We start from the raw sequence: 72089 nt of genomic DNA on the forward strand, positions 1-72089 counted from the left end.
CAATATTAACCTAATCAAATAAAAATATACTTAATACTTTACGTCAGTTATAGTACGAAAGTAAAATAAGAGATAATTTTAGGGTTTCTTAAACTAAGGGAATAAAATAACATAAAAAGAGTAAAATTGCAAGAGACAAAGAGAAATAAAGTAAATCAAATCTAAAGATGGGTGATTAGCTTGCTTTCGCAATCTCAATCAACTGTCATCTTGGGTTTTTCGTCAATCAATTAGTCTCTACCCTAGCAGGATCTTTTGACCTTCCACTAACATAATGAGTCAGCAAGATCTACTTATTTTTTGACCTCACAGTCTAGACAGGTTTGGAGTCAAGGTGTTCACGATGGGCAATACGAATTTTGGGTTAATTCCCACCTTGATGACTTTCTAGGGTTGTCAAGACTAAGGTTTGTTTCATGTTCTTCCTTTCCTAAACAATTGATCTATTGACTAACCCTACAAAACAATTAAGAGATCATGCTTCCACTCGCTAATCCCCCATAAAAGGATTATTTCTTCATGGCTTTCATATACAAAATGGAATAAATGGAAGAAAAGCCTAATTGATATTGATAATAAGCACGAATCCACAGAAGTTGATCTCCTTTACAATCAGATCTCTTGAAGAAAGAAAATAACTAAAACTAGGAAAACCCAAGAAGGAAAGAAAACAAGACTAAATTTAATGGAAGAAAACTGGGCTAAAACTAAGATTTCTTTTACATGTGCTAAAGGTGCCTATTTATAGCCTTCAAGTGGCCGTCGTTCTTAACCCTAGGTTAGCTGATGTTCTAGAGCTTAAAGTTTGATTGTGCAAACCAACATGCCTCTATTTCATGTTTGATTCCCATCACAGAGTCGATTTCACGACACACCAGGACCTGTGTTGTGACGTAGCAACCAACATCTTCTTCTATACCCATCTTCAAGGGTATGTCGCGACACCTTTGGCCTGTGTCGCGATATTGAAGGCAATTTGTCACTTTCTCTATTCTACTTTTTATGTTGCGACATTATATCCCCCATGTAGTGACAAAGCGTCAAGTATTAACCTGAAATGCCCTCTAATGGTCTCATGCACACTCACAAAGTACATTAGTTCTCCCGTAGGCCTTATTTGGCCCTTAAGGTTAGTAAAAGACTTGATGTGCATAGATTATTGAATGGAAAAAAAACTAAAGAAATTGAATTAAAAACATAAAGAAAATACTTTTATTCAAGCTTCTTTAATGTTAAAAGTAGTTTAATATGTTGCACCAAATTAAGATAGATCAGGTTTGTCAGTCAAAACAACACCTTACTTGTACTTATTACCGGTAATCTATCATCCAAACACAAAAATGACTTTTGAAAGTCCTAAAAGAACACAAGAAGACAATCAGATGGACAATTGCTGAAATAAAAGGAAATAACACTGTTCTTTGCCAACATAAAATATGATTGGAAGAAGGTAAGAAACCAATGGTATATGCACAACGGTGACTTAAACCAATAATAAAGAAAGTAGTGAAAAAAGAGTTGTGAAAGTGGTTGGATGCAGGAATTGTGTACGCAATATTCAACAGCGAATGGGTTAGTCCAACTTAGTGCGTTGCAAAGAAAGGTGGTCTAACGATTGGAACAACTGAAAAGAATGAACTTATTCCAATAAGAATTAAACAGAGGTTAGTTTAAGCTCTTATTATAGTTAGTTCAGATTGGTTAGAACATTTTGTTATCACGTCTGACACAAGTGATTACGCTGATGGAGCAGTACTAGGATAGAATAAAGAACAAATTGTCCATGCAATTCATTTTGCGTGTAAGACTTTGAATCCTACTCAATGCAATTACACGGCTATATAAAAGGAAATATTGGTTGTGGTGTTTGCTTGTGAAAAAAATTGTCCATATTTGATGGCAAATCGGGTGTATGTTTACACTAATCAATTCACTCTGAAGTATGTTATGAAGAAAAAATAGACTAAAGCGAGATTAATACGATGAGTGTTAATACTTAAAAAACTTGATATTTGGATCCTTGAAAGGAAAGGCACTGAGAATCAAGTGGCAGACCATCTCTTACAATTAGAGAGTGAGGTAAGCCAACAAGATGATAAAAAAATTAATGAAAGATTTATTGATGAATAGTTATTCCAAGTGGTCCACCATGAAGTAATGTAGCTGACCCATAAAACACTTTGGTATGAAGACATTGTGAGTTATCTAGATAGAGGAGTCTTTCTTGCAAATGTATCAGGACAGAAGAAGAAAAAAATAATGTATGATGCCTGTAAATATATATAGGAGGAACCCTATGTAGTTCAAAAATGTGCAAGCCAACTGATCAAACAATGAGTGAAAGAGGAAGAAATGGAAGACATCTTGTTAGGATGTCACACGTCACCATATGGGGACTATTTTGAAGAGAAAGATCAACAAAGAGAATACTTGAGTCAGGATTTTACTGGCCCACAATGATGCTACATATGTCAGCGACAAGGGAACATATCAAAAAGGGATGAAATACCACAAACTAGAATTTTGGAGGTAGATGTATTTGATGTGCAAGGAATTGATTTTATGGGTCCATATCCAAGCTTTTTCGGTAATCAGTACATTCTCTTAGCATTAGACTATGTATCCAAATGGGTAAAAATGGTGTCGTTATCTATCAACGACACTAACGATATAGTTTGATTCTTACGCAAGAGTATTTTCTCTTGATTTGAGACCCCTATAGCACTTGTTAGCGATGAAGGATGACATAGTTGCAGCAAGCAATTAGAGGCAGCTTTGGAAAAATATAGTGTCAAACATCGAATTAGTACGGCATACCACCCATAAGCTAATGTCAAGTAGAAGTATCAAATTGGGAAGTCAAATAAATATTGGAGAAGATAGTGAACCCAAGTAAAAAAGACTGGAATACACGATTGGATGATACATTATGGGCATATGAAACAGTGTACAAAAATCCATTGGGTATGTCTCATTAGTTTACGAAAAATTTGCCATTTGTTAATCGAATTAGAGAAAAACACTCTTATTGGGCCATTAAGGGATTGAATCTAGATCCTACTTATCCAATGAAGCATGCCTATTTCAGTTACATAAGGAGAGTTGTATAAGGAGAAAAGTAAGCTAAGACAATACGCCATGATAAAGAATCAGTCCTTCAAATCAGGACAACAAGTTTTATTATTCAACTCAAGACTGAAATTATTTTCGGGAAAACTGCGATCAAGATGGATAGAGCCATACATTGTTAAACATGCATCTCCCTACGGAGTAATGGAGCTAACAAATAAAGAGGGAGAAATATTCATTGTTAATGGGTAGAGACTGAAACACTATTTTGGGGGCAACATTGAGAAGGTCAGTGAAAAACAATTTTGAATGCCTAGTTGTGATGGATGTGTCAGATGAAACAAAAAATTGTAGTCAGAATTGAAGCTGGGATCCAGATGAATCAAGAAATCATACACAAGATAAGACTAAAACTTAATACATAACATATTGTATTGTGACGATATCTAACTTTGTATTTTATGTACAGTAACAAGCTAACAAAAGGGGATGGAATAAGGAGATGCATGCAATAAAAGGGTGATTTTAAGAGATCTAGGGCGGTGTCGCGACATAATTATTATGGTGTCCCAACATCAAAGTTAGAATACTTTAACATTGTTGAAAGTAGGGCAATGTCACAACACTAACCTGCAGTATTATGACTTGATACTTCGAAGCTTGAAAATCCAAACTGGAGAGTCCGTGTCGCGACACCCACAATCAATGTTACGAAACTGAACATCAAAATAAAATCTTGGAGTCCTCGAAGTGCAATTTCACGATACTAAATATTGGTGTCGCGACACCACATCGAATCTACATGATTTTCCATAGATTTTCACGTAATCGATTAATTTTCCTTTTATAAAACATGTCAGTTTAGCCCTAAAAACACTAATTAAGCCCTTTAAATACACTCCTAAGATACCCTTAAACACTTACCAACCCCAAATCCTATCACCATATCTTTGTCCAATGTTTTTCCCTCCTCTACATACAACTTTTACCCTTCCCAAGTGTTGTTTGCTCTTCATTGCTATGGCTTGCCAACTGATTGCATACATCAAAAGAACCTTTTGCCAACCCTACAAAGATGGTTCAAGAGGTTATCATTTCAAGACTTTAACATATTTAAATTTGTTTTATGAACTTTAGGTATACTTTTTTAGGTGTTTTGTAAAAAAAATAAACTTTTCTTGTTGTAATGGCTACCAAACACATTTAAGGAATGCCATGCGATGAACTGTCGATAGCTAATAACTTCTTAAACCTAAAAAATATGACCTCGATGAACATCTCAAATTTTTTAAAAGGAAACCCATTATTCAAGAATGGGGATTCATATCCCAATGGATAGTGGAGGCGAAGTTTGGGAAATAATGCATGCTCATAAGTGGGAAAATTTTGGGAAACACCCGTCTAAATCGGCGTGCATTCCAACAGTGCAAGAATTTTATGCATCACTCAAAGGGCACGAGACGAAAAGACCATTAGGCGAACCTTGGTCGTATGTTACTTTTAGAGGAAAAGATATTTTAATTTCAAGTCCTGAAATTTGTAGGGTTTATAAGGTCACAGTTTACATGTATGATTTTATCCAAAGAACCGACTTAATTTTTTTCCCGAACATTAGCTTAGAGGAAGTAATTGATTATTAACTAAGGGGAAGGGCAAATGGCGAATAGATTTAGCTACCAACTTGTTGATGTTCTTCCATTCATCAAGTATGATTCCTTTAGCTAAACTATGGGTATAATTCGTTTGTTCCCGTATATACCCTATTGCGAATAGTTCTAACATCACTAATTTTCTAGCTTCGATGTTAAATTCTATTTTCCAGAAAGAAAATATCTGTGTTGGAACATGGATGTACCAAAGCATGATCCACTACATCTGCGAAGAAAAAGTAGGTCTCCTCTTTCCACATCTTATAACCGCCTTGTGCAAAAATGCAAAGGTTTTTATGGGATGGTCTAAGTGGTGGTTGTGACCAACTATGAATTCAATTGGAAAGTCAATCTATAAGCAACACATCGCATCCCACCAAAAGCAATTTAATAAGGGAAATATGACACAAGTAATAAAAAAAAAAGAAGAATACCTCCTCTAAAGACACAAAAGACACCGAATCGTCAACAAAATAATGGCACCAACTCTAGTTTGGATGTTGAATGGATAAAGCAATAGATGCATGAGGCAGGTGATCTGCCAAAATTTAGTGTAGCGAGTTAAACTAGTTTTCACACTTAAGGATCCTGAATACAAGCATTTTCATTACATTTTATTTAAGTTTCTTTAGTTTTAGTTACATTTAATAAAATGTGCAAATTGAATCTTTTATTGACCCTAAGGGCTGAATGAGGCCTAAGGGAGAGCTAACATACTTCATAAGTGTGTAGGAGACCATCAGAAGGCATTTTAGGATGATACTTGATGTTATGTCGCAGCGCGAGTGGACTTATTTCGCAACATAGGGAACAGAATGAAGAAAACTCAAGTCTGTCTTCGATGTCAAGAGATAGACTGAGGGTGTCGCGACATACCCTTGAAGATGGCTACAGAGGAGCATACTGGTTGCTATGTTGTGACACAAGTCCTAGAGTGTTGCGACATCAACACTGGGATGGAAATTAGACATGAGTAGGGGCATTTTGGTCCTTACAATCAAACATAAAGCTGGGAATGTCAACTAACCTTGGGTTAAGGACGAAAATGACCTGAGGTTATAAATAAGCTCTTTTGGCTCATGTTAAAGACACCTTTTTGTTAACCTAGTTTATTCCTTTATATTTAGTTTCATTTTCTCAGGGTGCTAGAGTTTAGTTTTTTTTTTGTTTTCTTTCAAGAGATTTGGATTGTGGAATCATTCAACTCTGTGGATTTGCACTTAATACCAATACAATCAGACTCTTTCATTTACTCTATCTTTTCGATTTAATTAGCATGCTTTCTCTTTACATCAATTATATATTGTTTATGAATGTTATGAGGAAGTAATCCTTCTATGAGGAATTAGTGAGTGGAAGTATGATCTGTTAACTATTTTGTAGGGTTACTTAATGAATCAACTATTTCAGAAAGGGAGAACTAAAGCAAACCCTACGCTTGACAACCACGGGAAGTCATCAAGGTGGGAATTAACCCAAAAATGGTATTGCCCATCCACGAACACATTTACCCCAAGCCAGTCTGGACTGTGAGGTCGGAACATAAGTAGTTCTTACTAACTCGTTATGTTAGTGGAAGATAGGAAGATCCTATTAGGATAGCGACTAGTTGATAGACAAGGAACCTGAAGCGGCAATTGATAGAGATTACTGAAGAGAGCTAATTTCCCATAATCATATTTGATTTATTCTTCCTTTTTAATCTCTTGAATTTTATCTTTTTATGCAATTTTTTTCATTATTATAAAAAACCTAAAAATCCTTTATTTTATATTCTTCATACTATAACTAAATTTAAAAGTACTAATTAGATCTTTTAGTGTTTAGGTTAGAATTGATCTAGCGTTCACCTCCCTTGAGTACGATCATCGGAGTACTCACCCACTCCATTGAAAAACTATATTATAACTTGACCCGTATACTTGAGGATACCACCTCGTAATTCTATTTTTTATTGCAGTACTCACACTCTAGACATTAGTATGTCCAGAGGCGGTTAGCAGGATTGTTGTTCGAGGATTATACGAGATGACACAAGTTGAAGATGCCCAAATTTCCAACCCTTGAAGTTAACCAATTGCAAGATCCCAATAATAATAAGGAAAAGGACTCAAAAGTGGAAAACAAGGAGCAAAAAGATAATGAAGGGGACATGGAAGAGTTGGAACTCAAGTTCGACTAAGACAAGAATTAAGTTTTCATTCTTTCATTTTTTTCCTTATTTTCAACCATTTTATTTGAAGACTTTGATTTCTTTTTTTCCGAAAATTGGACATTTTTAATTTTTTTTGTAACAAAAAAATTATTTAATTAGTCTATTTTATTTTATGTTTTTGTAACTTGTATTTTTATTTTGAAAGATTTTATTTTTTCCCAGACTTTATTTATTTTTGGTACTAGTTTTTTATGTTAGCTAATTTTTGTGTAGGAACCCCTACAATATGGGGCACTACATTTCAGAGCTAAATCAGCACGAGGAGGACCACCCGACCACATCTAAGAAACTTCAATGCTAAAACTGGGTAGTCTCTTCTCTTATCTATGGGACACACATTAGGGACAATGTACCAAAAACAGTGTGGGGGTAACATAGAAAATTTTCAAATTTTTTTTACTAGTTGTTTTTTGTTATTTTTTGTGTGTGTTTGTTTGTGTGCGAGCTTGTAGCAATACAAGTGATTGGCTAGGAGCATGTAAATAGAATTATGTGTTTGAATTGTAAATTTAATTCGACAGTAATCGAATTTAGATTGTTTAAGGTTAAACTTATTAGTTCATTTTATTACACTGTAAATAGGTGATAGTGTAACACCCCTAACCCATCTCCAGCGTCGGATTAGAGTTACGAAATATTAGTGTATAAAACAAAAACTTTAAATTTAGAACAGAACAAATAATTCAACTTAATTATAAATTCCAATATTTCATTCCAATCATAGAAAACATACACATTTGGGCCTTAAGTCAAGCTATCGGGGCCTTAAAAATGATTTAAAAGCAATCAGGGATCAATTTGAATAAATCAGAAAGTTTTGAGAAAAATATGGAAATTTGTGAAAATTGGGTCACAAGGCCATGTGGCTAGGCCTTGTGACTCCAGACATGATCGTGTGACTACTCCACACACCCGTGTACGCAGACCGTGTTTCTCACTGTGCCTGTGTATTATAAGGTCACACGGTCGTGTAGCTCTCTGTGCCCATGTGAACCAACCTGCATATAATCTTTCCAAAGCATTATAAGTTCAAACAAACAAAATATATACACAAAAGGTAAATCCATACCAAGTTAATCATTAGCATAATAAAAAACTTCCATTATATAAAGTCCTATACATGTCATTTATAACCATAGCCAAAATAACCAAATACCAAAGTGCTTACTGGATAGTGTGATAAAACTCCGATAAGATTCCAACCGGTCAAGCTACCGATGATCTACAAAACAAAGGAAGAAAAACTACGTAAGCAACTAGTGCTTAGTAAGATCGTATAAACTTAAACAATAGCATACCTTTTCAAACTCGGATATACTATGCATAACATCATTACCATGCTCATAAGATTAATAAACTCTTATTTTCATCCCCAAACTCACAAGTTAGTAAGTTCATACATAATTCATTTACTTTCAACCTTATCATGGAACATATCATGAATGAATTCCCATATACATACCACTCATCACATACTTGCTTACTTCTCTTTTCATTCTAGTTGCATTCATCAAATTTACCTTTTCATAAGATTATGAATAATAATCAATTTGGATACATACCTTTCCATTAACCTTTACTTACTCGTTGAACAATTTAGAATTACATCAGATACTCGGGAATGCACACACATAGTGTGCCTTTTCATATAACCATAACTTTTCCTTTTCATTAATGCTCACGCGAGTTGTGGATCAGAATGTTAGCTACACGATGCTGCTCATATGAGCTGTGGAGAATCCGCAACAAATATAGGACCTCAACAACCGGTAGGACATTCAAGACCAGCACCCGAAACTGAAAAACCTTAATGACATGTCATTTGTATCCTAAAAATTCTTACGGTTCAAACGGGGTTATTTAATCGTCAATTATTCAAAACATCGATATATTTCTGAGTCAATTTATATTTAACATAATGTAACAGATAATCAAATCAAACTAATGTTCATAAGATTATATTTCATACAAACATACCTCGATACTACGATTGTTTTGACAGAGTCAAAAACCAATCCAACACCTTAGATTTGCCTCGGTTTAAGTCTGGTTGTTGTATATCTTGATCTAAATATTAAATTTACTCAATTAAGTATCCCAACTACACAAGAATCCTCAATTGTAATCCATCTCCATTTTAATGTAAAATTACAAATTTACCCCTAATATTTTAACTTTTAATCAATTTTTGTCCTCAAACCCTAAACTTGCAATTTAACCATGTTGATAGCAGTTAGGCATCAAACCTCTTGTACCACTGTCTTGATGACTGTTTCAAACCGTAAAGGGACTTTTCAGCAAGCAAACATAGTCCTCTTTTTTTGAGACTGTAAAACCCTCTAGTTGTTGCATGTAAATATCCTCCTCAAGTTCTCCATGCAAAAATACAGTTTTTACATCTAACTGCTTAAGCTCTAAATCAAGCATGGCCACAATACCAAGCAAAGCTCAAATCGAACTATGCTTCACAACTGGGGAGAACACATCTGTGAAGTCCACTCTTGGAATTTAACTGTAACCCTTTGTAACAAGCCTTGCTTTATATCTGGGTTCTTCAACTCTTGGAGTCTCCTCTTTCTTCTTAAACACTTATTTACAACGAACAACCTTTTTAACTTTAGGAAGTTTCACAAGATCTCATGTTTTATTTTTGTGTAGTGATTTCATCTCCTCTTGCATAGCAAACTCCACTTTTCTAGGTCTTCACAACTAACCACTTCAGAATAATTAGATGGCTTTTGGTTTGCATCTATATCTTCAACCACATTTAAAGCATAAGCAACTAGATCAGCCTCAGCATACTTCTTTGGAGGTTTAATTTCTCTTCTAGTTTTATTTTTGGCGATAGAGTATTGTGGTGAAGAAGCAACTCTATTTTAAATTTTTGTACTGGCTTCAGTAGTTGACTCTGTTGTAGATTCTGTATTAATCTGATGCTCCACCTACTTTTGATTTTCTTTATTGGAAGAGTCTTTAAGAGATAAGTTAGGTTACATAACAGTTTCATCAAAAACAACATCTCTGCTAATCATAAATTTTCTATTTTCAGGACACCATAACTTATATCCATTTATACTAGCTTTACAACCAAGAAAAACACATTTAATGGATCTCGGTTCCAATATTCGATTATCAACATGAGCAAACGCAGTACAACCAAAGATCTTTAAATAAGAATAGTCAGCAGGATTACCAGACCATACCTCTTGTGGAGTCTTTTTCTCAATGGCAACGGATAGAGATCGGTTGATCAAAAAACATGTAGTAGAGGCTACTTCGGCCCAAAATGACTTTGGTAAGTTGGCATTTGACAACATACATCGAACCTTTTCATGATTGTTCTGTTCATTTGTTCTACAATGCCATTTTTGCTATGGAGTATGACGAACTGTCAAGTGTCTCACGACCCCTTCTGACTTGCACAGTTTATTAAACTCAGCAGAAGAGAACTCTAAGCCATTGTCTGTGCGGAGATATTTTATTTTCTTTCCCATCTATTTTTCAATCATGGTTTTCCAAGACTTAAATGTGGAAAACACATCGTTTTTCTGCTTTAAGAAGAACGCCCACACTTTTCTGGAAAAATCATCAATAAAAGTTAGCATATAATTAGCTCCACCTCTCGAAGGCACTCTGGATGGCCCCCACAGATCAAAATGAATATACTCCAACGTTCCTTTCGTGTTATGGATTTCTCTAGTGAATCAAACTCTCTTTTGCTTCCCAAAAATGCAGTGCTCAGAAAACTTCAGTTTGTAAATTCCTTGCCAATCAAAAAGTCCTCTTTTGCTCAATTCTGCCATGTCATTCTCACTCATATGCCCTAGGCACATATGTCAAAGTTTAGTAATATAATCATCTGACAAGGAAGAGGATGCGACAACTACATCGCCAGTAACAGTAGAACCCTGCAAAACATATAACTTAGTAGTCTTTCTCTGCCCTTTCATCACAACGAGGGAACCTTTGGAAATCTTCAAAACCCCAGTTTCAGTTGTTTATTTGTACCCTTTTGAATCAAAAGTACTCAATGAAATTAAATTTCTCTTCAATTCTGGAACATGTCGTTTGTCACTAAGTGTTCTGACAACTCTACCAAACATCTTAACTTTAATTGTTCCAACACCTGCAATTCTACATGAAGCATTATTTCCCATCAAAACAATACCTTCAGACATTATTTCGTAAGTTGTAAACCAATCCCGATTGGGACTCATGTGGAAGGTGTAGCCCGAATCAAGGATCCACTCCTCGCTCACTTTAAAATTGTTGACAGAAGTGACTAAAAGTTCACTATCGCTATAGTCTTCTACAACATCAGCCTTACCAGAATTTTCTAGTTGTTTTTCATTTTGATTCACAACCTCCCTTTTGATATTGTTCTGTAGCTTATAACACTCAGATTTAATGTCCCCTTTCTTCTTGTAGAAGTTACAAGTTTTATCTCTGTTTGAAGACTTCAATCTACCCTTAGATTTACCGGGAGGATTCTGTTCCTGTGTCCTTCCACGATCATCATCAGCATTCTGATCTTGTCTCCCACGAACAATAAGACCCTCTCCTTGAGAGTCGATTTTAACCACATGATGCTTCATTTTATCATACAAGGTGAAAGAATCATAAATCTCATCAACTGTGAGAGACTCACTACTATATAAAATTGCATCTCTAAAGTTGAATAAGACGGGGGCAACGAACAAAGTAGAATCAACCCTAGATTTTCCTTATCATACTAAACCTCCATGGTCTCCAAATTTGAAAGAATTTCTTTAAACACTGCCAAGTGTTCGTGCACAGACGTACCTTCCTCCAAACGATGAGCATAAAGACACTGCTTCATATGCAGCTTACTAGTTAGAGTTTTCGACATACATATTTGTTCCAACCTCTTTCATAATCCAGCGGCAGTCTTCTCCTTCATCACATCCTGTAAAATTTCGTTAGACAAATACAGATGTAACTGTGTTAACGTCTTTCGATCCTTGCGCTTTTACTCTTCCTCTGTCAATGTTAAAGGCATCTTATCTACTCCTAGTAGGGCTTCCTCTAAGTTCATCTGTGCAAGAACTGTTTGTATCTTTATCTGCCACAACGCGAATCTGGTGTTGCAATCCAACAGCGGAATTTCATACTTCAAAGACGACATTATCATGATTGAGATGAACAGCCCAGAAGATCTGATACCAATTTGTGAAAATAAATGTCGTTAATGACAATATATCACAAAAAAATAAAGAACACACATATTTTACATGGAAACCCTTTCGGGAAAAAAAACCACAAGCAGAGGAGAAGAAAATTCACTATGTCGAATTCGAATAATTACAAGAGGAGTAGACTATGTCTATTTATAGGCTTGTAAAACCATATTCTAATAGGAGTGTAGTAAGATGAAACACCTTATTCTAATTAATATTAAATAGATGGAGTTAAATAAGGTTTAAAAAACCTTATTCTAAAAATAAAATAAAAGAAGTATAATTCTATAGGGATTTTACTTTTATTTTATTTTACCAGTGTATTTGATTTAAATAAAGACTCGGGTCACTTAATTCTAACATTATTTCTACACACATACATCTATGATAAAATTTCTAGTATATATTAAGAGTTACATTGAATTGGTGTCACTCATGAACTGAGTCTCAATATAATTGTAAAATTATAAAAAAAATATTATTCTTTTTAAAAAACAATAAATAGTTATTGTGAGGATATTTTTATATTTTAATAAATTTAGAAAAAATACAATCATAGTATGAATGTTATAATATTTAAATCCAAAATATTAAAATATTTACCATTTCAACTAAAATCACATTTAATTTTCAAACCACTTTTAACAAATTGGACACAATTTTTTTCGTGAGTGTACATAAATAGCACATACAAAGTGCTCCTAATCATTTATCTCACATTTGAATTGTGTTATAATAAACAAATTATAGGGTTAAAAATAAAATTTATGCAAAAATTTATCCACTTCCCCCAAATTGATATTTAAAATTTTTTTTATCCTTATCTGAACTTTTTTCCATCAATTAATTTAGTACTTTTTTAACAACATTAAGTCTGAGATATATGACAAAATAGGATTGAGACACATGAAATAATGACATCATGATGATGTCATAGTCCATTTTCGATTTTTCCCATTTTTTCCCATTTCCCTTCTCTTTTATTCTTTCCCATTTCCATTTATTTTTTCTTTTCTTTTTATTCTCCTTTTCTCTTTCCCAATCCTAGCCGCAGCCAACATGCACCACAGCCGCACGACGACATTGTCACCGACATTTGTTCTTCGGTCCAAATAATGACTCTAGTCAACTTTTGAATCATCATGGAACTTGACTGTTAAGTTGAGGATTCTTAATCTGAATAGCAGCGCCATATAAATGAGAAACAGGAACAGGCACCATCTTGGGTTTTTTCCACCATCGAAACAACAAAAAGACTGTTTTTTCACCTTGGGTTTTTGGTTTGCCGATGAATTAAGAGGGTCATTGAACTGGAATGGAAATGTAGCTGGAAAATCAAATAAATGAGGGGACCAATTATTCAAAATCAAAAGAGATGAAAGCTTGCAACGAGAAGATGAAGCCCAAAAAATATCGGCAATAAGAGCAGTCAATAAAAGACCGATAACAATGCATATCAATAGAAATCTTGTTGTTCCTGGTGTATGTTGTTGCTTCCTTGTTAGTCTCGCTATTGCATCTTTTGTTTTTGCTACTTTGGCTAGATAAAGTCATTGCAAATTGCGGAATCCAATCCCTTTATTACATCGAAGTTAAGTTAGGATTGACAAAAATATATATGAGTTCAATTTTTCTTGAATTCAATTTGATGTTTTAGGATTCATATGTTTTGTTTGTTATGTTAATTTTTTATGGGTTTTGTTTGTGATGTTAAATTTTTTAAAGAATTGTGGGTTTGTGAAATTAATGTTCTGGGTTTTGTCGAAGAAGACATTTTCGATTGTTTTCTTCCTTTAATATATGTGTTATGAACATATAACCCAGAGAGATAGAAAATGAAACAACCAATGAAAGGGAAAAAAAGAAAAAGAAAAAATGAAACATATAGAAGAGAGGTAGAAGACGAAGCTGTCAGGTAGAGATGGTGAAAGGAAAAAATGAAAAAAAAGAAAGAAAAGAAAATTGCAGTAGTCAAAGAGGTAGAAGAAAGACGATGGGGCCGGGAAAGGAAATTTCGAAGGAAAAAAATAAGTGAAAGGGTTTTTAAAAATATAAAATGAAATGGAAAATAATTAAAAGGAAATAATTTTTCAAGCCAAATAAAGTGACAAATCACAATGCGTGAGTGGTCAGCGTTGCCACATTAATAAAAATTTAACGACATTAAGTTTAAGTTTAGACAAAAAAAAAAGTTTGGACACCAATCTAACATAAAAAAAGTTATAAATACTAATCTAAAAAGAAGTACAAATTCGAGTATAAATTTATATTTAATCCAAACATATACCAAATTTTATCAATTTTTGACGTTTATGGCCTCTATAAATTGGCATGCAAATACTAACACAATCTTCGAAAAATGAAAGGCACAACAACCGCTTCACTTTTCCTTCTTTTCATCTTCTCAATCACACCACCGTCCTTTTTGTTCGAGGTGGCCAACGCTACAAAATATCCTGTGCTCGACATCGATGGTGACTGGCTCCGCACAGGCGTTGAATACTACGTTGTGTCAGCGATATTTGGTGCTGGCGGTGGGGGGCTTGCCCTAGGCAGGTCTACCAAACAACCATGCCCGGAAATCGTCGTTCAAAGACGATCCGATTTCGACAAAGGTACACCGGTGATATTTTCTAATGCAGACACCAACGATACTGTAGTCCGCCTATCCACCGATGTAAACATAGAGTTCACTCCCATCAGGACCAAACTCTGCCGAACAACAACGGTGTGGAAGATTGACAATTATGATGATTCAGCCGGGAAATGGTGGGTGACAACCGATGGGGTTAGAGGGAACCCTGGTCCCAACACTTTGACCAGTTGGTTTAAAATAGAGAATGTTGGCATTTTGGGTTATAAGTTTAAGTATTGTCCTTCAGTATGTGAATCATGCACAACATTATGCAGCGAAATCGAGAGAGATGTAGATAGCGATGGACAAATCCGTTTGGCTCTCTCCGATGGCAGTGGATGGCCATTTATTTTTATGAAAGTAAACTCAGCTAGAGCTGGGGGCATTCAACAAGTTGTTAATACTTGATTGAAAGCAATTATCATGCATGATCTAATTACTATAATGTTAGTTTTAAGCAAATAAAAGTTAATCCCCTGGTGCTTAATTCTGGGACAGGCATATGCATACAGGGTTTGCCTCTCAGAGCCTTGCCTTGTACTCTTTTCAACTTAATGAATTAACCATTTGGTTATTTACTCTTCTTTTTCTTCTGTTTTTTTTTTGGCTGCCGAATGAACGGATGCTTTCCATGTTGATTTGTTTATTTTTAATATTTGTTTGTGTTGGTTTATTTAGAATTATATGTGTTTATACTCATAAATATTTTCATGAATTTATAATTGAATATGTTTACAAATAATGTTCATGAACGACAGGCAATAAATAAACATATATATTATTTTTTAGATATAAAATACTCAAATATAACTATTAATAATTATATTATAATAAAAAATAAGTACACAAATCATAATAATTTTATTAATATATACTAATGAGACAATAAACAAGCTTTAAATGATTTATTAAAGGAGCTTTAAACAAACCTAAATGAATTTATTTATAAATATAAATGAACTAAATAAACTTTGTTTATGTTCGATTTATTCAATAAATGAGTCTCAAAATATTATTCTTATTTAATTATTTAACTTAATAAATTAACCTAAACAAAGAAAAATCCAACTACTCATCAAATGTTGTATTCTCTTACAGCGGTACAATAATGCGACACTCACTAACTTGATACGTTGCATTGTAATAAGAACTACATATAAAGTAAATAGACTATGGAATGAAAATTGCTAACCGCTAAGTATATAACTTTGTTGGTGCAAATGTTTAGTTTCTTTAAAAAAACATACTAGAAATAAAAAGAAAACAAAAACCAAGCATAAATGGGTGGAAATAAGAATACTAAATTTTTCACATTAAGTCCTTGAAATTAATTACTAATAGAAACATTTTACTAGGATGTATAATATTTTAGCATGAGCTCAGTTGACTATTAATTACAATTAATTTTTTTAATAATTATAATTAAATTTTATTATTAACACGTATAAATGTGAAATATGTCCATACTTTATATTGGAATAAATCTAAACAAGATTTAGATATTATAAAATTTAAAAGAATAAAAAATTAAATTGAAAAGTCACAGATGATATTTCATCATGATGGAACTTGAACTAAAATCTCATTAGCTAATCAAATTTTTATACTCAAAATTTGAAATTTATTTGAATTTAATTTGATTATTTACCTAGAAAGTAATGTTCATTGATTATTGAAATTTTCTTATTATTATAATTTTTTAAATATAATTAAATTTAGATATTCATGCATTTAATTAAAGAGAATTTCTATAATATTAGAACATCCAATTACATATGAAATCATAAGTGATTCAAAATTTAAATGAGTGATAAAATTTGTGCAAGCACATGCTTCTACTACTGATAATAATAATAATAATAATAATAATAATAATAATAGAAAAACAATATCCTGCCATTAATTCGTATAGTTGATTGAGTAGGTGAGAGTCAGAAGACAGACAATAATTGCATGGATAATGTGAAACTAGTCGGCAAAAAAAAGTTATGATGAACTTATAAATGAAAATTAATAATAATTATTAGTTTTCGTCATATCCTTTATTATACCGGCAAGAAGATAGAAAGCCTGAAGGTTTACTAAGATCTAAAAAAGAATTATACGGCAACTCTTTGAGAGGTATGATTTTGCTCATAAAATTGAATTTATTTTTGTAAGGCTATGTGATTAAACAAAATGAAATACCCAAACCCAAACAAACAAAAGTTCAACCTTTTGAAATGAAAACAAAATCTTACATTTCAGTGCAAAAATATGCACATGAAAATGAGAGGAAATTTAGACTAAAAAAAATGCTCTGTACATGTAACCAAAACTATTAAAAATGATAAAAAAAATAATTAAGATCAAATCATCATGTGTATTATGTTATAGTTTAAACAAGTAATTGATAGTACAATTACTAATAAAAATGATAAGTTATTCTCTCTTTAATATTTAACATAAGCTCCTTATTATCATTTATTGGTCTTTGACCGAATTCATCACCATCTGTATTTAAATATGCATCACTACAATTATTAAGATCTCATTTTTCCATCTACTCTTCGAAGTATGGATTATCTTAATTCCACTTATAATTGAGAGTTATGAAATATGGAACATGCTAGTACAATTCAACCTTATTTTTTATACTATAATAAATGAGAAATAATTTTTTAGAACAACAAATGTCTTTCAAACCACATTTTGAAACCTTGAATGTTTTAAATTAAAGAGTTCACAAACTCTCTATGGTGTTTGTATTTGGCACCATTCTCTCAAATGGTATCATATCCCACGATATGGTACAAGAAAATATTTTTTATTTGCAAAATTAGCATCGACTTTATAATATTGGGTTCACAATCCAAATAATATGTAGCTTTAACTATTAAAACTTATATAAACTTAATTTAGAGAAATATTTATGCTAGGTTATATCACTATTTATAATACGCAAGTTAAGTAAAAATAATATAAATTTTGAAATATATAGCCTTTATTAAAAATATGTTTATAAATTGTCCAAAACTTTCATAACTGGAATGACGGAAATGTGCAAGTGTACAAGTGACAAGTAATGTCAAGTTATCATAACCATAGGGACTGTGCAAGAAAATATTTATCTAATGCAAAATTAAACAATTTGGTGTTGGAAAATATATTAGTTTAAAGAGGTTTTATAAAAACTAAAAATTAACCAACTTAACTAAGAAAAATAGAAAGTAAAAATATTCTAATGCACAATTTCTAAAAGATGGGTTTAATCAATATGACATAAATGTGTTAGATCAATTTTATTCTTTAACTTAGAATAATTAAAGTTGTGTTCATGTTGTTACGAATAATTTCACGACAACTCAGTAACTTGCTAACTAATGCACATACTTACCTACTAAAACCCAATAACCTCTTGACCATATCTCTATGCCAATTTAAACGGTTAATTGAATTTTAATAAACAAGTAAAAGATTAAGTGAAGTAACAATATATCTCTATATTGAAACAATTTAATCACAATAATCTTGCAAGTTATGCAAGGCTAATATATTGTTTAATAACGTCGCTAATTTAACCCTCAACTACCTTAGAAGATTAAACATGCATCAATTAAATATTGTGTCCATTAATCACAATTTTAATCCGTTTAAATAATTAATTTAATTGTTACCTTACAATTAAAATGCAATCATAGCATAAGCATGATCTTATTTGATTGAACAATTTACTAAGACCTAATAACAACACAAACACATTTTTAATAATCTAAATGAACATAATGCAATTAATTTAACACGAAAGGAATTTAATTCATTTTAATTAATTGAAGAACAACAGCACAAAGATTCATGATCATGATCAAAACAAAGTTTAAGAGAAGGGAACTAGAAGAACAAATCTAGGTGGTTTTCCAAAGCCAGGCTAGTGTGCTCCTCTCTTCTTTGCTAGTTTTGATGATCCAAGGCCTTCACGAATACTCGATTGATGCTACTCCAAGAGGCATGCAAAATCTTTTTCAAGAGGGGAAATTGGAAAGGGAAGAAGGGAATTGAAAGGCAACTAGAAGGGAGGAAGAGAGAAAATCTGTGAGAGAGAGATGTGTGAAGTGAGGGATGAGAAATGAGGGGGCTTTTTATAATGATATATGGCTGCTAAAATTAGCTAAAAATAGAAGCCAATCCCCCTTCTCATGGCCAACCATGCTAGGTGGTAGGTTTGATTGATCCAAACTTGTTATTTTTAGCTTGTGGCTAAAAATAGAATGCATAAAAAGGGAGGGGTTTGAATGGAACTAAAGACAAGTTCAAGGGCTGATTTGCAATGACAAATATCAGCTAAGATAGCTGATTGGGTTAGGTATATGGACGATTTTGGGCTACCAAATTTCTTGGTGGATCTGTCCTCTTCACGTAGCACAAATGAACCCCTTTCTCTTCATCAGGCTTGCAGTTAGTTTTAACCCAATTTGTGTTGGATTAAAATTAATTATAAAATATGTCTAGTAATTATTATTGGACCATCCCTTGGCTGGAAAAAAATAATCGGCCATGCTCTTGGGTCGCTTGGTACAAAAATTGCCTCAGCGATTTAAGTTTCTTAATGTGCTTGCCAAGCCGATTTTCACCCTTTGTCCACAACTGTCAAAAATGAATAAAATTTGTGTAAATATATTATAAAAATAATTAAAATTTAATATGTTCATAATTTAAGTTTAATTTAATTATTTTATAATTAAAGTATGAATTTCGACAAAAAAAATATTATGAAACTGCATGAATTAAGGCTAAAGAGGAGCTGAATAAGTCTATATATTTTTGTATTTCCACACCCCCAAACTTAATTCATTGCTTGTCTCGACTAATGCACAAATTATAAAAGAAGTTGCTTGAAATCATCTTTGAAAATTTTCTTCAGAAAAAATTTCTCCCACAATTATGAGTGTAGTGTAATTATCCTCAAGAACAAGAATTTAGAAATTATGCAACTCAAGTATACATATTATTCAAATTATTCTCAATTATTATCATGATAGCAAGAATAGACGAAATGTTTTCTCAATAAATATTTTCTAAATTCTTACCAGTTAATTTTTATTCTATCATTTCAGACTAAACTGCAATTACTAAGTTTAATTTATGCCTTCATATGTTGAACTTAGCAATTTCTCTCCACTAGTGCAGGCAGCATAAAAATCTAAATCAATAGGTATTTTAAATAGGTTGTAACGTGGCTAGGCTAAGGGTAGGTAGAAGATAGATAATTTTAAGCTAAAAACCCTAAACTCAGCTTGCATCGGACCTTCAAAAATATATTCCTTCAAATTCACCAACTCATTTTGCATTTGAGTACACATGCTCTTTGTACATCTATTGCTTTTGAGTACATATGCTCTTTTCTTCTTCTTCTTTTCGAGCATATTATTATATGTACTACAATTTTGAGCATTTGATACTTCTTCTCAACTCCCCCAAATTTATTTTCAGAGAATATTCTAGATAGATTGAGTCTAGTATTTGGGACAATTTAAAGATAATTATGAGAGAAAGGATGACTTATTATTGCAAAGGTTCAAATAAAACCAACCCATATAATCTCAAAGTTGGGTTTCAAGTAATAAATATTCGTTGAGGTTGGCTTGAAAGACTCAAACAGTCCAAACAAACATTTGCCTAAATCATTTTCAAAATTCCATGCTTCCTAACATTTCACCTCAAGAAATTACTAAGTCAATTCTAGAGACTTAAACTTTCATACATGCCCAGCTCTTCTAAGGAATTAAAAATTTTATGGTATAATTTAAAAACTTTGTAATGATCCAAAATTTCTAATTTCGTTATTGTGAAAATATAACACAAATATCTGTTAGCTTTAGTGGTTATGTGTTATGAGAGTGTTTGGGAGGTCCCAAGTTCAAGCCTTCGCTTCGGCAAATTTTGGTATTTTGAATGAATTAGGCCTTACTCTTGTTTAGTAGGCTTTTATTTGATTGTTGGGTAGATTACATTAGAATGAGTCTGTTGGCCTGGTGGTTAAATAGTGTGTTATTATGGTGGAGGTCTTGTGTTCAAATCCCTATGCAGGCAAGGGTATTTTTTTTGCTCAGATTTCGGGATAGAGTTGTGTCATAGGGGGATTCTGTGTAGTGGATGTATAGTGGGAATTAGGGGAGAAGATTAAGGGATTTTGGGGGTTATCGAGATTTTGGGGAAAAAATTCTGCCGTCTATTCTTCTCTCTCTCCTCTTACCGAAATTCCTTAAGTTTTTCCATCTTTCTCTTCTTTTTCTCCTTCTTGATTTTTCCCTAATCCATTTATATTCCTTCATTTTCGCATGCGGTTAGTGCTCGCTTAGTTTCGGCAAGTGTTTCTCTTCGTTTTTGTCATGAATCTCTTCACGACTGAAGTGGTAATATTTTTTCTCTATGATTTGGGCGTACGGGGAGGCTCGGAGTGGTGAATTCAGTGTTCTCATCTTAACAATAGTTAAACGGAGGGTTATCGTTGGTGGTAAGTTTGGTTTCGGTTCGTTCTTGGTTGTCAATTCACTTGTAAATCAGTTAAATTGATGTTGAGTGTCTTGACTATAGGCTTTGGAGTGCTCAGGGACCGTTTTAGCATCAAACAAAACCAGGTGTGTACCCGAAACACAAAAAAAAAGGATTTCGCGAAAAGCCAAAATTGCTTGCTGTTTGGACAATAGTAGTAGACTAACTTTGAAAAATCGCCATAAATTGTGGAAATTGAATTAGAGGATGAAAAAAATATGGAATTAAATCTTATTGAGTCTAGCTTCTCATAAAAAAACAGTGTAAGTAATGGAATTTTAAATCGTGAGGTATAATAAACTTTGTGAGACAAGGTTAGAATGAATTCGGGCTCCTCTGTTCTGACTTTGGAAAATAATAAAAATTTTGAGAAAAATAATTAGGGGTTAAAATTTACATGTTTAAATTCTTAAAAGTCTATTTTCAAATAGAAACAAATGGAAACATCATCCAAATTTTGTACTAATAAATAAATAATTTTAGCAAAGAAGGGATGAAGCTGTCAGACAACAAAATAGTGGTAGGTTTGAAGATTTTACTGTACTTATTGGCTAAATGAAAAATTCTGAAAATTTTATGGTAGAAAGGTATTTGAGTCTAGTTTCAAAGACATCAAGCGGATCTTAATTTAGAATTTTTTAGCTCAAGATATAAATAATTTAGTAATGGTGACTCAAGTAGACAGCTTTGAAGGAACATAAAGTAAATAGTGAAAACATATATGCATAATTAACTAGCACGGGTTAAATTAAAAATGGATCACGTTGCCAAGGCTAATTTGGGCCGAGTGGGCTACATAGGCGTGTGAGCCCATTTGTAAAACCTCATACCCGATCTAAGAGTTATGGCCGAATCTGGCGGTGTCAAATTGAGGTGTTTAGCGTAAAACTTGTTGTCGTTGAAATCCTTAAAATCAATAATGGTGATTCCAAAACAGGTTGTACATTTCCAAGCATGCATAATTAAAAGCTAATCATTTTTAAAATGATATAAATTTTCAAAAATCTCATTTATTGCGGAAGTTTTTTTTTTTTGGAAATGTTGCGAAAACGTGGTGTCTTTAAAAATTGTTACCTTTTGAAAAACCCGTCTTTTTCTACAACTAGCAGTTTATATCAAACTAAATAAATAAAAACCCCAATTTAAAGTTTATAACTTTAAAGAGGCTTTTTTACATAAAAATTCCCAAATTTAGTTACTTATAAATCAAAAGCTAAAAATGAAAGCTGATGCAGTTGTGTGGCCATCATCTAGTCCCTCGCAGCACCGACCCGCCTACAACTGGAGATTACCTATACAATTAAACAGAGGGGTGAGTTTACGAAAACTCAGTGTGTAATCCCCTAACAAGAAAACAGACAATTACACAGTAGCTAAATGTAGTTTAGGCCTAAGCCCGTTACGGTAACAGTTTAGTTCAGTGTGAGCCTAAGCCCTTTCCCATAACAGTAAACGATTAGGCTTGAGCCCATCACAATGCCAGTAATCAGTAGGGCCTTTGCCCAATTTCAGTAATAGTATTACTGGGGCCTTGGCCCATAACAGTAACAGATATCAGTCATGCAATGAACAGTATGTAATATCCTTAATCGATGCAGTAACAATACAAAATCATTAATCAGTGCCGAAATGCAGTTAGAAATCCTACCCAATCCAGGCTCTACACACCACTCCGTCCCGCCAAACACACCATGTGGGGATAAAATCCACCCACCCAGCCAGACACACTAAGATTAGCACCGTTGCGGCACTGAACAGTATTGCAACAAAGCTACAAGTAAAATAAACGGCATATAGCCATCAGTAGGTCCACAGTCGTCTTGGGTGACCCGTACAACCTTATCAGTACGGTACACTTCCTCCAAATATAACAACCCATCCCCATGCAATATATCGTGACATAATATCATACGTGTATGCAAAATGTCATGCTCAATCATAGTCATACATATCATAGAGCAAATTAGTCATACATAACATAAGGCCATAACAGTCATTTCATCTCTTAAGGGTATTTCGGTCATTTTACCCTATGGGGGTATTTTGATCATTCTATCCTTTGGGGGTATTTGGGTCATTTTACCCTATGAGGGTATTTCAGTCATTCTATCCTATGGGGGTATTTTGATCATTTTACCCCATGGGGGTATTTCGATCATTTTATCCTATGAGGGTATTTCGGTTATTTTACCATATGAGGGTATTTCGGTCATTTACCCTATGAGGGTATTTTGGTTATTTTACCCTATGAGGGTATTTTGGTTATGTTACCCTATGAGGGTATTTCGGTCATTTTACTTATTTTGGAGTATCAGTGCAGATATTGACCTCCCAAAAGGTCCACAGTTGCCTCGAGCGACTCAGGTAACCTAAATGGTCATAATAGTGTAAATGGGTCCAAGGCCCATTACTCGGCCCAAGTGGGCCCACACACTCGTGCAGCCCGTTCAACCCAAATTTTGCTACGCCTATGAGATCTACATAGCCCAGTCCAGTATTTTCTTTAAATCGTGAATTTCATCCGTGTGGGTCTCACGAGCCCATTGAGCCCACTCGGCCAATTCGGCCTAACGTGGCCCATTACGACCTAAGCCCATGAAAATGCTCATGGAAGCCTCCACAGTCTATTGCCCATGATTCATGGGTTTGGCTTACCACACGAGTGATCGCACACTCGTGTGGTCTCAAACGTCATATTTCTAGCTTTCCGGCTTTTGCCGTTCTACAGTTACAGTGGGGTGTTTACACACCTGTTTACGAGAAGAGCACAAATCTCTACGTACACCAACCTAGATTCAAACATGACCCAATGTCAGTCCTTTAATCGTTACGGTAAAACACCCTCCTTACATTGCTTGAATAAGGGCGAGTTAAATCCTCTAAGACCGCCAACCAAAAGTGGTCACACGCTTTTATCGATTATCTATACCACAAACAACGATCTCATTAACTAAGTTAGGCCATATAAGTGGCCTCAAACCGCGAACGATATCCTATAGGAACATAATCAGTATACGGGCTAAACCCCAAAAGTGAGGTAGCATATTACCTTGATTAAACGTAGAGAACAAGGGTTGCGACTACTTCAAACCACTTACAATCCACCACTCCTCAAAGGAAACCCGATAGTCAGAAACACTTGCAGCATTGGAACAGTAAGAAGCAGCGAAGAAAAGATCGGCGTAGAGAATGATACAACGAAAGGGTGATATTTGGCTAGGAGGTAGAAAGAGAAATAACCTAGCAACTGTAAACCGATTGAAAGACAAAGAGGATATTCGGCCAAGAGAGCATAGATTGAGGAAGAGAAGAAGAAAGAAAAAGGAATGGAGAATCAAAAGCCGATAACTGAAAGAAAGAAAGGAGAATACATTAGAGAAAGGAACCGAAATACTATTCAGCCAAAACCAAAAGAATAAAAAGGAATAGCAGAAAAGTAGTCGAACAAACCCAAGAGATACACGAAAACTTAGCGAAAATTCGGTACCAAAAAGCAAAAAGAGGGAAACATTACCCAAAATTGCAATGAGAAATATACAAAATGAGCAGTGTCTCCTTTTGGCCGGATTTCCTGAGTATCAAAGTCCACATTCGGCACACTTCTTCTCTCCCCTCACTTCCCTTGATTTTCTCCTAAAATCTCTCCCCTTATCCCTCCTCAACTCCCCTAACAACTCTATTCAAATTCTACTCAAACTCCCCTTAGTTGTGTTTCAGTCCAACTCCACTACCTAAATAGCTCAAGTAGCAAAATAAATACTCCATTACACAACCCAAAACTTGAACCTCAGACCTCACAGTTACACAACACGCCACCTTGCCACTAGACCACAATCTCTTTTTGTGTCATAAAACAAATAGTATTATTTATAAGGCCTATATGCCAGTATCCAGATTCATTTAGGAGCAAAACTAAAAATTCTGCAAAAGCCAAGACTTGAACCCCTAACTTCTCAAACATTTCTAAACACTCCTAAATCACTTAACCACTGAAGCAGACATTCATTTTTGTCAGTTCCTTGCACACTAAATATTTATGTGCAGTCTCCTAACTGTTCCCTTGTTCAAAACATATTTCTTCTAGGCCCAAAATTTGGGGTGTTACACCATTTTTGTAAAAAGTTTTGTAAGGTTGCATGGGTCTCCCAAGTCGACTGTGGACCTACTGTAGGGCTGGTAAGCTTTACTTAGCCCCTATATGTCTGATTTGTTTGTCTAATTTCTATACTGAGCATGACTTATGATATCTGAATGTATGTACAATTAATTGCATAATGGCATAACATATTTTGTATGTTCCATTACATCGGGGTGGGTTGATGATATTTGGAGGAAGTGTCTAAAAGGCTATTAAGCCTGTTATCTGGCAGCTCAGCTGCAACCTTTTGATTATGTGCCGCATTTTGATACAACATGGTGTGTAGGGATGAGTGGGTTGATTTAAACCCCACATGGTTTGTAGGGTTGGACGGAGATGGTGTGTAGAGGCTGGTGGGTAGGATTTTGATTTACTGCATATGCATTCTGTATCTGATATGGGCCAAGGCCCTAATGTAGTTCTAAGACTATATCTGAATGGGCTAAGGCCCAAACTGATTCTGTGATGGGCATGGGCCCCAGACTGTATCCAATTGAATTCCGTTGATTATCTGTATGCATGCTTTCTATGGGGATTACACATTGAGTTTGCGAAAACTCACCCTTTCTCTGTTTAATTTGTACAGGTCATCCCCAGACTTGATTGGTCAGTGCAGCGGAGGACTCGACGGTGGCCACACGTAAATTTTAGACTATTTTTCGTTAATGCCTAGAATTTATTACTTATTTGGGGTTTTTGATTTATCTTTTGAACTATGGACTGATTGGCTTTAAATTTGAGACTTTATACTATTTTTATGGATTTTTTAAAACTGCAACTCCATAAAATACGGTTTTTTTCTAAAAACTAAGGTTTTCGTAAATAGAAACGATTTCTCTAAATTAATTGGTTACAAAAGCTTCCGCTAAGAGACAAGTTTTAAAGCAAATCAACTAGTTTTTTTTCGAATTAAATAAAAGCTAACTTACTGTAACGATTTTTAAACTCGACAATCTTGTCTTCAAATCTCTTTCCATGTGACATCACCAGATTCGGCCATAACGTCTAGGCCAGGTTTGGGGTTTTACAAACTTTATTAAGAGTAACATTTAAGTCATAATTCAGGTAACATAACAATTTATTGAAATAATAGGATTTTATTTATACTAAAGTTTAACATAATTAAAAGAAATTCAAATTTTTGAACAAAATATAACTTAATCATAATTATAATAAAAATGTATTCTGAAAATAAAAACAATTTCAATTTTTGGTCCCCCTACTTAAGATGAACAATTTCTCCATTGTTAAAAACAATAGAGAAATCGAAAATATAGAAGTGAATAGATATTGTATGCCAGGTAGGATCCTAGAAAGAGGAGGTGAGTCAAATTTGACTACTTAAATACCAAGCTCTTCTTAGATACAATCTTAGACATGTATATACCTATTGCCACACTCCTTATTTTGCAAATTGTTCACTTTTATTGATGAGTTCTTCTCTTATTATGTGCGAAATAAAAATATCTTAAAAGAATCTAAGCCTAAAAACTTAAAATATCCTAATAAATAAAATAAAATAAAGACAAGATCCCTCATTTTATTTATTTGCAGACCCCTCAGAATCCGACCCATCTTTTGCTTCATCGTCCTTGGATCGCCTCGTTCCTTCCTCGACATTGGAGTCCATGATCAAATATAAAGTCTGGAAATTAAGGCACAAAAACAAATGGGTCATCAAATATTTTTGTAAAAGCGCCTCTCAGTAAGTCGTCTTGTATTTTTTTGTATCTTTAGTAAGCTTGTTGCTGCCACTACATATGTTGCATTATGTCCATCAACTTTGACAGTTCATCACAAAGATTTGGACATGGCAAACAAGTTCTAAACGTTGAGGTAGCCATGTTAGGTTCGGAAATTAGTTTACTTTGCTCTAACAAATCAAGAATTTCAACTGGTTGTATTAGTTCTGTCTTTGTAGGAACTTCTTCTTCAGGTTCATCGCTCGATTCAACTTGCTATTGCAGAACAAAATTTCCTGCTACTCAAAAAAGGTCCCAGTCTGTGATTGTGCCTTCACTATACCTTGCCTTCTTTACATTTGCAAGAATTTTAGCTTTCAAGCACAAAATTGTTATTGTAAAGGGAAAGTAGGTTCGACCAAAACATCTAGTAGCAGAGTTTCAAATTTCTCTTAGAATGATCTTTCCCATATCAATGGTCTTTGCTGTCATAATTGAGTATAGCAAGACCAGTCGATCTACTAAAGTTGTAGTCCCATATGAGATAGGCATAAGATTCAACCCTATAAAAAAACCCCTGCATTCACTAATGGTGCCAAATATTCTCTATGACATGTGTGAGTCCCATGCTTTGACACAGTCAATTTAGAACCCGGAACTATAAGTTTCCCTAGAATTTCTTGCAATTTCTCAGCCTCAATATTTTCCATTAAGGAAGAATATTCGTCATATTTGAAATCAGGTAAATCAAATAATTCATTGATAGTATTTGAGTTTATTGGTATCTTGATTCCTCAGACAAAGACTTCTGTTAATTCACTTGAGGTTAAATTTGCATAAAATTTCTGAACTAACTTTTCATCTGCACTAGGTCTTTTCTCACAAAATACTTCCCAATTAAAAGCTTCAGCAACTTGTCGGATACTTGCCATGAAAATAGTATAGTTTTTTTCTTTCAACGTGAAACCTTTCTCCGGAAGCATTTGTTGATTTTTAAAGATGCTTTCATATCTTGCTTTGGCTTCTTTGGAATGAAATTTGTTTTGTGATTCTTCAGCTTGGATAGAAGCATGAGTTCTTTTGCGACACATGATTTTAACCTGAACATCACATAAGATGGAAATAGGTAATATTTTCCTAAAATTTAATTCGCATAAAATTTTAACAATTCATAAAATTTGAAAAGTTAAATAACTAAATCAAATTAAAATTTAGGAAGGAAATTTTCTTACCACCTTTGAAAAAGTATGAACTTAGAAAAAATAAAGAGAGTATGATGCTAATAGTGTTAGTTTAGGGTTGGTCGAAGGGTGATTGATTAGTGACTTGATGGTTGCGGCAAGTTGCGATGGTGGCATGGTGCAAAGGAAGCAATGGAGCGTGCGGGTGGTGTGTACGATGCAAGGATGTGCATAGGCTGGTGTTTACGAAGAAAGGGTGGAAGGCTGGTCTTGTGAGGCACGCAAGGCTACAGAGAGCTGGGGTGAGCAGCTGCTGGTGGATGTTAGGGCGCACGCCTACTGGCAGTTGGAGCAAGCGGTTGTTGCTGGTTACAAGGGTGGCCGACGACTTTAGGGGGTTGAGAGGTATGGTGTATGGCGGTGGAGAAAAAGAAGAAAAGAAAGGTGGGGCTGAAAGGGATGTGAATAGCGAAAGAAGGTGGTGCTATTTAAAGTGAAAGAAAGGAGGAGTTTAACTCAAATTCTAAAGAATAATAATAAAATAGTACTACTCCTAATGTTATATAAAGACAATAGCAATTAATATATAATAAAAATATATTAATATATTATTTTTTGTTATCTTATTTATTTAAAAATAAGAACTCTTAGGTAAAATAATGATAAAATAATGAACAATTCGAATCCTATATAAGGTTAATAACAACTAATATAATTATATATTATTTGTTATTATCATATTTATTAAAAATTAAAATTAAAAACCTTAATTTTAGCTATTTTTAAAAATATTTACAGAAAAAATACTTTATTTCAATATTTACAAAAAAAGACAACTAATTATTACAGATAATTCAATTAAGTACCTGGACTTAAAGATAATTTAAAATTTGAGCTGAAAACTAAAACTTGGATCAAAATTGACCATTTTATTTGACAAATTAAAAATTTATTTTTTCAGTTAAGAAATATTTTCTTGGAAGATTATGTTAAAATCAATTCCCAGGAAAGGTTGGATGGGTCACAAGCAGTCCCGCTTAAGTTCCAATCTCCTAGACAGAATTTATTTGAACATACTAATCCAAAAAAATAGCCTAATTCATTTATTTAAAAAGAAAAACGAAAAAATTTTAGGAATCTGATCAAATGAGCGAGGTTTTATCATGCTCAATTTTATCCCCCAGTAACGTTTCAAGTGTTAAGCGTTAAACTTGAAATTACCTCTCTTGTTGTGAAGTTCAACAACCCCGTATGGGAAAACTTGATGAATAGTGAATGGACCGGATGAACGTGATTTTAACTTACCTAGAAAAAATCTTAATCTAGAATTGAACAACAAGACTTACTGACCTACTTCAAACTCTCGAACTAGAATATGCTTTTCATGCCATCTTTTCAATCTTTCCTTGAATAATTTGACATTTTCATATGAGAACATTCAGAATTATTCTAACTCATTAAGTTGAACCATCTGTTTCTCTTTAGCAAGCTTAATATCCAAGTTGAGCTGCTGGAGAGCCCAGTAAGCTTTATGTTCTAATTCCAAAGACAAATGTCAGGCTTTCCCAAAAACCAACCGATAGGGAGACATCCCTAAAGGTGTTTTCTATGTTGTCTATAGGCCCATAAAGCATCATCCTGTCTTTTGGACCAGTCTCGTCAGTTTGGACAAACTACCTTCTCGAGTATACCTTTTATATTCTTATTTGCCAATTTAGCTTGCCCATTTTTCTGTGAATGGTAAGCTCTAACAACCTTGTGCTTCACTCCACGACTATTGAGCAACCATTTCAACCATTTGTTCACAAAATGGAACCCATTATCACTGATGATAGCCCTCGGAATTCCAAACATTATGAACACATATTTCTGCAAAAAACTTCATTATTATCTTGGTATCGTTCGTCAGATACGCCTCGACCTCAATCCATTTAGATACGTAGTCTAAAACTACCAATATATACTTGTGACCAAAAGAATGAGGGAAAGGACCAATAAAGTTAATACCCTAAACATCAAATAATTCTACTACAATGATGTTTGTTCGGGGCATCTCATTTCTATTGGTGATGTTTCCAACCCTTTGGCATCAATCACAACTCTTTACACAGGCATGTGCATAGTTGAATAGAGTTGGCCAAAAGAATCTTGGTTGCAATACTTTGGCCACAGTACGTGAACCTCCAAAGTGTCCCTCACTTGGAGCTATGTGACAATGATATAAAATCTTTTGTACCTCATTTTCTACCACACATCTCTTGATCATTTAATCTACACACTTTTTGATTAGGTAGGACTCTTCCCCAAAATAGTACTTCACATCGTGAAGAAGCTTTTTCCTTTTTTGATACGTCTTATCTAGAAGTATCACACTACAAGCTAAATAGTTAGCAAAATCAATAAACCAAGGGCTGTTATGGACATGATTTACCTTAAGTATGTACTCGTCTAGGAATGTCTCCTGAATAGGTGTAAGCAGAGAGGTTCTTTCTTGCGGCTCCAATCTGGATAAGTGGCCTGCTACTTGATTTTCTACCGCTTTTCGATCTTGAATTTTTAGATCAAACTCTTGAAGTAGAAGTACCCATTAGATCACCTTCAGCTTGACATCTTTCTTAGCAAGTAAATATTTAATTATCAATTGATCTGTTTAGACATTCACTTTGGTACCTACAAGATAAGATTGAAACTTGTCAAAAGCAAATACAATAGCAAGTAACTCTTTCTCTGTTACCATATAATTTAGTTGAGCCTCGACTTGCATAGTAGATGGGATGAACACCTTTGTTCCTTCGGTGGCCCATCACAGCTCTTACCGTGAAGTCCCTTGTGTCACACATTAATTCAAATGGAAATTCCCAATCTGGTGTGAAGATAATGGGTGCCAAAACTAGTCGATTCTTCAAATCATTAAAAGCTCTCAAACATTCTTCGTCAAATTTGAATCTTGTATCCTTCTCCAATAATTTTCTTATAGGTTTAGCAATTTTGGAAAAGTCTTTGATAAATCTTCGAAAGAATCCGACATGTCTCAAAAAGCTCCTAACACCCTTTACAGATGTTGGAGGTGGGAGTTTCTCAATGACATCTACCTTTTCCTTATCTACCTTGATCTCTTGTCTCATTATTCGGTGCCCCAAGGTTTGTTTCTTCGCACCACCTTAGTATCTTGGCTAAATTGGCTAAGAAATCGTCATAAATGTCTTCAAACATTGAAAAATCGTCCATAAAAACTTCCAAAAAATCTTCCACAATGTTAGTAAAAATAGCCATCATATATCTCTGAAATGTAGCAGGTGCATTACATAGACCAAATAGCATACGTCTAAAGGAAAACGTACCGTACGGGCATGTAAATGTTGTTTTCTGTTGATCCTCTAGTGCTATTGTGATCTAATTTTACCTTAAGTACCCATCTAGAAAATAGTAATAGCCTCGCCTCGTGAGTCTATCCAACATTTGATCCAAGAAAGGTAAAGGAAAGTGATCTTTCCTAGTCGCCTTGTTCAACTTTCGATAATCTATGCAAATTCTCCATCCTGTAATCGTTTTGGTTGGTATTAACTCAAATTTTTTTGTTCTTCACAACCGTAATGCCTCCCTTATTTGGTACGCATTAAACCAGACATGCCCATGAACTGCCTGAGCTAGGGTAAACTATACCTGTATCTAACCACTTGAAGATTTCCTTCTTTACCACGTCCTTCATAATGGGATTCAATCTCTATTGTCCATCAATTGTCCCTTTATCACCATCCTCTAGGATGCTCTTTTACATGCACGCAGATGGATTAATACCTCAAATATCGATTATGGTCCATCCGGTAGCCCTCTTGAATTGTTTCAACACTAAAATAAGTTTCTCTTCCTACTCTTCAGTTAAGTCTGTTGAAACAATCGTAGGCAAAGTCAAAGTGTTACCTAAATAAACATATTTTAAGTGAGAGGGAAGTACCTTTAGTTCCAATTTAGGTGGCTCCTCGATTGATGATTTTGGTTGGACATAATCTCTGCTCTCTAATTCCAATGATTCAAAGCGGGATTGCAGATTAAATCCCCTTTGGTTAGCTTTTAACAAGGTTAAATATTCCTCCCCCTCCTCATCACTTGGAGGGTCTAGCATTAAAATTTGTTCCAATAGGTCATCAACAGAATTGAGTCCCCATTCCACGGCTAATTCTTCTAACTCATATATTGTAGAACAATCATCAACTATGTCAATAAATCACATGGGTTTAAAAACATTGACGTTACATGGTCATCTTGAACAAGCATGATAAACTCGCCCTTTTGCACATCAATTAAGGTCCTTCCAGTTGTGAGGAAAGGTCTTCCTAAGATGATTGACACCTCCTTATCTACTTTAAAGTCTAAAATAACAAAGTCATCATGAAAAATAAATTTGTCTACATGTACCAATATACCCTCGATTTTTCCTTCTGGATGTGCTAAGGATCGATCTGCTAACTGAAGTGTGACCGTAGTTGGTCTAACTTCACCTATCCCTAATATTCTGAATATGGACATGGGCATCAAGTTGATGCTCGCACCCAAATTATATAATGTCTTACCACAATAAGATGCTCCAATGTGGCAAGGTATGGTAAAACATTCAGGGTCCTTCATCTTTAGGGGTAGTTTATCTTGTAGATATGCACTGCATTCCTTCGTCAAAGTTGTCATCTCAAATTCTCCAAGTCTTCATTTCTTGGACAAGATATATTTATGAATTCGAGATAGTTTGGCATCTGCTCAAGAGCTTCTACCAACAAGATGTTGATGTGAAGTTACTTGAGTATGTTTAGGAACTTCGTGAACTGAACTTCTTGTTTCTGCTTAGTCTTTGAAGGCAAGGTGGTAGAGGATTCATAACTTGAATTTGGCACTTCGATTGTTGTGGCACTTCTACATTTAACAAAGGTGCTAATCTATCATAATTGACTGGATCAAAAGTTACCTTATCATATTTTACAGATTTTGGTTCTGATGAAGCTAGATTTTCAACACTTTGTTGAACTTCCACGTTTTCTTAAACGTCAATTGGCTCTTCTTCAACTTCGACAGTGTTGAGCTCTAACCTTTTTCCGCTCCTTAGAGTTAATGTTTTACAATATTCTTTCCTTGGATTTCTTGAATTCGTCATATAACTAGGCAAAGCATCTTGTGGTCGATTCCTAAGTTTAGTTGTAAGCTGGCCCACTTGATTCTCCAAATTTCTTATAGTGACATTATTCTTTACTATATATGCCTTCAATAGGTTCTCTAGGCTATTGGTAGGTTCAGCTTGTGGTGATTTTTGAGCTTGTTGAGTAAATCTAGATACTTAGGTCGATCTAGGTTATGTGTAAGTGTTACTAGGTCCAGCCCCTTGGTTATTCCAAGAGAAATTCAGGTGGTTTCTCAAATATGGGTTATAGAAATTGGATTGCAATCCTTACCTACCTCGGTTTTGGTTTTGGTTACCCATGTAATACATGGATTATAGGTTTGATGGGCATTCTTCAACCAAGTGTACTTTCCCTAAATAAACACAGGCTATATTTTTTATTGATTCGGTTGCTGAGATGCAAAATTATTAAACTCATTAGTTGTAATGTTTTTAAGCACTGATGATATCGAGGATACCTGAGATGCGAGTGAAGTGAGATTGTCCACTTCATTTAGTCCTACGAATCATCTTCCTGACACTGCTCAGTTGGTTGGCCATTAGTAATTGTTGCCGACAGTTCTCCCAATGACTTCATAATCCTCATTATAAGATTTAAAATGGAGAACACCATTAGAAGAACCATCTACTATCGTCCTCGTGTGAGGATTTAGATTGTTATAGAACATCTTTAATTGGATACAATGCGAGATTTTGTGATGATGGCATCTTCATAATAGTTATTTAAATCTTTCCCATACCTCATAAAAGGATTTGTCATCCATCTATTGAAGGTAGTGACCTCATTCCGTAACTTAGCGTTCTTACTAGGTAGGAAGCACTTCATAAGGAATTGTTTTACCAACTCTTGCCATGTGGAAATGTAATCTAATGGTAATGAGTTCAACTAGGCTCGAGCTCTTTCCCTTAATAAATATGGGAACGACTTTAATCTTAATGCTTCCTCAGGTACTTCGGCTAACACTAAAGAGTCACTCACCTCCACAAACAATTAGAGGTGAAGGCGAGGATCCTCAATCGGCATTCCACTGAATGACCCCACTGTCTGAAGCATCTGTAACATGACTAACTTCAACTTGAAACATTGTGCCTCGATTTCTGGTCTTCTAATACTTGAATTCAGCTCATGAAACACTGGCACGACATACTATCTTAAAGCTCTATCCCTATCATCAACAATAAGGATACGATTTTGAGCATTATTTGTTCTATTTCCTTGATTTTGGTTCTCAAGGTTCATCTCTTTGATCCTTCTCTGAATTGCTTGTCTTCTTTTTTGTCAAAAAGTCCTTTCAATTTTAGGATCTACTGGGAGTAAGTCGATAATTCAATCAATACTCATAAACACCTGAAAGAATCACAGAAAAAATGATTAAACTAAAATTAAATAGATAAATAATCCAAAATCCAAAATTAACAATTTCACAGATAGTGTCTTTTAAAACAGTCCTCAATAACGCGCCAAAAACTTGGAACGAAAGAAATGTGCAAGTGTACACAATTGCAACAAGTAAAAAAGTGGCAAGTAATGTCTAGTTATCGTACCCACAGGGTGTAAAGAAATGTGCTCATATTGTAGTAAACATGTAACTTTTTTCTATTTATTTGATCGATGAATAAATAAATAAAGTTAATTTCACATTTCACTAGTTTAACTTTTGTATTTTCTGTCTTTTGTATTTTGCATGCATAACGAAATTGTGACAAACAAATATTAGCTCATTGATTGTCTAAAGTTCAAATTGAAGATAAATGGCATTGTAAAGAACGTTTACATTGTAAGAAAGACAACTTACTTCATAGATAATCTAAATGAGTTCGTAATCCCGTAAAAGAATCAAGGTGAGCATTTGATTCAAATACTGAGAATGATTATTATGTCATCTACAATTCCAATTGGGGAGATGACTAGTCTTGGCTATTGGAGCAGTTGACTCCACGAGTAGAGACATAGATGTATCCATTGGTAGAATGATACATTGGACTGGAACCAAGATGAATTAATTCTGAATCAGTTTGTGAATTAATTCACTTGTGACGTTCATGGTGTGATTTACCTAGTTCCCGATTTAGTAACTGACCATGCCTATGCAACTCGTGTGCTTTGATATAAGTAGAGGCTTATGATCTAAAGATGATCGAGCCCATAGCCGGTATGTTGGGTACATGACTTATGTATGTCATGGCTTTACTAGAAATAGTGTAATTCATAGCTCAATTAAAGAGTTAATGATATCCTCTCATTGGTATTGTGTGGATTGATAAATATGGAACATGGCCATGGGTTGCTTGTTCTTGAACGAGCAATTTGTCACAGTCATTTGTTGACAGTGGTCATATTAATCATTAAGAAGACACAATGGTGACAATGAGATAAAATAGGATTGTATTGAGTGAACGAATTTAACTCAAAGGAATCAAGGATATCATATGAGGGTAACACACACATGATGAGGTCATTAGACAAAGTAGTTGGATGAATTGCTTTCGTAAATAGTATACAATAAGGAGTTTTCAATCATGGTACTTCTTGTGGACTGACTCCATGATTAAGTAATTACAAATTATCGAAACGATGCTTCTGGACATAATTGCAATCACTAGAGCCTAATTGTATATTTCTGATTGGCCCATTCGCTAGCTCAACAAAGGCTTGACCGGACTGTATTTGAATCAGAAGAAAATTCTACGACTTTGAGAATAATTTAATTAAGTCGATTTATTCAATATAGAATTAAATTAGGTGGTCGTGAGAATTTTTCAACTAGAGAATTTGATTAAAGAATTTTCTTGAAAAATTAATTTGGATTTTCTAAGTGATTTTTTGAAAAATTAATTTTGATCAAGTAAAATTAAATTAATCAAATCAATTAAAATTAATATGATATTTTTAGAAGTTAATTTTCAAGTCAGACGAATGGTTCAATGGGTAATTGAAACAATTTAATGACAATAATCTTGCAAGTTATGCAAGGCTAATGTATTGTTTAATACCGTCACTAATTTAACCTTCGACTATTAAATATTGTGACCATTAATTATAATTTCAATTCGTTTAAATAATTAATTCAATTATTACCTTACAATTAAAATGCAAGCATAACATAAGCATGGTTTTATTTAATTGAACAATTTACTAAGACCTAATAACAACACAAACACATTTTTAATAATCTAAGTGAAAAAAATGCAGTTAATCTAACATGAAAGGAATTTAAGTTATTTTAATTAATTGAAGAACAACAACACAAATATTCATGTTCATGATCAAAACAAAACTTACCACAAAGTTTAATAGAAGAAAAAATCTCGATGGCTTTTTGAAGGTAGACTAGTACGTTCCTCTCTTCTCTGCTCATTCCAATGATCCAAGCTCTTCACAAACACTTGATTGCCACTACTTCAAGAGGCGTGCAAGCTCTTTTCCAAGAGGGGAAATCGGTAAGGGAAGAAGGGGATTTAAAGGCAACTAAAACGAAGAGAAAAAATGTAAGTGTGTGAAAGAGAGAGAGATATGTGAAGTGAGGGATGAGAAATGAGGTAGTGAAAGGGGATTTTTATAGTGGGAGATAGCTGCTATAATTAGCTAAATATAGGTGGTAGGTTTGATTGATTCAAACTTGTTATTTTTAGCTTGTGGTTAAAAATAAAAGGCATGAAAAGAGGAAGAGTTTGAATGGAATTAAAGACAAGTTCAAAGGCTGATTTGAAATGATAAATCAGCTAAGATGGTTGATTGGGTCAACTATATGGACAGTTTTGGGCTGCCAAATTTCTTGGTGGATCAGTCCTCTTCAATTAGCACAACTGGGCCCCTTTTTCTTCATCAAGCTTGTAATTAATTTTAACCCAATTCATGTTGGATTAAATGTAACCTCTCAAACCCGACCTAGACGTTAGGGCTAGATTGAGAAGGCTACATTAGCCACCGAAATGGCTAAGCTAACTTACGTTACTTTTGGAGACTTTCAATAAACTCATTTTAGAGAAAAAAAACCATAGTTGTACTTTTGTGTTAGTTTAAAACATTCATTTATTAGGTCCACTGTACTTAAGATTCATTTTATTGTTGATAATGTTGTTTTAGTAAAATCGGTTGCTTGTTGCTCATCTTTGTAAAAACTCGATGTTAAGGTAATGTAGCGGAAAAACCATTATTCATGTGATTTTGGAAATCAAGTTGCCTTATTGATTTATTTCTTTTTCAAAAATGGTTTCTTTGCAATGTAGTGGAAATTAGGGATCAATTTCAACTTTTACTTAAGCCTAATATCATGCATTTTCCAGTTATTATGCTTGAGTAATCCATGCATGCAAAAATTCCCAAATAAAAAGTTACCAAGCCACAGACAAAAAATAATTAAAAATTACAAACCAAAACCAGTAGAGATTGATTAAAAGTTACCAAGCCACATGTTCAACATGCCCTCAATAATCAAATACTTTCAGTGAATGGAATCAATGTCCCAATTTTCAAATTAGTGCTAAGATTATATGATTCAACATTACACAATTTCACATACTTTTACGAATATCCAATGTGCACGTCTAGCAACCTTTCTAATATAACATAACAAATTTTTCATGCAATTATATCACGCATAAACTCCTATTTCAGAAAATCATTCCATACATACAACCAATCTCATACCAAATAACACAACCATGCATCATAATATCAATCACATAATCACATCGTCAAACTAGCAACTTTGCTAACACATTAATCTTTTAGGGCTTGAAACATACCTAGTTCGGCCACTTACAAAATTAATTATTTGGTTGTTAAGTCAATCCAATAACCAAGCTAAATAATCAAACATAACATGATAATTATCACTATCGAACAAGTTTATGAGTTTAGGGCCCACACCTTATTTATGTTTTTCTTTTTGCAACACACTAGCAAATCTTGCGGTTTCTTTAATAAAAATTTAAAACAAAAATAAATTAATTAAATCAAAATAAATCAGTATATAACTCAATAATTAAACCTCTTATACAGCCCCTAAACACCCACTTATGGGTTCAATCCAATCTCTACTTTTACCACTATTTTCCAAATCCAAACTAGTTAGATTTCTTACACTATTTTGATGTGAATCATATGTGTGAACATCTTTCAGCTTTACTGTTGATTTGGAGCATTTGGTTCAACACCTGAAACATTTAAATACTAGAAAATAAAAGCTAATATTTATTAAAATACTTCATTTAATCATTCCATAACCTTTTCCCAAAATCTATGTCAAAACAATTAACTAGTTTACGATTACCCATACTTACACTTCGCTAATTGTTTAGATCCGATTTGTCGATTGGTCAAGAATGATTTTTCCTAATTAAACCATGTTTCAAGGCTGATTAGGAGGGTTTTAAGAACCCAAAATCATGCTGGAAAAAGATGGAAAAAATTTAAAGAAAAACAACCCCTTTTCTTACACATAGGTGCGCGCACCACCACCTGCGGTGGCCAATTTGGGGCTAATTTAAAATTGCTTTTGAAATAAATTAAAAAATTGGAAATATACATTAAATATTTAAAATCCCCCAAACTCCAGGTCTAGAAATTTAGGTTTTTATTTAACAATATTTAATAAGAAAACAAGAGAAAGAGAACTTACACAAGCTAGATGCTATGGGTGGCAATGGCACTTCTTGGAAACATTAGGAATCGATCTTGGAGACTCAATATTTCAGATTTGGGGATGATTTAATTAGAGAAAAAAATGGAAAAAAATATGATGGAGGAGATGATGCAAAATTTTGAGTCAAAAAGAAAGGAAAAAGATGATAAAACGGATAGAGTGAGTAAAAGTAGAATAAAGACTAATTATTTTGTGTAAAATCAACATTTATACCTAGGGTTATAAGGGCATGGATGGAACACACATTAAAAACAAGAGATTTTGTAAAAATTTTAGTTATTTTACATGGGAAAGGACTCAAGCATGGGACCACAATTTAATTTCCCTGCTTCCACACTTATCAATTAACCACTGGGCTATTACCTTAATTTTAAAATAAATTTGCAATATTTATTTAAAAAAGTAAGGTGTGTCACATACTAGGGTTTGATGCATAATTTGCAAAATAAGAAAAATGGTTTGATAGAATGGATTTGAACTTGAGTTTCAAGGAACGTTTTACTAACACTTACCCAACAAACCAATACCTCATTTATTTCCTAAAAACACATAGATAATCTCAAAATTTAGGGCATGACCTCTCTCTCTCGATTCACAAACCCGGTTCTACTAACCCCTTATTTTTAGGATGTTACATTAAAATTAATTATAAAATATGTCTACTCACTACACCAAAATAGGCTTTTAGCGGCATTTTTAACGGCGTTTGGATAAAAATGCTACTAAAAATCAAGCATTAGCGGCGTTTTTCTACAAACGCCACTAAAGATGGAGCATTAGCGGCGCTTTTTGGAAAACGCCACTAAAAATAAGCATTAGCGGCGTTTTCTGAAAAGCGCCGCAAAAAACCTAAGACCGACGACGTCTTTTTTTGAGTTTTTGGGGCTTTTAGCGAAGTTTTTGAAAAAGCGTCGCTAATGATCGGGCCTTTAGCGGCATTTTTGAAGAAGCGCCGCTAATGCTCGGGCCATTAGCGGCGTTTTTGAAAATGCGCCTCTAATGCTCGTTCCTTTAGTGGCATTTTTGAAAAAGCGCCGCTAATGCTTGGGCCTTTAGCGGCGTTTTTGAAAGAGCGCCGCTAATGCACGGGCCTTTAGCGGCCTTTTTGAGAAAGCGCCGCTAATCATAAAAAAATCTACTAACCATTTCAATTATCTCATTCTTTGATATATTCTCAAGTAATGTTTCAATTATATTTTTTTTATTATACGTTGAAGAAATTAATATTTCGTTGTATTTATTATATAGTGGTCAAATTTACATTTAAATGATAACAAATAATATTGTTTAATACAAAATGTTTTTATTAAAGAGAAGTCCTAACTCCTAACTATTTTTTTTATTATTTTTCAATCACAGTTTATTTAAACTACTTTACTAGAAAATATATATTAAATTATGAGTAAAATAAAATATCATAAAACTTAAATTGTATTTGTGTTGTAAAGAATAAAAAATAGAATAAATTTTTATAAGAATATAAAACACCAATTTATACAAAATTTTTAACTATTAATTATTGTTTAATCGATTTTAACTATATTTAATGATTATTAAAGATTTAGGGATTTTTTTGGATGGTATTTTTAGGATCGAGTAGGTCGGGGTATGGATTTAGGGTTTGGGATTTAAGGTTTAAGGGTTAAGGGTTATGCTTTAGAGGTTAGGGGGATTTAAGGGTTAGTGGCTATGCTTTAGGGGTTAGGGGTTTAGGGTTTCAATGGTCAGGTTAGAGTTTAAGTTTAGATTAATTAGTTTTATTAATTTTTATATTAAATATGTTCTTATATATTTCTAAAATAGATAATAATAAATTTAATATATTGAAATTATGAGTATAGTTTATATTATTTAAGAGATATATAATAGATAGATGATCACTTTATGCATCTAGATTGATTGGTTAATTTAGGGTTTAAGGTTTATAATTTGAGACTTGTTAAATGTTACAATTAATTAATACTTGTATATTTAAAAACATTTAACCCTAACCATTTCATATTTTTGATATGGATAATATATATACAAGTAATTAATTATTTAAATTGGATAGGACCAAAATATAAGAAAAAATAAAATAAAAAATATAAATCAAATAAAAAAGACTAAAATTTATACATGTATCAAATACTTTTAAATATTACTTAAAATTTTAATAATTATTTATGTAAAATTTAAATGAAAGATACAATAAATAAATAAATAAATAAAATATGTGAGATTTAGCGGCGTTTTTAACAACAAACGCCGTTACTATATATTAAAATTTCCCAAAACGGCACCGTTTCGATAGGAGAAATTAAATTTATTAGTGGCATTTTTATAAAAAAACGCCGCAAAAGGTAGACATTACCAACGTTTTGATAAAAAATGCCACAAACATTTATTGCATTTTCTGATACGTCATCGTTTCAGTTTAGGGATTAAATTTGAGTTCTGGCGTTTTTCCGAAAAACACCGTAAATGATATTTAAAAGTTGGCAAAACGACACCGTTTCAATGGAAGGATGGGATCTTTTAGTGGCGTTTTTTGAGAAAACGCCAGAACATTGCTTTATATTTTAATAAAATGGCGTTGTTTCTTTCTGTACTTGAAATTTTAGTGGCGTTTTTTATTAAAACGCCGCAAATGTGGATGCAATAGCGGCGTTTGTCCGCAAAACGCCGCAACTCTGAATTAAAATTACCTTAAACGACGTCGTTTTAACTATAGTGATAATATTGATTATTGCTACTTTATACAAAATTTTTAACTATTAAATATTGTTTAATAGATTTTAACTATATTTTACGATTATTAAAGATTTAGGGATTTTTTTGGATGGTATTTTAAGGAGTAAGGGGTATGGATTTAGGGTTTGAGATTTAAAGTTTAGGGGTTAGGGGTTATGCTTAGGGGTTTGGAGGATTTAGGGGTTAAGGGTTATGCTTTAAGGGTTATGGGGATTTAGAGGTTAGGGGTTATGGAGTTGGGGTTTAGGGTTTCAACAGTGAGGTTAGGGTTTAAGTTTAGATTAATTAGTTTTATTAATTTTTATATTAAATATGTTCTTATATATTTGTAAAATAGATAATAATAAATTTAATATATTGAAATTATGAGTATAGTTTATATTATTTAAGAGATATATAATAGATAGATGATCACTTTATGCATCTAGATTGATTGGTTAATTTAGGGTTTAAGGTTTATAATTTGAGACTTGTTAAATGATACGATTAATTAATACTTGTATATTTAAAAATATTTAACCCTAACCATTTCATATTTTTGATATGGATATATATATATAGGTAATTAATTATTTAATTTGTATAGGACCAAAATATAAGAAAAAATAAAATAAAAAAATATAAATGAAATAAAAAACTAAAATTTATACATGTGTCAAATACTTTTAAATATTAGATAAAATTTTAATAATTATTTATGTAAAATTTAAATGAAAATAAATAAATAAATAAAATTTATTCAAATTTTAGCAAAAAATGGCACCGTTTAGATAGGAGAATTTAAATTTATTACTGGTGTTTTTAGCAAAAACGCCACAAATATTTATTGCATTTTTCGATACAGCGTCGTTTCAGTTTAGGGATTAAATTTTAGTTGTGGCGTTTTTCTGAAAAACACCATAAATTATATTTAAACTTTGGCAAAATGGCGCCTTTTCAAATGAAGAATGGAATATTTTAGTTGCGTTTTATTATAAACGCGGCAAAGATGTTTTAATATTTTGTGGCGTTTTTTGGGAAAACGCTAGAAAATTGCCTTACATTTTAATAAAACGGCACCGTTTCTTTCTGTACTTGAAATTTTAGTGACGTTTTTTTATTAAAATGCTGCAAATGTTAATGAAATAGCGACGTTTGTCCTCAAAATGCCGCAAATGTGAATTAAAATTACCTTAAACGGCACCGTTTCTTAACAGGACATTTAACTTAAATCTTTTAGTGTCGTCCTTTACCAAATTGAGAAAGAGGTAAACTGAAGAGAGGTTAGCAGAGAAATAATGAATCAAAAGGGAAGAAAATTTCAAAGAAAAATAGGAAGGAAAAAAAGTAGAGGTTATCTCAGCAATCAACAGAAACGAAGCAAGGTTGGAATCGATCTTTGCACGATTGTTGGGAAAAACTGCGAGATTTGTGTCCCAGGTAAGTCGTTTCTGTCAATGGCCGATTAAATTTTTAGGGTTTTGTTTCAGTCTTAGCTATTTGGGATTTAAGGTTTCGATTAAACTAATTCAACAATGTATTGAAGCTAATTACACTGGGATTCAGGGTTCCGATATGTTAGATTTGTGGTATCCATGATTTCTCAAAAGTTTCATTACACTGGCACATTTCTTGAGCACCATCTTTAATCACTATAAAGCATGACTTTATGAGAAAAATCCTTCATATTGCATGTCTGCAAATGCATTGTCTTCCAATTTCTCATTCTGCTATAATTCATGCCATGTCTGCAAATGCCTTGTCATTTTGCAAATGCATGAATATCTAACCACATCTTATTTGACATTGCTATCCTATGCTGTGGGGGAACTCATTATTCTGCTAATATTTGATTTAACTCTTGTAAAGCAGTATCAACTTCACGGATTGCAATTCAACTTAAAGACAAAAGCAATTGGGGTTATCTTCACCTTAATATTATACTTAGACGACTGCAATTAAATGTGGTTCTTTGCTTTTCTATGGCTATGAATTCTTATAAAAAAGCTTGATTAGGTATTTCTTTAGTTAGCTAGAGGTCTTCTATCTTGAATGGGAAAAAGGTAGCAGTAGTGTTACTTGTAAAACCGGCCTCGCCCCCCCAAGGGAGCTTTTCTAGTTTGAATATGGGTTCTTTGAGCATATATGTTATCACAACTAATAAAATTATGGTTTAAAGATATTTTTAAGTTAAAATTTTGAGAAATAATTATTAAAATTATGGTTTTGGTTTAAAGATATTTTTAAGTTAAAATCTCACTATTTATAAATTTTTATTTAAAAAATAAAAGAATTCCTTATTTACTTGTTCCTAAATTTTGCATTTAGGCTGTAGTTTCTGTGTTGCCTTGTTGCTTTGAGATTCTTAGCTGAAACAGTGGCACCCTCATGAAGGCCTTGTTGCCTTGTTGCATTGTAGGCCCGAATGACTATGGCTCTAATATTTGTCCATGTGAACTTGTTTGCGCATACTGCTTTCGTATTTAGGCTGTAGCTGCTATTCACTTTTTTCTTCTGTTTATTAGCGAAATTTACTTCTGTTGCCTTCTGTTTTTTTTTCTTACTTCTATTTTTTTGGTAGTAAAGTACTTCTGTCTTTTTTTTCCAGGATTTGCTTCGAAATTGAGGAAATAGAAGGTATTTATTCATATGTTTCCCTAATTAGTTTTCTTAAAAAAATGTCCAATTGTTTAATTTTTTGTATGGTTATATCTTAGCTTTATAGTTTAATTATTAATTTTGATTTTGATTTTTAGAAGGGAGTTTTAATTAAAGCAGAGGCGGCAGCGAGGGAAGCAGAGCAGAGCAGAAAGTACAACGAACTCTAACAGCAGCTTCAGAATATGATAAAGATGTTTCAGCAGTCGCAACATCCGCCGTCATAGTATATTGTATAAATATTTTTATTATTTTAACTTTTAACATTTTTGTAAAAATAATATGATTTATATTTGATTTATTGATATTAATATTATTTTATTTGTTTAATTTGAAATAATTATATAGATTTATTGCTTTTGTCTAGTTTAGATTGGGTTGCTTTTGATTTGTTGCTACATAAGGGCTAAAAATATGAAAAATTTTATTTTACAAAAATCCCAAAATTAGTGGCGTTTTTAGAAAAAGCGCCGCTAAAGGTCACCAAACAATAGCGGCGTTTGTGGGAAAAGCGCCGCTAAAGGTCACCAAACAATAGCGGCGTTTGTGGAAAAAGCGCCGCGAAAGAACATGACCTTTAGCGGCATTTGTGGGAATAGCGCCGCTAAAGAACATGACCTTTAGCGGCGTTTGTAGGAAAAGCACCGCTAAAGAACATGACCTTTAGCGGTGTTTGTGGGAAAAGCGCCACTAAAGAACATGACCTTTAGCGGTTAGCGACGTTGTCAATAGTGGTATTTTTTGCGGCGTTTGGTGCTAAAAAAAGCCGCTAAAGGCCTAAAAACATCGCTAAAAGTCTGTTTTAGTGTAGTGACTTATTATTATTTGACCGTCCCTTGGCTGGAAAAAATAATCAGCCATGCTCCTGGGTCACTTGGTACAAAAATTACCTCAATGGTTCAAACTTCTCAAGGTGCCTGCTAAGCCGATTTTCACCCTTTGTATAAAATTGTCGAAAATAAATCAAATATGTGTAAATATATTATAAAAATAATTAAAATTTAATATGTTCATAATTTGAATGCAATTTAATTATTTTATAATTAAATTATGAATTTCAACAAAAAAAAACTGCATGACTTAGGGCTAAAGAGGAGCTGAATAAGTATATATTTTTGTGTTTCCACTAACAGTTCTTATAAATAATATGTTTCTTTTTTCCTATAACACCTTTACAAAGTTATAATATTTTTTTTATGAATAAGCATATTATTTTTATAATATATAATATGAACACGTAAATAAGTTATAAAACTTTTATAATATGTATTTTTTTAATAAACCCTTTGGCCATAACTTTGAATTTTTTAGAATTTAAATAACATAATTTTTTATTATAACTTTGTAAAATACACATTGTTTTCATAATATATTTTTTAGGATTTAGAATATATGAAATTTTTATCATAATCGTCTCAAATATTAATACGTGTTCATACATATATTATGGTTTTTATAACATATAAAATTATTATTTTTTAAATTGGATTTGGGTGTAATTTTTCCAACTCTCACCTTCCCCTTTAAGAATTGGAAAGTGTAATTGAAATGCTCGAATTACACCCAATTTAATAGGACTCACCAATTATAATGGTTACCCAGACATGCCACCCTTGTGTAATTACAAGTAGACCTGATCATGGGTCGGGCCACCTGCCCAACCCCAAAGGTCCACTCGAAAAGTTGGAGGGTTGGAAAAAATAAGGCTCGATTTCTAAACGAGTTGGGACTCGTCTGCTCAGCCGTGTGCGACACATAGCCGTGTGACGAGTGAGTGTGTGTGGGCTGATTTGGGGATGTGGGTCATGGGCCAAGCCGTGTGGGCCAAACGAGAAAGGTTAATTTGGGCATGTAGGCCACACGGTAGTGTGGGCCCATAGGCTTATTCAATATGTTTCCTAGGGTCGCACACATCGTCCCGATCGACTATGAGCCTTCTGTAGGGTCAGTAAGGGCAAAACAAACCCTAATGCATGAAATATGATTCTAAAAGACTACTTTGAGTACTATGAAGTACAGTATGTATAATTTGTTTATTCTGTATAAACGTATGTAAAATTTGTAATTGAGCATGCGAGACATGTTGTCTCTGATATATCTGTTTATCTGTTATCTATGTCTATGTATGGGGTAGGATTTATATATGTAGAGGAAGTATTCTGTGAGGCAATATTTCACCGATATACTAGTAGCAAGGTTGCAACCTATTCTAATAAGTGTCGTATAGACACTCTGTGGTGTGTAGGGATGGGTGGGTGTTTTATACCCCACGTGGTGTGTTGGGATGGTCGAAGTTGCTGTGTAGAGGATGGGGGGTGGAACTTTGCATATCTGCATGATTCTGATATGATCTGACTCCGTTAAGGACTTATGTTCGCTTCTGTTCTGTTATGTTGGAAATCTGAATTATATGTATGTATGGTTCCATTGAGTTGCACACTTATATTTTGAAACTCACTTATGTTGTCTATTCTGTTCAAGTAATCCTCGGGCTTAGGCGGGTTGTTGCGGCGGAGGCTCAGTAGTGACCACTAGTTCGCGAATTGCTTTTCAATTATGGTTTTATTTAAATTTCTGGTTTTCTTGAGAGTTTTGTAATTTTGGGACTCTCCGAACTTTTGTCTTTCTTTTGGGTTTTGCTGTTGGTTTTGGTTTTGATTAAGTTTTCTACGATGCACAAGAAACAATTTTACTGAAATAACGATTTCACGTAAATAAATGTTTTGGAAAATACAACTTGGTTTTCAAAATATAGCGACTCTTAAGATTTCCACTGCAAATCATGTTTTTTTGAAGGAACAAACTATCGACGGTTTCAATAATGAATATGATAATAAATATGTTTTATAAAACGTGGATTTATTTTTCGCAATAAACTACACGAGATTCTTAATGCGATAAAATTAGATTCGAAAACTTTCTTTGTAACATTTCCTGGCACTAAGGAAGCCACGTAGGAACCTGAGGACTCGATGCATCAGTAGTATCCTCATTTGTTCGGATCAGGTAAATTTTGAGGCTGAAATTTATTTTAGGGGTAGAGTTATAACATCCTGAATTATTTAATCTTATTTTTGTGAAATCTATCATAAATAAGTATCTGCATCAGTGGTTAATGTTCTAATGTGTGCTTGGTCTTAGGTTCAAGTCCCACTCTTTGGAAAATTCTATTATTTTGATCCTAGCCTTATCCCTGTTGGGTGGTCTCATGTTATATTTGTTGTGAACTCATATCAGAATGAGCCTGTTAGTTCATGTGGTAAGGTGTTAGCTTGCCTTAGGGTTTTGTGTTTGAACCCTCGTGTGAGCGAAGGATGTTTTTGCATCAGATATCTGATAGAGGTTAATTGGAAATGAAATTCTAAAGTAGTTGGATGTTGATACGGCCACGCCTCAAGTCCTACCTAGCTCGAACAAGGAACCTTTGGAGCTGCCTCAAGGTCCTATCACCCGATCAAGAGCCAAACAATTCAATGAGGCTGTTTCGGCCTTAGTAGATAAAGTTTGGGGCTAGATTTTGGTTGGACACATCGAAGAAGCTTGGACCAACCCGATGAGCATTCCGTGCACTTTATTACGAGCTGAATTAAATTCCATTTCAGCTCAATGAGCTCGAATCAGCTCAATTTCAGCTCAAACACTTACGATTCAGCTCAATATCAATTAGACATTAATATAATAGCTGAATAATTATTTTGAGTCAACTAAATTAATTTATTACAGCTCAATTAATTTTAGTTGTTTGCTTAGTTTAAAATCTGGACAAATTTAATTATGCATGTTAATTGAGTTATTTTTACATTTATTAGTTTGTCTTAATTTTTACAGCTTATTAATATGTTTTATGCATTTTTTTGATGTGTCAAATTTCATTACATTTTTTAATTATGTCCTAAGGCCGCCGAATTAAATGAGCAGATTTTTAGTGTTATTATTGCCGAATTAATGTGTTTAATTTGTCAAGGTTTTATTCTTAATTATGTTCAGCTAAATATCACATTAATTTGAGTTCATTCATGTTTGTGTAGGTTGGCCGAAATGTGGGGATTCATTTAGCAAGGTGCATGCATGTTGGGTTCATTGCACCTGGCGATACATGCATGCAATGTCATCAAATTGGTGAGCTGAATTTGACATTCCTATGTGACTATTCGGTCAAGGGAGCTAATGTTTCCAACTCCAAAGCTCTCAATTAATCCTTTAACATTGCTGGATGCGTTTTGGCTTTTCGGTTCCATATGTTCACACTCCATGACTCTTCAATGCTGAGTTTTCACACTTGAATTGGCTGCTCATTACCCTCTTAATTGCTGGTCACTTTTCAACCAAAAGTTGCAATATAAATGAGCTAATTTATGCTCATTGGCCGAACCTTGCAATCCATGCACTATCCAAGTTTTTCCAAGTCCATTGTTCCATCTAGAAGATGACTATTGGAGCTTAATATTCAGTCGAATCTTGTTGGTTCAATTAAGTGGTTCATTTGCTTAATTTTTAAGGAATGTAAGTGACCGTTCGGTTATTTTAGGTGCTTTTTATAAATAGCTGAATTTTTCACTTTGTAAAGGACTTTTGCCATTTTTGTTAATGAATTGCTGCCGAATTTGTGAGGCATTTTCTCTCAAATTTCGTTAGAGACCCGTAAGATTTATCTAGCTTCTAGTGGCGTCTTCCCGAGTCTTTTTGAACTTATCACTCCCTAAACCCGAGTGTGGCGTTCACCCTAATACCTTTGGTTCATACTTTCTTAAGTATCGGGTCAAGGTTTACAAATTGCCATTTCTGACTCTTTTTAGGTCCTATAAGTTTCGGGTCAACACTCCTCTTTAGTGTTGGTTCATTCTTGACCATTTAGAGCCAAATTTGGTCTATTACGTACCAAAATTTCCATACCATTTCATACCAAACCCCATTACCATATCGTACCAAAATCAACATTATTTGTTAATGAAATCTAAACCGAACTTGACCAATCTAGTCTCATCTTTCTAACCTAAACCAATTCCATATCCATCTTTGATCGAACCTATTTAACTTCTCTGAATTCAATTACATTCCTTTTCTTTTACTTGAATTGTTATTTCTTAATTTACTTCTTCATTTACGATCGGGAACTAAACGACTCGGATTCAACACTAAACTGAGGTCGTATCATTTTGTATCAAAGCTTGTAAAAACGAGAAGTACGAGCACTCGAAGTCATTCTGAAATAGGTACGTAAAAAAAAGTTCAAAAAAAAATTTGAAATTAAAAAAATATACATACGAAATTATAAAAAAAGGTGAATTGAAAAAAAAAGTGTTGTGATTCAAGTGCTAAAAATTGAGAAAGTGTTTCGAGTTCGTAAACCTGGAAATTCTTTCTATTCATCTTCTATTCTTCTACGCCATACTTAACTTAAAGCCTTTCTTGTTTCTTTAGCCTACCCGTAACTTAACATCAAGCCATTATGAACCATTTTGAATCCGACCCTCTGGACTAAGATATTGTCACATGGAGTCTCCTACGAAATCACGAGAGGAAATTGAGTGGAAAAAGGCACGAGAGTTACATCAAGTTAAAAGCCTAAATTGAATGAAACACGAGTGGAGTGTTAATTCTTTCTTGTGAGAGACTTTGTGAGATTTTGTGGTGAGGATATTCTTATATTTTAAATCATTATGTCAAGGAGTCCGGAACGTCGAGCAACAAGTGGAGGAGCTTCGCATGCCGCTGGTGGAGGAGTAAATCTTCAAACAAGAAGGAATGTTCCTGGAGGCGGAGTGCCCGATCTTCATGTACAAGCAATTGTACGAGAAATCTCCCATTTGTTCCAACCCCAATTCGATTCCCTCAATGAACGAATGGAACAAGTGGAGGAACGAAGTCAACATAAGAAAACCCCTCCGATCCCAAGAAGAGAGCAAGAACGTCCATGGCAACATGCAAATGATTTATATGAACCAAGTGACGTTGAGAGTGATCGAGGTTCGCGACAAAGTGTAAGGAGGCAAGGTCATCGATCATGAGAACAAAGAGATCGAGAGCGACCTGATGATGATTTAAAGAACATCAAAATGGTGATTCCTGTTTTTCAAGGGAGGTCAGATCCCGAGGCCTATCTTGAATGGGAGAAGAAGGTCGAATCAGTCTTCGAGTGTCACAATTACTCGGAGAGCAAGAAGGTGAAGCTAGCTGCTATCGAATTTTAGATTATGCCATGATTTGGTGGGATCAACTCACCACGAGTCGGAGGAGGAATGGGGAACGACCAATATCCACTTGGGCAGAGATGAAGGCTGTGATGCGACGACGATCATTCCCTCCTACTATCACTGAAAACTTTATCAAAAACTCCAAAATCTCACCCAAGGTTCAAGGAGTGTTGAAGATTATTTCAAAGAGATGGAGATTGAATGATCCGTGATGATGTCCAAGAAGATCCGTGCTGGTCTCAACTGAGACATCGCCAATGTTATGGAATTGCAACATTATATCAAGATCGTGGACATGGTACATATGGCCATTAAGGTGGAGAAGCAACTCAAGCGAAAGAGTACCGATCGAAGCTATCCCACTACGAGCACAATGAGATGGGGGCAAAGTACGAATAAAAATAATCCACCAAGTCGTGCTAAGGAGCCAATGGTGCCTGCCAAAACAAATAAACCTATGGGCGACACAAGCAAAGGTAAGGCAACCGATTCATTTTCCAATCGAACAAGGGATATCAAGTGCTTTAAGTGCCTTGGAAGGGGGCATATTGCGAGTCAATGTCCCAACCATAACATGATGGTGGTTCATGCAAATGGAGAAATTGAGTCCGAAGAGGAAGAACTCGGGGATGAGCCCGAAGCGGCTTCTGATGAAGAGGAAGAAATTGAACAAGTCCCTGAAGGAGAACTTCTTGTTGTTAAAAGCAGCCTTAGCATTCAAGGTGTGGAAGGCAAGCAACAACGAGAATATGTAGCGTCATCATTAATGGTGGCAGCTGCACGAATGTGGCGAACACTTTTATGGTTGAGAAGTTAGGCTTGCCAACCACCAAGCACCCGAGCCCTTACAAACTCCAATGGCTTAATGATGGTGGTGAACTCAAGGTCACTAAGCAAGTTCTAGTTTCATTCTCCATTGGAAAATATTGTGACGAGGTACTATGCGATGTTGTTCCAATGCATGCAGGTCATTTGTTATTGGGCCGTCCGTGGCAATTCGATCGTCAAGTAATGCATGATGGATATTCAAATCGCTATTCTTTCAAACATATAGGAAGAAATGTAACCTTAGCTCCATTGACGCCAAAGCAAGTGTATGAAGATCAAATTAAGTTGAAAAATTCTGTGGATCAAATGAGAGAAAAAGAAAAGAGCGAAAATACAAAAGAAAAGAAAAAATGAGAAAAATAAATAAAACTCAAAAAAAGAGAGTGAAAAAAATAAGAAAAGAAAGAGATGAAAAAGAAAAAGCGAGTGAAAAATTGAGCGCTTTTGAGAGAATTAGCGAAGTTCGAAGGGCATTGTTGATGAGACAACCAATCCTTGTACTTATGTATAAGGAAAATTTGTTTAATACTAATGATATAACTGGAAATCCCCCTTTTTCTGTTTTGTCTCTTTTGCAGGATTTCAAAGACGTTTTTCCGGATGATTTACCAAGTGGTTTGCCACCACTTCGTAGGATTGAGCACCAGATCGATTTTGTGCCTGGAGCCGTTATTTCGAATCAACCAGCATACCGAACCAATCCCGAGGAAACCAAAGAGCTTCAACGACAATTCAATGAACTTATGGAAAATGGCTACATTTGAGAAAGCCTTAGTCCATGTGCCGTACCGGTTTTGTTGGTGCCAAAGGAGGACGGAACGTGGCGCATGTGTGTCGATTGCCGTGCTGTAAATAAAATTACTATTAAGTATAGGCATCCCATACCGCGCTTAGATGACATGCTCGATGAGTTAAGTGGTGCCAAGTTGTTCTCAAAAATTGACCTCAAAAGCGGATACCATCAGATTCGAATGCGCAAAGGTGATGAGTGGAAGACCACTTTTAAAACGAAACATGGTTTGTATGAATGGTTGGTCATGCCATTCGACTTAACCAACACCCCTAGTACTTTTATGAGACTTATGAACTATGTTTTACGAAATTTCATTGGTAAGTTTTGCGTTGTGTATTTCGATGATATTCTCATATATAGTAAATCGATGGATGAGCATGTAAAGCATTTGCAATCTATTTTAGAAGCACTTAGAAAGGAGACTTTGTATGCTAATCTTAAGAAGTGTACATTTTGTTCTGACAAAGTGATTTTCTTAGGTTTCGTGGTTAGCTCGAAGGGCCTTGAAGTAGATAGCGAAAAGATTAAGGCGATTCAGGAATGGCCGAGACCGACGAGTATAAGTCAAGTGCGAAGCTTCCATGGCCTAGCAAGTTTCTATAGGCGCTTCGTACCCAATTTTAGCACGTTGGCCGCACCGTTGACAAGCACCATCAAGAAGAATTCGACTTTTCATTGGGGCGAAGAGCAAGAAAATTCTTTTAATATTATTAAAGATTGTCTTACTAAAGCTCCGTTGTTAGCATTGCCTGATTTTTCTAAGACATTTGAAATTGAATGTGATGCCTCAGGTGTCGGAATAGGTGCCATGCTAACTCAAGATGGGAGACCGATCACTTATTTTAGCGAAAAATTGAATGGTGCCACATTGAACTATCCAATCTACGACAAGGAGATGTATGCACTCATTCGTGCTCTCGAGACTTGGCAGCATTATTTGTGGCCGAAGGAGTTCGGGATCCATTCGGATCATGAAGTGTTAAAGCGCATTAAAGGTCAGCACAAATTAAACAAACGCCATGCTAAGTGGGTAGAGTATTTGGAGTCATTTCCCTATGTCATAAAATATAAAAAGGGTAAGGATAACATCGTGGCTGATGCTCTTTTAAGAAGGTATACGCTTCTATTGTATTTGGACTCCAAATTGCTTGGTTTTACATTATTGAAAGATTTATATGCTATTGACGATGATTTTGGAGAAATTTTTGTTGCATGCAAAAATGTTGCTGTTGATAAGTTTTATAGGTGCGATGGTTTCCTTTTTAGAGAGGGAAAATTGTGTGTACTTCGGAGTTCCGTACGAGATTTATTAGTACATGAGGCGCATAGCGGAGGCTTCATGGGCCATTTCGGCATTGGAAAAACCTTAGCAACTCTCCAAGAGCATTTTTATTGGTCGAAAATGAAACGGGACGTTGAACGAGTTTGTCCGCGATGTGTGACGTGCAAGAAGGCTAAATCCAAGATTAAGCCGCACGGGCTGTATACGCCCTTCCCTATACCCGACGCACCTTGGGAAGACATTTCCATGGACTTTGTCCTTGGATTGCCTAGGACTAAAACGGGGAAGGACTTGATCTTTGTTGTTGTTGATCGCTTCTCAAAAATGTCTCATTTTATTTCTTGTACAAAAACTGATGATGCCATTCACATTGCTAATCTTTTCTTTAAGGAAATTGTTCGTTTGCATGGCATCCTAAGGACGACTGTTTCTGATCGAGACGCAAAGTTTTTGAGTCACTTTTGGAGATCGTTGTGGGGAAAGCTCGGAACTAAGTTGTTATTTTCAACCACCTGCCACCCCCAAACAGATGGCCAAACGGAAGTGGTCAACCGAGTGCTATCAACTTTATTGCGAGCCATTATATGGAAAAATCTCAAGTCATGGGAGGAATGTTTACCACATATTTAATTTGTGTATAATCAATCTATTCATTCGGCAACCAAACACTCTTCTTTTGAAATCGTTTATGGATTTAATCCATTAACTCCTTTAGATTTAGTATCTTTACCTAATGATCAACTTATTCATGTTGATGCTAGAAAAAAGGTCGAGTATGTAAGGGAGTTACATCTGAAAGTTCGAGCCAACATTAACGCAAGAATCGAAAGTTATACTCGGAAGGCGAACAAGGGTCGTAAAAGAGTTATCTTCGAACCTGGTGATTGGGTTTGGGTTCACATGAGAAAGGAACGTTTTCCAGCCCAATGTAGGTCAAAGCTACTACCACGTGGTGACGGACCTTTTCAAGTTTTTGAACGAATCAACAAAAATTCCTATTGGCTTGATCTACCATGTGAGTATAACATAAGTGCGAGTTTTAATGTGTCTGACTTATCCCCGTTTGATGCAGATTCTGATTTGAGGGCAAATCGCTTTGAAGAGGGGGAGGATGATACGGCCACGCCTCAAGTCCTACCTAGCACGAACAAGGAACCTTTGGAGCTGCCTCAAGGTCCTATCACCCAATCACGAGCCAAACAATTCAAGGAGGCTGTTTCGGCCTTAGTAGATAAAGTTTGCGGCGAGATTTTGGTTGGACACATCGAAGAAGCTTGGACCAACCCGATGAGCATTCCGTGCACTTTATTACGAGCTAAATTAAATTCCATTTCAGGTCAATGAGCTCGAATCAGCTCAATTTCAGCTCAAACACTTATGATTCAGCTCAATATCAATTAGACATTAATATAGTAGCTGAATAATTATTTTGAGTCAACTAAATTAGTTTAATACAGCTCAATTAATTTTAGTTGTTTGCTTGGTTTAAAATCTAGACATATTTAATTATGCATGTTAATTGAGTTATTTTTACATGTTATTAGTTTGTCTTAATTTTTACAGCTTATTAATATTTTTATGCATTTTTTTGATGTGTCAAATTTCATTACATGTTTTAATTATGTCCTAAGGCTACCGAATTAAATGAGGTGATTTTTAGTGTCATTATTGCCGAATTAATGTGTTTAATTTGTCAAGGTTTTATTCTTAATTATGTTTAGCTAAATATCACATTAATTTGAGTTCATTCATGTTTGTGTAGGTTGGTCGAAATGTGGGGATTCATTTAGCAAGGTGCATGCATGTTGGGTTCATTGCACCTGGCGATACATGCATGAAATGTCATCAAATTGGTGAGCTGAATTTGACATTCCTCTGTGACTATTCGGTCAAGGGAGCTAATGTTTCCAACTCCAAAGCTGCCAATTAATCCTTTCACATTGCCAGATGCATTTTGCCTTTTTGGTTCCATATGTTCACACTCCATGACTCTTCAATGCTGAGTTTTCACACTTGAATTGGCTGCTCATTACCCTCTTAATTGCTGGTCACTTTTCAGCCAAAAGTTGCAATATAAATGAGCTAATTTATGCTCATTGGCCGAACCTAGCAATCGATGCACTATCCAAGTTTTTCCAAGTCCATTGTTCCATCTAGAAGATGACTATTGGAGCTTAATATTCAGCCGAATCTTGTTGGTTCAATTAAGTGGTTCATTTGCTTAATTTTTAAGGAATGTACGTGACCGTTCGGTTAGTTTAGGTGCTACTTATAAATAGCTAAATTTTTCACTTTGTAAAGGACTTTTTCCATTTTTGTTAATGAATTGTTGCCGAATTTGTGAGGCATTTTCTTTCAAATTTCGTTAGAGACCCGTAAGACTTATCTAGCTTCTAGTGGCGTCTTCCCGAGTCTTTTTGAACTTATCACTCCCTAAACCCGAGTGTGGCGTTCACCCTAATACCTTTGGTTCATACTTTCTTAAGTATCGGGTCAAGGTTTACAAGTTACCATTTCTGACTCTTTTTAGGTCCTATAAGTTTCGGGTCAACACTCCTTTTTAGTGTTGATTCATTCTTAACCCTTTAGAGCCAAATTTGGTCTATTACGTACCAAAATTTCCATACCATTTCGTACCAAACCCCATTACCATTTTGTACCAAAATCAAAATTATTTCTTAATTAAATCTAAACCAAACTTGACCAATCTACTCTCATCTTTCTAACCTAAACCAATTCCATATCCATCTTTAATCGAACCTATTTGACTTCTCTGAATTCAATTACATTCCTTTCCTTTCACTTGAATCGTTATTTCTTAATTTGCATCTTTGTTTACGATCGGGAACTAAATGACTCGGATTCAACACTAAACCGAGGTCGTATCAGATGTGGTTAGTGGGTAAGATTCTATGTGATTATGTTTGTTAGTGGGTTAGTGGAGAGTTTGAGAATTTAGTGGTTATTGTTTTTTAAAATTTTATTTGTACTTTTATTTTATTTCCCCAAAATTCCTCTCCGCACTTAATATTATTTCTTTTCTCTTTTCACAAACTCTTCTTCTTTCAGATGTTTTTGTTTCATTGTCTTTCTCTATAAACTTTTTGTCTTTTCTTTTCTTTGAATTCTATTCACGAAGCATTCGTTCAAATCGCTGCGTTTTGGTTTCGTGTTCCTTGTTCGGATTGTGGTAGGTAAGTCTTTTTTAAGTTCGTGCAATAATGGGTTTTTTTGGATGTGTTAATGTTGTGAATTCTTATGGTAGGTGTTAATCCAGGGATCGAGTTTTGTCTGGTATCGTATAGTGTGTTAGACTGTCGTAACTGTTTTGGCAAGTGATCGAGCCTTTCGATTGGGTAAACTTTCGGGTATGACGATTGGGATTTTTGTAATTTGGTGTTTTAGTACTTAGAAGATCGTTTGAATGGTGTTTTAGGGTTCCGAGGTCTCAGGGTTGCTACAACATCAAAAATGAGCTAGGTGTATAACGGAAACACGAGAAAACGACGTTCAGTGAAAGCTAAAAAACTGGCCTATTGATGCCACACGGGCATGTACCCAGCCGTGTGGTCAACCGTGTGCGACACACGACTATGTGACTGGTGAGTGTGTCTGGGCCAATTTGGACATGTAGGCCACACGAGTGTGTAGGCCGTAGGCTAGGCTGTTTGGGCCACACGGGAGGGCCAATTTGAGCGTGTAGGCCACATGGACACGTAGGCCCAAAATTTATTATTTTTCCCTAAAGTCGCATACGTCGTTCCGATCGACTGTGGGCCTTTCGTAGGGTCGGTATGGGCAAAAGAAACCTTAATGCATGAAATCTGATTCTCAAAGACTGGTTTAAGTACTATGAAGTTCAATATGTATGATTTGTTTGTTCTGTATAAACGTATGTAATATTTGTAATTGAGCATGCGAGACATGTTGTCTCTGATATATTTGTTTATCTATTATCTGTATCTATGTATGGGGTGGGATTTATATATGTGAAGGAAGTATTCTGTGAGGCGATATTTCGCTGATATACAGGTAGCATAGCTGCAACCTATTCTAATAAGTGTCGTATAGAGACTATGTGGTGTGTAGGAATGGGTGGGTGTTTTATACCCCAAATGGTGTGTTGATATGGTCGAAGTTGGTATGTAGAGGATGGGAGTAGGACTTTGCATATCTGTATGATTCTAATATGATCTGACTCTGTTAAGGACTGATGTCCGTTTATGTTCTGGTATGTTGGAAATCTGAATTATATGCATGTATGTTTCTGTTGAGTTGCACACTAATTTTTTGAAAACTCACCTCTGTTATCTGTTCTGTTCAAGTAATCCTCAAGCATAGGCGGGTCAGTGCGATGGAGGCTCAGTAGTGACCACTAGTTCGTGAGCTGGTTTTAAATTACAGTTTTATTTAAATTTCTGGTTTTTCTTGAGAGTTTTGTAATTTTGGGACTCTCCGATATTTTGGATTTCTTTTGGGTTTTGCTGTTGGTTTTGGTTTTGGTTAAGTTTTCTGTGATGCACAACAAACAATTTTATGAAAATAACAATTTCCCCCAAATAAACATTTTGGAAAATACAACTTGGTTTTCAAAATATAGCGACTCTTAAGATTTCCACTGCAAATCATGTTTTTCTAAAAGAACAAAGTATCGACGGTTTCAGTAATGAATATGATAATAAATATGTTTTATAAAATGTGGGATCCTTTTTAGCAATAAACTACATGAGATTCTTAACGCGATAAGATTAGTTTTGAAACCCTTCTTTATAACATTTCCAGAATTGGCCATAACGTCTAGGCCGAGTTTGGGGTGTTACAGCAGACATGACCTTCCTTGCCTTCAATTTTGAAGCATTCCTATTACTGCATTTAGATGTACTCGTCAAGGTCACCATGAAGGAAAGAAGTTTTTACATCTAACTGCTCTAACTCAAGGTTGTCTGATGCAACAAGGGTCAGTAATGCATGAATGGAATTGTGTTTCACAACAAAAGAGAAAACATCATGAAAATAAACTCCCTCCACTTGACTGTAACCCTTTGCGAACAACCTTTCCTTATATCTGGCGTTGCTAGAACCCGAACCATCATTCTTCTTGAACACCCATTTTCAACCAACTATTTTCTTTCCAGTGTGTGGTTTTACTAGCTACCAAGTCTCATTCTTTTTAAGGGATTCCATCTCTTCTTCCATTGCAACGAGCCATTTGCTAGAATCAGAGGCTTAAACCACCTTAGAATAATTTGTAGGACCGGTTGAATCAATTCTCTCTGCAACTCCATCTTGCTTGTGATACTGTAGTTTCTTGTGTCTTTAGATGAAAGCAACCTCTTTTCTGAATGAAACTTAGCAGATCCATTGAATGAAACATAGTAGACCCATTGAACATAACATCTCTACTAACAATAGTTTTGTTGGTTTCCAAACACCACAACTTCAAACCTTTTATACCGGTAGTGAAACCCAACAAAATACACTTCATGACTCTAGGTTCGAACTTTCCCTGACAAAATTTTACAAAAGCATCAAAACTAAAAACTCTAAAGTTAGAATAATTAAGAGGATTACCTGATCATATCTCCTCTGGAACTTTTTCACTCAATGTTCGATGTGGATATTTGTATACAAAATGGCTTCCCATGTTGATGACTTCAGTCCAAAATTCCTTCCCTGAGCCTGCATTGGAAAGCATACATTGAGCCTTCTCGAGTAAAGTTTTGTTCATCTTTTATACAACCCCATTCTGTTATGGAGTACCAACAATGGTGTGATGTCTTTCTATCCTTTCCCATTTCCAGTAATCATTTAACTCTAATGAACAGAACTCAAGACCATTGTTCATTCTCAACAACTTTACGGACTTCCCAATATATTTTTCTAGCAGCATTTTTCACTACTTGCAAATTCCGCAGACCTCGTTCTTCTACTTCAAGAAATAAACCCAAACTTTCCTAGAGTGGTCATTAGTGAAAGTTAGAAAATATTTATTACCTCCTTTTGATATGTCTTGAGTTGAACCCCATAAATCAAAATGAACATAATCGAGAGTCCCTTTTGTGTTGTGCACTTCCGAATCGAAACTGACTCGTGTCTGCTTCTTATAAATACAATGCTCACAAAAATTTAACTTTCTAACTCCAGTATCTTTGAAATGACCTCATTTACTTAGAACAGTTGAACGCCCCAAATTTTGTGTTTTTAGAGTGTTAAAACTTTGATAAGTAATTCATGTGCTTCAGTGGTCAAATGTTGGGAGGGGTGTATGAGAGATTCTAGGTTCAAATTCATTCCTTTAAACTTTTTAGTATTTTTGTCTCTCCCTTGATCCTTGTGCATCTGAATTATGTTTTATTTTTTAAAATTTGTTGTCAAGAATAAGCCTGTTGGTTCAGTGGTAAGACTTTAGCTTACCCATTGGTCTTGAGTTCAAATCCTTGTGTGAGCAAAGTGGAAATATTTTTTTATGCTAATCTTTTTGTTGCCTACATGTATGAGTTTGGACTAAACTCAAACCCTTGAAACTCTAATATGTTACTTGAGGGGTTTATATTGTTATTATTTCAAATAATTTGGGATTTTAACAAATTATTTTTTCCTAAAATTCCCATGTTTCTCTTATCATCTTTTCATGTCATTTTCTTAATTTTATTTTCCCCTTATTGTTGGTTGTATATCACATTTTCCATACTTTCTTTCCCTTTTCTTGTTCCTATTAATTCTTGGAACGTTAATCATTTGTTCTACCAGCGGCAATTCTCGAAGGTAAGGTTTATTCGCTCTCTACTTTATTCGTTTATTGTAATTTTTGTTTTGGGCGTTGGGGATTTGGAACTTCAGTAAGGTTGTGTTAAGTTTTTATTTTATGTTATTAAATGACTCCAATGCTCTTTTAGGAGAAGAACAATAGGCATTTGGTGTTCCTCCGGTGATTTAGATACTGTAGTTAAGATTTTGCTTTTAGGTAAGTGTTCTAGTGCCTTGTTGATGATCAAATTTTGTTTTGGGGTCCTGTTTTCATACTAATTCGATGCATTTGGAATATCGGTTTTAGGTGTTGGTGTGTTCTTTCAAGATTCTACATCAAAACCAACTTAGGTAGGTTTTTCTAATCCGAAACAACTTTAAATAAATATGGAAAATCTAGAACAGAACCACATAAATTTCAAACTATTCCTCGTCACACGGCAGTGTGGTTAGTCGTGTGGCAGACTGTGTTCACCACAAGGCCCGTGTGTTGGGTTGTGCGGGTGCACACGTGCGTGTGCGATTACACAGAATTCTCAATTTACAAATTGTATTTTATTTAATACTATTAAGTTATAATTTATATTTCTTGTGGACTGTTTTATATGGATTTGCGGGAATTGAATTTTCAAGATCAAAATACAACTTCTCAAAACTACGCTATTTTAGGATTTTTCGCTATAAGAAAATTAAGAGAAAGAATATGAGTTTTCTAAAAATATATTGTCCAAATTTAATGATGAGGTTCTCTTAAGGTTTCGAAAATGGAAAAAGATAAGGTTTTGACTTTAAAATACATTGAGTTAAATTTTTGGTTTTCAAAACGAATTTATGTAACCTTTCAGGGTCAGCCATAACGTCTAGGCCGGGTGAGGGGTGTTACAAAAATCATACCTTTCTTGCTCATATAACTGAGTGGTGTGTCATTGAAAGCACCAAAAATAACATATCCCTATGAAATAATGGAAAGAATAGCATAAGGGAAGTAGGGTCAAATCCTCAGAGACTAGATTGCTACAACTTCTTGTTCCTCGAAATCCTAGGCCCAGTCATGCCAAAGAAAAATTACATAACTTGAAAAAAATAGAATTAAAAATATGTACGGATTGAAATTGTATGAATTAAATTGAAATTATAAAAAGAAACAAAATTGAGAAAATGGATTCTTCAATTTAAGGGATTCCAGCCTCCGGTTGTCTTGATCCTCCTTGGGTTCAATCCTAGGCTTTTAGATGATCCTTCTCATAACAAAATATGCCAGTTATAATGGAAGAGGATGCCTCTGACCACCATCTCCACTTAGATTTTAGACATACGATTCAGAGGAACCTAACTCTAGCTAACTGTTACTTTTGTGGGACCGTCTTACACTAGATCACCATTTCTCAATAGCGAATGCCACTCCATTACGTCTCTTTGGCTCGACTACCACTAACGTAGTAAGTTAGCAAACCAACTATGCAACCCTCTCAAAATATACAAAGGGGTCGTTCCTTGCACGAGATGAAAAAGATCACTTTTGGAAGGACATGGATAGAAGCGCTAGTCCAGTAATGTGAAGAAACGATGAATACTCGTTGAGAAGGCTAAGTGCGGGTTCTAAGCCTCATGAACCTTTTTTGGGGAATATCGACAACCTTTGGCTATATGAGTTTAGTAGCTCATGCTTTTCAGGAAAAGGAAATAAGTTTAATGGAATGGAATTTTATTGGAAAATGAAAGGAACAAAAAGGCTAGAGCCTTAGGGAGAAGGAGTGTTTTACAGAAAAGTTGAGTGAATATTCAAGTCACTCCATCCCTTATTTATAGTACATACAAAACCTAGTTTGTTCCTATTTAAACTCTTAAAAGATAAATAATAATATAATCTTAAATTAAATATAAAAATATCATAACAATACTAACAATAATCCTAAAAATAAAATTCAAATTTAAATAGTCTTCTGTTCATAAATCTCTTCTTTAAATTTTTGCCCCAAGTCTTTTACACTTTGTATTTTTAGCACTATTTCTTCCCTATTTCGCATGCTGACCCATTTTATCTTTAAATTTACACTTTTTCCCCCAAACTTCCTTTTGCCTTCAATTTAGTCCCTACAAGATAAAAAAACAATAAATAGCCCAAATTAGTAGGATCATACTCAAAATAAATATGTAATTAATACATAAAAATATGCCATTTCAAAGTATGGTTCCTAGCCCATTGTGTAATTTAGATTTTACCATGACAGAAGTATCACTCCAAAATTTTACAAAAATTAGGCATAATGCATATAAAATAAAGAGAGCCTTTAGCTTGCTTTAAGTAAAACCGAAAAGTATTCCAACTTAAACACACAAAAATTAAATCAACTTGGATTATTTCATGAAAGTTAGGTAATTTACTAAATTTACCAAAACACCCTATTTGTTCCAACCTTAGTCCCAAAATGCAATATATATTTTTTATTTTTATTATTATATATTTTTTTATTTTTTTAATGGAATGTATTGATCCTTTTGACGTGAAGATGGATGATAACCCAATCATCCCACCCCAGTTACTCAACCCATCATGCTCCTAATTTATTTCTTAAGAATGTATCGAACCTTTCGGCACGAAGAGGGATGACAACCCAAGCACCCCACCCCGGTTACTCAGCCCAACACACTCTTAAAAAAACTAAATTTGTTTAATTTTGATTAGCAGAGCGTTGCCTAACATGTCACACAACCTTTTGATGCGAAGTAGGATGAAAACGCAAGCACCCTACCCCGGTTACTCAGCCTAGTCACGCTTTAAGCTGTGCCCATAACCATAGAAAATTTTTATTAGTATTATTTAAAGAAACATAACTTTAATTTGGAGGACTAGGAAAAGCAATAAAGTGTCAAAAATAAGTTTTGGTAATTACCTATCAGTCATGAAAATAAATTTAGCATACATCTGTATTAAGTGTCCTCTTTGCATTTAGACTTAATCAATTTTACAATAAGCAAGATAGGGTTAACTTCATTATATCATAATTATTTTAGCCTAATAGAAATAAAACAGTGGAGATGAAATCAATATAGCAAAATAATAACTAACTCAGGAGACAAGAATCATGCTCGTCAGTCAAACAGTAGGTAATTTCTAGTCAAAATCTTGGGCATGAAAAAGGGCAAGATATACTAAAAAAATGTGGGTAGAACAAGCACAAGGCAATAGCAACAGTAAAAAAAAGTAGATAAAAAAGCAAAAACAATGAGGAATCCCTCCCCCTACTTAAAGCACATTGTCCTCGATGTGAAAAAAAACAAATAGGCGAAAGAAAAATAGTTTAGAATAAGTCCCCATGTAGTCACTGTCATTCACGTAGAGCTGCAATGAGATCAGCTCTTTGCTGGCCGAAAGTATCGAGTCATGCTTCAATGCACTCCAAGAATTACTCAATGGTAATGGAAGGTCGGTCTTGATTGGGTACCTCGTGCTAATTTTGTGGCCTAAAGATTCGTTCAGCAGGTGAAGATCGAATACTTGAGGGACAAAACGAAAGGAAGAAAGAGTACCAAGAAGCAACCCCATCGAGTCAAGACAGCGAGCATCTAATGGATTGGCTTGGCAAGCAATATGTAAGTCCAAAATAGGAACGTTAAAGCCATGTAAAGAGAATAATAGTTGTGTAACAAAATAGCCTAAAATTAGAGGAAGCTTTGCATTTATAATATTGTCAAATTGAAGTGCATACCAATAGCCCAAATTTACCGGACGACCAGTGGACATACACCATAATAAAAATAATTCCATATTCGAGATGGTAGTCGGCACATCTCTTCAGCCCAAAAATTTGTAAGCTAAATAAGAGTGTATGTAACATAAGGCAGGGTTACGAAAGCACAAATCCTTTGATGTTTTAGGGCTATATGTGGTTTCAACATTATCTGTTAATAACGCAAAAGCCTCGATAACCTTTAAGTTTGCTGGAAAAGTACACAACCTATTCTCATAGTTAGTGGACATGGCATAATCCTCTGTCACAAAAGCCAGTGCAATATTAAAATGACTAAGGGATAAACTGTGTGTCGTACCAAGTAGTTGAAATGTTATAATCCCATATGTGTCCAACGAGAATTGGCCATACCGTTGAAAACAGAAGGTGAAATAAAATTATAAAATCATTTTGTAAAAAGTGCAATGAATGATATCAAAATTACCAACCCAACCAATATTGCGAAAATAATCGGTAACAATAGAGTCAATATGCAAAGCATTTAAAATAGATAGTGATAAACATTTGCAAGGCACTACTTGTTTGTGCCGTAAATGATCATACCTATCCTGATCGACAGCTTTATCAAATGTTAAGTTACTGTTTAAACGACATTTCGGTGGTAGAATATTCACTTGAGACCAGTAGGTCTTACCTCGAGTGGGCAACGGTTGGTGGTAATCGTGACTTTCTAATACACCAAAGCGTGCGGGACGATTGTCGTTGTCAGTGTCAGAGTTAAACTCTAGCTCGGGGTCAGTGAACTCAAAGGAGGTGGTATCGTTAGACGCACATACTGGTTGGGTCGAAGGATCTTCTGGCCGTCGATGGGTTCGACGATGAGAGAGAGCGGGAGCCAAGGATGTTGGTGGAAATGGAGGGTGTGAAGCGATTGGTGAATGGGACAGTAGGGGAAGGGAAATTTGTAAGAGCTGTAGTGAAGTCGAGTGGGAAGGTGTGAGTGGTGGAGAAGGAGGAGAAGAGGGTTCGCGTGGAGGGGAGCGATATGAGGAAGGTTCAACTGTTGATGTTGAAGGAGGGCTCGGCGGCGGTACAACTCCTAGTCCTAACCATTGTGGTTCAAAAATCGGTGGTGGGCGGGGGAGGGGGCTAACTGCGGGTTAAGGGATTTTCTGCTAAAATGGGGGAAATATTAGGGTTTGAAGGTGTAGAAGGAAGGGTGTTTGGCTGTAGGGTAGCTGTTTTGATGTAGGTTTGGGTAAGTTTAAAGCAGGGATGCATCATTCCTACATGGATTAAGGTAGAATATGGGGTTTTGCTAAAGCATGCACATTCCTTCAAGATGTCGTTCCAAATTGAATTTTTTTCTCATCGGTTCTCCTAAACAGAAGAAGAGAAATTTATTAACATGCAAATAAAATAAAATAAAATAAAATAAGTAATAAATAATACAAATAAATAAATAAAAATTGGGTTGCCTCTCATCAAGAGCTTGTTTTACGTCACTAGCTTAACGTCTTAATTAGTATTATGAAGGTTCCAGCTGAATTTTTTCAACCCTATGGGCTTAAAAATTCTCATAAAACAACTTCAACCTTTCACCATTGACTGTGAACCATTTTCTTGACTCTTCACTTTCTATTTCAACTACACTATGTGTGAATAATTTGGTTACAATAAAGAGTCCTTGCCATCTTGATCGAAGCTTACTGGGGAACAATTTTAGTACGGAGTTATAAAGTAACACTTTTTGTCCTATCGAATAATGCTTTTTGGGTATTTTATTATCATGGAACAATTTTGTTTTTCCCTATAGATACGAGAATTCTCCAAGGCATCATTATGAATTTCCTCCAATTCTTAGATGCCTAATTTCCTTGCTCTTCCCGCAGGTTCCCATTCCATGTTATATTATCTTACATCCTAGTAGGCTTTATGTTCCAATTCTATCGAAATGTGGTAAGCCTAGCCAAAAACAAGCCGATATGGGGTCAGACCAATTGGTCCCTTATATGTCATCCGATAGGCCCAAAGTGTGTCATTTAACCAAAGACTCCAATCCTTTCGGTTAGGCCAAACCATTTTTTTAAAAATGGTCTTGATTTTTCGGTTCGAGACTTCCGCTTGGCTGTTCATTTAGGGGTCATATGTTGCAACTATACGCTGGTGAACTCCATATTTTTTCATAAGTGCCTCTATGACTCTATTGCAAAAATGGGTTCCACGATCGCTGATCAAGGCTCGAAATGTACCAAACCTAGAAAAAATAGCTCATTTTAGGAACTCCATGATAGTCTTAGCATTGTCATTCGAGTAGGCTTTGCTTCTATCCACTTAGAAACATAGTCTATCGCAAGATTTATATACACTTTTATAAATGAGGAAATAAAATAACCCATGAAGTTGATGTCCCATCATAAAAAATCTCACATACATGAATTGGGGATAGGGGCATTTGATTTCGCTTAGTTATGTTACCTATATGTCGATATTTACCGCAAAATTTACAAAAATTACATGTATCTCGAAAAATTATGGGCCAGTATAGCCCACAATCCAATACCTTATGAGTAGTTCGTTTAGGGCCAAAGTGACCTCCACAAGCTTTGGTATGATAAAAAGTAAGGATAGAAGCTACCTCGATTTTTGGAACACATTGTCTTATTATCTTATCTGAGCAATGTTTCCACAGGTATGGGTCATCTCAAATGTAATATCGAGCTTCCCTTCTAAGCTTGTCCTTCATGGAACGTGCTAACCTAGTGGGCAATGATCCTGTGGCAAGAAGATTTACCATATCTGCATCTTTAGAAAATGGTTGGTACGTTGCAAAGTCCGAATGGCATCCTTCTGTATGCAAATGTGTCAAATGGGCAAGTAAAAGTGGTCTTTTCTTAGTCCTCTGGTGCAACTGCGATTTCGAAGAAACCTGAGTATCCATCAAGACAGCAAAAATGAGTTTTTTCCAGCCAAGCATTCCAGCATTTGATCTATAAAAAGAAGAGGGAAATGGTCTTTTGTAGTATAAGAATTTAACTTCCGGTAATCAATGCAGACACGTCACTTATTTTGCACTCGGGTTGGTACCAGGTCGCCCTCAACATTTTTCTTTACTGTCACAGATGTTTTCTTAGGCACAACCTGCATCGGACTTACCCATCTGCTGTCATAAATGGGGTAGATTACGTCAGCATCCAGTAGCTTAATTATTTCTTTTTTTACCACATCCATCATATTTGGGTTCAATCGTCTTTGTTCCTCTCGCTTTGGTTTCGTGTTTTCTTCCAAGTAAATCTTGTGTGTGCACGTCAAAGTGCTTATCCCTTTGAAGTCGACAATGGTCTATCCAATCGCTTCCATATGGTTTTTTAGTACTTGTATCAAAGCTTCCTCTTCGAGCTTAGAGAGTCTATATGATACCATAATCGGTAAGATATTATCTTTCCCAAGAAATGCATATTTGAGATGCTTGGGAAGCTGATACAATTCCAAATATGGTGCCTTCACAACAAAAGTTAGAAGTTTAGTGTTAATCGAAGACAACAATTCATTAACAGATTCAAAAACATCAAACATTGTTTAAGGTTTATCATCATAAGGTGACTCAAAAGTTTCTCATACTAATAAGTCAATTATTTTGACATGATTTACATTCAAGATTTCACTTGGGTGACTAATAGCATCATAAACATTACACTTCACGATCTCCCCATCAAATTCCATCTTGAGGGTTCCACTACATACATCACTCTTAGTGCTAACGATACTAAGGAAAGGTCGACCCAACAAGATGTCCGAAGACCCAAGAGTGTTATCCTCTTCCATTTTCACTACATAAAAGTCTTTAAGAAAGATAAGCCTATTGACTTTCACTAACACATCCTCAAGGACTCCTTCGGGATTTACAATAGAATTGTCTACCAATCGAATGATAACACTTATTTTCATTAAAAAACTCCGGTTAAGTGATTCATAACTGGAAAAAGGCATTACATTTATGGAAGCTCCTAAATCACACAGGGTTTTTTGTATTCCTAAGTGGCCTATTTTGCATAGTATTGCAAACATGCCCCTATCTTTGTATTTTGTTAGCATCTTCCACTGTAACATCATGGATACATTCTCACCAACACTTACTCTTTCATTTCCAGTTAATTTTTTCTTGTTGGTGCAAAGCTCTTTAAGGAACATGGCATATCACGAAATTTTTTTGATGGCATCCAGCAATGGCATGTTGATCTCGACATTTCTGAATGTTTCGAGGATCTCTTTATCCTCTTTACCATTCTGATGTTGGTTCAACTGTCTTGGAAATGGAGGTTAAATTTTAGGCAATAGAGGTTTCGTTTGGACCAGTTCATCGCTCTCGTGCCTTTCTTGGTCGGAATCTTGGCCATAATTTCTGCTAGGAATTGGTTCCAATTCTCTTGCACTTGGAAACATCACTGCGCATTTTGTCTTAGGTTAGGTTTCATTTGTGACGGCAGCTTCCCCTATGAGTTCATTTTCTCAATTGATGTGGTCAACTCTCTTATAGATGCCTAGGTTTTCTGTTGAAATTCAAGCATATTAGCTGCTAATTTATTGACCATGGTTTCTAGAGAGGTACCTGAATCTCGCGCTTATTGTGGGAACCAGTTTTGGTATGGCTGGTTATAATGTGGGTTAGCCCCACAGCTCAAGTTAGGATGGTCTTTCCATCTTGGGTTATAGGTATTAGTGTAGGGGTCATATCGCCTTTGTGGTGGCCCAGGAAAGTTCCCTACAGCATCTAAATGGGTCATAGTATCGTCATACAAACTAGGGCATGCATTAGTTGTATGTTCGTGTGTTGCACAAATTTTGCATAGTCAAGCTGGTCCTACGTTTTTTGCAACAGGAGAATTCACGATATTAGTAAGTCTATCAAATTTATCTTCTAAAGTTGAATTACTTAGTTGGTGAACCCTTCTAGTTGATTCAGGATTGGCTCAAAATTGCTGAGCATTTGCAGCCATCATGGATATCAAGTTCCTTGCTTGTTGGGGAGTCATGTTGACCAAAGCCCCTCCACTGGCGGTATCTACCATGTTCATTTCTATGACCTTCAAAAAAGTATTAGAGTAGAGACTGCTTTGTTATTCCATGTTGTAGGCAACTTGCACACAACTTCTTAAATCGCTCCCAATAGTCGTAAAGAGTCTCCACTTCTTTTTGCCTTATCCCAATGATCTCCCTTCTTAACTTAGCTGCACTCGATGCTGGGAAAAATCTATTGAGAAAAAAAAGGAAAGATTAGTCCAAGTTGTGATAGATCCATGAGGTAGATAAAATAACCATTTCCTAGCAGAATCTGCTAGGGAAAAAGGGAAAGCACACAATTTGATTTGATGCTGAGTTACGCCTGGAGGTTTCATGCTAAGACAAACCATATGAAACCCTTTCAAATGTTTGTGTGGATTTTCATTTCGCAAGCCACAAAAAGTCAGCAGTAACTGGATTAATCCTGACTTTAGTTCAAAATCAGTATCCATAGTAGGATACGGAATACATAATGGTTGTTGTTCTGCAGGAGCTTCGGTCATTTGCCAAATTTTTTAAGTCATAGGTTGTTGTACTACATTTGGTTTTACGTTAACCCTGGCGTTAGGCACTTCTTCTGGTGGATCGACCCTTATTCTTTCATTCACTTGTGTTTGAGTAGGGCTTTCATTAACCCTAGACTCAACTTCATCGTCTGCTTCTATTTCTAGCGGTGGGTTACTCTGAGTCCCTACCACCTCTGACTGCTTCTTCTGTAGCGTTGTTTCCTTGGGATTAGCTATCGCAGTCTTTTCTATCTCTGAAACGAACGCAAGAATTCCTGGAGCAAATCTGGTCATAAGAACAAGAAACAAGATTAGTATGTTCCCAATCCCCAGCAACGGCGCTAAAATTTAGTGTCGTTCAAAGCGCCAAAAATTACCTATCCTTATGAAATAATGGAAAGAATAATATAAGGGAAGTAGGATCAAATCCTCAGGGACTGGATTGCTACAACTTATTGTTCCTCGAAATCCTGGGTGCAGTCGTGCCCAAGAAAAATGACATACCTAGAAAAAATAATACAAAATAGAATTAAAAATATGGACGAAATGAAATTGTATGAATTTAAATTGAAATTATAAAAAGAAATAGAATTGAAAAAAGGGATTTTTCGATTTAAGGGATTCCAGCCTCCAATTGTCTCGATCTTTCTTCGGTTCAATCCTGGAGTTTTAGGTGATCCTTCTTGTAACAAAATAAGCCAATTATTGTGGAAGAGGACGCCTACGACCACCATCTCCACTTAGATTTTAAACTTATGATTCAGAGGAACCTAACTCTAGCCAACTATCACTTTTGTGGGACCATCTTACACTAGATCACCATTTCTCAATGGCGAATTCCATACCATTTCATCTCTTAGGCTCGACTACCACTGACGCAATAAGTTAGCAAATTGACTGTGCAACCCTCCCAAAACATACAAAGTAGTCGTTCCTTGTATGAGATGCAAAGATCACTTTTGGAAGGACATGGACGGAAGTGTCAGTCCCGTAATGCAAAGAAATCGTGAATACTCGTTGAGAAGGTTAAGTGTGGGTTCTAAGCCTCATGAACCTTTTTTAAGGAATCTCGACAACCTTTGGCTAGATGAGTTTAGTGGCTCATGCTTTTCAGGAAAAATAAATAAGTTTAATGGAATGGAATTTTTTGGAAAATGCAAAGAACAAAAGGCTCGAGCCTTGGGGAGAATGAGTGTTTTACAGAAAAGATGAGTGAATATTCAAGTCACTCCATCCCCTATTTATAGTATATAGAAAACCTAATTTTCTTCCTATTTAAACTCTTAAAAGATAAATAATAATATACTCTGGAATTAAATCTAATAATATCATAATAATCCTAACAATAATCCTAAAAATAAAATTCGAATTTAAATAGAGTCTTCTGTTCATAGATCTGTTCTTTGAATTTTTACCCTATGTCTTTTGCACTATGTATTTTCAGCACCATTTATTCCTTATTTCGCATGCTAACCCATTTTGTCTTTAAATTCATGCTTTTTGCCCCCCAAACCTCCTTTTGCCTTCAATTTAGTCCCTACAAGATAAAAAATCATAAATAGCCCAAATTAATAGGATCATACTCAAAATATATATGTAATTATTACATAAAAATATGTCATTTTAGAATATTATCACCACGTCATATGTGCCATAGTTGGATTGAATCGGATTGCATAAAGAGAGAATCACTTCGCGTCATCGTGACGTCATAATGGTTCTCATCATGATGTGACGACGATTTTGGTTCTTCTCCAGTAATTGTAGCTACACTAGTCACCTTCGACCCTTGCAAAACATATAAGTTGCCCTATTTCTTTCCTCACATCAAAACAAGAGCTACACGAGAAACATTTAAGTTGTTTGACTCGATGATGATCCTGCAACCATTCGACTCTAAGATTCCCAATGAGATGAAATTTTTCTTTAAACCAGGCACATGCTTAACATTTGACAATGTCTTAATAATTCTGTCATGCATCCTGATTTGTATTATTTCGATTATGGTTATCTTACATGGAAAATTAATCCCCATCAGCACAGCTGCATCTTCAACCTAATTATACGTGGATAACCAGTCCCTCTTGGGACACATGTGATAAGAGCACCATAAATCAAGAATCCACCCAGATGTACGCTTGGAGCTTTTGCTCGTAGACACCAACAAGAAATCATCACCTTTATCCACACCTACACTAGCATCAGCAACTTATCCTTTCTGCTTTCCTTTCTCGTTGTTTTTGCATCCCTCTTATTTTTATTCTTAAGTTTGTAGCATTCTGCTTTAATGTGGCCCATCTTCTTGTAGTAGCCACATTGTTTTATACAGTTTCTGGATTTGGATCTTACCCTAGACCCATTTTGATCTAACTTTCTAGATTGTTGCTTACCCCTTGCAACTAAAACTAAGGGTTGCCCATCTGACTATTTATTTTGGCCTAATTATCAAGTTTGTCTTTGTTCAATAGATTTCCCTTCACATCCTTGAATGAAAGATTATCTC

The 72089-nt window shown here is 34.8% G+C and overlaps 1 protein-coding gene and 1 non-coding gene across 2 annotated transcripts; both read left to right on the forward strand.

Moving 5' to 3' along the window:
• Positions 1-14424: 14424 nt before the first annotated feature.
• Positions 14425-15344, forward strand: LOC107945845 (21 kDa seed protein). The gene has a single exon (XM_016879990.2). It carries the CDS (start codon positions 14491-14493, stop codon positions 15172-15174), a length of 684 nt encoding a protein of 227 aa, XP_016735479.1. The 5' UTR covers positions 14425-14490; the 3' UTR covers positions 15175-15344.
• Positions 15345-34155: 18811 nt separating this feature from the next.
• On the forward strand, positions 34156-34260 carry LOC121221547 (small nucleolar RNA R71). The gene has a single exon (XR_005918938.1). It is a non-coding gene; the product is annotated as a small nucleolar RNA R71 (small nucleolar RNA).
• Positions 34261-72089: the final 37829 nt, after the last annotated feature.

This window comes from Gossypium hirsutum, chromosome D09 (genome assembly GCF_007990345.1).
Source record: "Gossypium hirsutum isolate 1008001.06 chromosome D09, Gossypium_hirsutum_v2.1, whole genome shotgun sequence".
Classification (NCBI taxonomy): domain Eukaryota; kingdom Viridiplantae; phylum Streptophyta; class Magnoliopsida; order Malvales; family Malvaceae; genus Gossypium; species Gossypium hirsutum.

Excerpts from the sequence above, each read along its gene's own strand:
- LOC107945845 (XM_016879990.2), top strand. The coding sequence starts at position 14,491 with ATGAAAGGCACAACAACCGCTTCACTTTTCCTTCTTTTCATCTTCTCA.